A 72,089-nucleotide genomic window follows, 5' to 3' on the forward strand; every position below is an offset into this window, starting at 1 on the left:
TAGGTGAAAGCTATGGCACATTCATTAAACCTCTGAACATTTAGAGTGGCTGGGTTCGCCCTTTCTGGGTTCCTCTGCTTCCCCTGCCGAGTGGGTGGGAAGGGGAAGGGGAAGGAGAAGGAGAAAGAAGGAGAAGGAGAAGGAGAAGAAGGAGAAGGAAGGTTTCACCCCTGCACCACTGGGTTTGAACTGGGATCAGCCTCCATACACAGGCTTCTCTGTTCTCACCTCTGTCCTAAGCCTTTGGAGCACTCGTGTGCTTTCATGTGAGTAAGGCTGTGTTTAGTGACCATTTTGGAAACATTTCTAGTGGATTATTCTTGTATTTGAGTACAAGGAACAAATACAGTGAATGTGTTCAGGTCCAGACAGATGATGCCTGCTTCAACAAATTCAAAGTCACTTCTAGGGTGAAAACTGGGAATAGAAGCTATGAGAATACTTTGGTGTTTTTAAAACCATTTGAAACATGAGCACACAGGCAAAAAAATATACTGGGACTAGCCCACAATTTTGCTATCTAAATTTAATATCTTGTTAAATTTCTGGGATGTTTTGTGCAGAAAGAGTTGAGAATGTTGCCAGGATGGACTGATGATGCTAATAATCCTTATTAGCAGTATCTGAGTTACTGTCATGAAATCTTTAATGCAATGCCTAGTAGATGCAGAACACAAACGTGAAACACAAAGTGATAATGAATAATATTATTAAATTTGTAACCAGATGGGGAAGGGGAAGATGGCAAAAGTCTTCAAAGGGTTTTTCAACCCGTTTTTCAAAGGAAGGAAGAATCTGACCTGAATATGAACTGATGATAATAAGTACTGTGCTTAGTGAGCTGAAGCACAGGAAAATTTATTTTTTGTACAAATACATTTTTTCTGTTTTGGTTTCAGACCTCATTTAATCTCCAAATGGTAACACTATTGACATTAAATACTCAGATTATAATAAACTGACTGTGACTGTTTTCTGAAAGTATGATCCAGAATGTAATAATAGAGGTAATAAATAATTTATCTTAGAAAGCTCACAAATATAATTTATGACAACTCAGATTTTATTTCTTTTCTTTTTCAACAGGTTTCCTGTGATCTAACTAAAAAAAAAAGAAGTAGTAGGACTATGTGTCCTTAGACCCTGGTATAGATGGCACACAAAAGGAAGCTTGTCCTTTTGGGACCTGGCTCTGAATCAATTACAGACGACAGAGAAATACTCTTTTGTGGCTGCTAAAGTTCAGGAATGAAATCTGGCAGGCTTAGCCAATTCCCTAATGCAGCATCCACATTACCAACATCAAATTGGCAGCTTTTGCCTGTCCCAATGGGGACAGGGTAATGAATAGATTTAGTTAAGGTGTCCTGACTCATCTACAGAGTGCCTGGTATGTGCACCAAGGCTCTCCTGTATAACTTCCAAAAAAGTGTCATTCAAAGAAAAATGAAGTTAAGAAGGTTTGCTGGCTAGCACTGCTGTAGCACAGGACTGAGCTTCAGTCTGCTCCCACTGCCCTAGAAAAAGCTACTGTTCATTTTCCTTAGGCACCCTAAGGAAAGTACATTTCTCATAATCTATGATTTTTCACTACATTGTCATTGTCAAGGAAGATAATTTCTTTATGATCTTCACACTTTCTTTTTTTTTTTTTTCTGTCTCTTCAAAATAATTTACACCATGTCAAAAGACTGCAAGGCCTAATGGTAATTTTAGGTGATTTTCCTTGGAATGAGGCACTGTCATTCTTAAATCCCCAGGCAGTGTGCTTATGAATTTCGAGAGTGTGATACAAATATAATTTTCCTGTGAGGCTCTTCCCCCTGACTGTGCAGTGAAGATTGACAAGGGATCCAAAAGCAACTACATCAGAAAGCCCCGTGAAATCCAGCTTCTACAGGTGGGATTCTTTTCACAAGTATCTCTAAATATCTACTCTTAATTTTTTTGTTTGTTTTAATAGAGACCATTCGTAAAATTTCTTTACATTTATTTCTAATGCAAACACAAAAAAATGGCAAATTTTTAAACTCAAATTGTATTTCATTTTTTCTATTCTCATGTCCCTGGAATCCATGCTGGGGGAGGAAACAACCTAATAAAACAAGGGTAAAAAATTTGTCTCCTTATACACAGTCTTGTGTTTAACCTTCCCTTTTCCTTCATTCAGAAAAATGAAAGAGAATAAAATAACGTAGGTTAAGTTTAAGTTTCCTTGTTTATTTTGGTTGCTTCTTCAAAGATTAGTGACATTCACAGACTCGTAAGACACAGGTGATCCAGTGCAATAGAAAGATAATAAAAACCCAGAGTCATTGGAGTGAACTTTTGGACTGTTTCTCTCAATATGAAATGGAACTCTGAGTTCTTGAAGGGCTTGTATCAGCAATTCTCATCTTCAAACTGTTGTAAATGAGGTTCTATTTCACTGCACAGAATTGTATTGGACTGGTGTGTGATGTGTTAGGAACTGAGCCCATGTGCATAATTATAAATATGTATATATGGATGTACAGTCTCTATAGGATTTGTTTGTTGCTTTCAATACTTTCAGATTAATAACTGATTTGCTGCCATGCAGAAGTCCTCCAAGGAATTACATTAGAGAATAATTTTAAATACTTGCAAAACCTCCCAAGCAGAAGACATTATGAATGTTAAATGCAGAGAGAGATATCATCCATTTTTCACCCTGGCTGTGATAAGCAATATGGAAAAAAAAGAGAGAGAAAAAAGTCTCAATAACAAAATCCACATTGAAAAGTTAGGCACTTTGAACTTTCCCATCACCTTACCAGTGTTTCCCCACAGGCTGTCTAAAAGACAACTCAGCAATGTCTGAATGGGGCTGCACACAATGGCTCCTTCACAAGTAGGTCTTTAATTGATTACGGCTGTGTTTATAGAAGCAGAAGAGAATTTACTCAAAATGACAGATTGCCTTTAGTGTTAAAATAGTTTAGTAATGTTAATGGTAAAGGAGGTCCCCGCCACCTCCTCTTCAGCTGCATGAAGCCCTAAAGATGAGCTCTTTGTTCCCGCAGCCCCCAGTCGCTTTTTGCTCTCCCCCCTCCCCTCCCCGCTTCTTCCGTGCCTCCAGAGCGGGATGCTCCTGGCTCCAGGGCCGCATTCACACCGAGGGCAGCAGCTGGCCGGCTCCTGCGGAGGTAAGATCCTGCAAAACTGCAGATTTCATCGGAAATATGATAAACTGGAAGAGTACCCAGCACAAACCTCCGGGAGCGCATCCCAGTACCCTGCCTTGTGTCCCCGCACCCTGCCTGTGTCCCTGCGCTCGGACACCGGGCCAGCGCTGCAGTAAGCAGCTTTTCCCTCTTTATATTCGAACACCCGCAGTGACGAGGTCCCGGTGCGGCGGCTGGCTGTGCTGGAAGGGCTGGATGTGCTGGGAGCGCTGGATGTGCTGGAAAGACTGGATATGCTGGAAGGGCTGGAAGGGCTGGGAGCGCCCCGGCCCCCGCCCCCTCCCGCGGGGCGCCCGGCGCGAGGGCGGCATCTGCCGGCCAGCAGCGCCCCCTGGCGGCCAGCGACGCCGCAGCACGGCCGCGCTCCCTCGGGAATGCCGAGCCGTGGTGACGCGGCGCGGCGCGGGGCGGCTCTCGGAACTGCGAAGTACTTACAGCCTAATCGCACCTGCCAAGGCCGGAGGTAAATGGCATCTTTGATTTTCTAATATTAAAAAACTTTTTAAAATATCCCCCGCCCCGATATTTTAAAATCCCCATAAATAAGGAGTTAACTGCTGGAGTTTCAGAGTAATTTGGTTGACAGTGATGAGCCATGGAGTTCACACACCTGGTTTCTTCCTTCTCCATAAAGGAAAGATAATGATTTAAGAGTCTTCTCTTTGGTTCAGCTGAATTAGTTGAAGCTTAAAGTAAACAGAAAAAAAAAATACCCTGGGTATTAGAAATGGTGCTGTGTGGTTAACTCTGTATGTGGAAGGTAGTGTTAATGCCATCAGACACTATATTTGATTTGATATCGAAGATATTTAAAATGGATTCTTTCTTTCACCTATGTGACTTCTAGTATCAGGAGAGAGCTATCACAAGTAAATGATGGTATTCCAAACAGACGTTAATAAATCAGGTGAATATGATCAATAGCAAAATGCCCTGAAGAAGACTCAGGGTTTAATATCCCTGCCAAGTACTTTCTAGGCTGTGATCGCACTGAATGCCTCATGATTGGAGAACACATTTCTGTGATGCTTTTTAGTGAATTTGTCTTTCCCAGATGGGAAGCTTGTCTTGCCCCTGAATGACTCATCATGCTGCCTGCTTCTATCATCATGCTGAAACGTGCTGCTAAACCAACAACCTTTTAGGGAATAGCAGTATTTCCATTGTAAGAACAGGAAGAAAGAAGCTATTCCCATGGGTAGTTTGGGCAGATGTTAACAATGACTTTTGCTAGGACAACCTGCCCTAATGAGATCAAGCCTCCCATGAGCTGCCAGCCTCAGTGCATGAGGATGCAAACAGTGAAGTAGATGTTGTTAGTGACATGATAAATAATTTATAAACAATGCCCTGAGTTTTCATAGCCTAGACTCTGTAAGCTCCTTTTATATCCAGAGAAGATCCCCCAGAGAGGTCAAAGGAGGCAGCAGTGCTTACTAAGCTTACAGTAAGGCTGTAAAACTGGCACATGGATATAAATTTCAGTTCACTTCTCAATGACGCCATTATTGCACTGCAAGAGCAACACGTGGCTGTAGCACCTTCCACCTCTGTAACTGCAGTGCCAGAAAAGCCAAGAGGAACAGTCTTTGTACACCCCTGAATTCACATGACCCGCCCAAGTCTGCTGAAAAGTGGAACCTTATTCTTGTCTTTCATGCTCCATTAGGACTATCCTTGCATATTTTTTCTGAAGACTCAAAACAGAATGGAACTGCTTAGATGAACCCAAAATACTGAAAAGATGTCCTTTTAAAAAAAGAAAGAAAGAAAACCAACACTGAAACATTCCTAGTTTGCAGTTTTGGAAGATACAGATCACCTGAGGCTGGTAAAAACACACAGATATTCAATAGATATGGGAAGGCCAAAAGCAAACATTAATAGTCCTACTACAATCTCATACAAAGTACATATTTATGCAAGAAATTTGTGACAGAAACAATATATCTCGTGCAAACTCACAGAGTTTTAAATATTTTCTCTTTCTTTAAGCCACAGAAAATGTCAGAGTTGTCAGTTCCCAGTGCAAACACATTCAGAAATTCAAAAATAACTGTATGTAATATTTGCTCTTGGCAGATGTACACCCCATTCAGGAGTCAACTCAAGAAAAGTCGGATTAATCCTCCAGTCATCTATACAGTCCTTCCTGGTAGACTGGAAAGATCAGTAAATGAAATCTGAAGGTGAGTTCATTAATGTGATCCTGAGTGTATGAGTTAGTGGGGCTTCCTTAACATGAGTTTGGCTAATGATGAATTACTCCAGCTGTTTCTGTCTCTGAAGAAATGAAGTTGCCTTTGCTCTATATCTGCTTACAATCCTTGTAGTTAACAGCCTAGAAGGAGAATCTGCCCTTTGATTTTTAGATATGGGAAAGGCTAATAAACACTTGTGTCTAACATATAATTAACTTATGAGACTGCTTGGCATGGGCTTCTATTCTGACAGATGCAAAAGCAGATTAAAAATCACACTCCACAGGAATAACATTTGCAGTAGCTAGGACAAAACTTATAATAAGATCTGTCAATCCTGAGGCTTTGAGGAATATGTTTCTTCCCTTGCACAGAGACAGGAGTGTTTATTAGAGCATTATGTCTTATATTGCTTGCAACTTTTCCTTTGAAACCTGTCATTAGCAGGGTGCAAAGTGGTGAACAAGATGGAACAATTGGTCTCCTCTTGTTAGACATTTCTTGTACTCTTTGGCCATTGGAAAAGTATGTAAATGGAGTCAAGGAAGCACTGAGGAATTGCCTGAGGCCTGTTTTAAAATGCAATGGAATCTTATGAGTGCTTCAAATTATTACTTATTTTTGATTAATAACTAATAAATGTATTAGTGGAAATGAGGCGTAAATAGCTCTTGGTAATCATGGAAAATGCAAACAATTTCATTACTCTGCTGCTCAAACAAGAGACAAAACTGTTCCTTTGATTTCATGGCATGATTACTGAAGTTGTAGTCCCAAAGGCAGTGACATCTGAGCACAGAGAAGGCTGTGGGTTTGCCCTTTGGACATGTGGGGGTGGCTGTGCCCCTCTTCAGCCACCTAACAGAAAAATAACAGACCTCTCCTCAAGCAGAGGAAATGCCCCGAAGATGGGGAGAAAACAAAGAGAAGTAAGTGTTTTCTAAAAGCTCAAAGATCATTCTGAAGCAAAAATACAGAGATTGTAATGCACTGGTTGTATAGAGTGGACTATTAAGTGTTAAATAAGCAGTGAAATCTTACAGAACACATCTACTACAAAATCATACATTTGCTTCTACGAATATGTCTTAGTTGTCTGATGAAGACGTCAGCTCAGAGAATATCTAAAATAAAGAGACTATATTCTATTCACAGTTTCTAAGTGATACATGTTGTAGAGTGTGAGCTGCTTCATAATAAAATGATAGTTTTGTGAAAAGAACTTTAAAAAAAGTCATTGTTTTAATGAGGTGCTGGTGTCCTCCCTGCCCAGATTAACTCCTGTCAGGAATGGAGCAGTGCTGTGGCCCTTGCTGTTGTTCAACCCAAATTGAGCATGAAGAGAACTACAGAAACAAGAATTTCCTTGCTCCCACTTCTGCTGCAGCAGTAGCACGGGTATGCATTAAATGAGTGTAATGTGTGGCAATCCTTCAGAGCTGCTGTGCCCACACTGACTGGAGCTCTGCCCATGGCTGGAGTGTGGTGCCAGCTGGGCAGAGCAGGAAAGCTGGGGCATAGCTGTGCTCTGGCACTGCTGAAATTCCACACAAGTGGTTTGGGGTCAGAAAATACGATTATGTTAACAGCTACAAATATGATCCAGGCTAAAGAATATCTCTTACTAATCTCTGCATGAATTTCCTTAGCTGGGCACTGCGTCTGATCCAGCTCTTAGTGACAGCTGCAGGACTTTTTTAGATGACATAAATGGAATTTCTTTGATGTGGGGCACTTAGGAGGATGGGTGGGGCAGTCACTGTGTTGTTGGGAGGGACATTTTCTCATGTGGTGATTTGCATGGATTTTAGTGGCTTTTGCAAGGTACCACCCAGGGATAAGAGTTTCAGTGAAACAGCACCGCTTGCTGACAGCCTCTGGACATCTCAGTGTCTCAATCCTCATGTACTGTGCCTGGCCAGTGGTCTGAGATAATCCACAGTCAGAAAACAGTCAGAAAGAGGGGATAGTATGTGACAAATGTAATGTTTTTCTCTACTGCAATAGTTCATAGTTAGGGATTGCTGCTATATCTTCTATTACAACTTTCTATTGACTCAGTGTTCATATTCAGTAAAATATTAACACATATGGGGCTTATTTTCATTCTTTTTGTTACACAAACAACTTAAAGATTATCCCTGTGTCCAGGAGGCTCTGCTTGCGTGCTCTTTATAAGCTCAGCTTTGTCAGGAGACTCTTGGTTCTCTACGGTACATGCTGGAATTGATAAATCAGGTTTTACTCTGAAAAAGTGGGGGAGCCTAACTCAAAATATGTTATGTACCTTCCTGAGCCTTTCTCTCAACAGCTGCTTTTGTAAGAATTGCATAATCCTTATACACACTTGACTAACACACTTTGTGCATTGCAATATGTGTACACATCCTAAATTAATCTATTTCAAAATTCTGGGGAATTCTCATTCCTCTCTGTATTTATATGCAGCATATTTCTGGCTCTGGCCAGTGTGCCCAACATCAGTCATAGTCAGCTTGTTTTAATCACCTTACTCAGATGCCAATTCAGATGTTAGTTTCCCTATGACATTACAGTGTGATCTGTCCTATAAAAGTGACTTCTTATTTTTGTTTCCTACCCAGAGTCTTCAGCTCCCAGTGTAAGTACCTGAGATGGATACCTAAGTGTAGGTGAAAATTATCTGAAAGTCTGCCTCTAACAATGCAAGCTATTCCTTAGTGAGAGTATTTTTTCACATAATTCCCTGGTGTTTTCACAGTCTGAGATACTTATTTTAAACAGCAGAGCAGTCTCACTGTGTCAGTGGACACAGATGTTTTCCATTGCTCACATCCTCTGCAGGCTTTATTAAACAGTCTGTAGGCAAGAGTAGCAATGCCCTCCTGGCTGTGTCACCCTTTCTGGTGGCTTGTTCTCCTGGCAGGTCCTGGTGCTGCAGCCCTGTCAGACACACTGCAGGCAACCCTGGCACACAGGGCATCATGGTGTGCTCCTCCATGTTTGCTTTCCACTTCATATAAACCATGGAGGAAATTCCAGAGCTTAGAATTCAAATCCTAGTATGCACAATGGCCATTTTCCCCCCATATAATAATTACAAAGCCCTTATGATCATCATAATCCTGTTTTGTACAGAGCCCTAATTAAAGCAAAAGCTTGGTGTTGGTCCATAACTGGCTTGTGATCCCCTCACATACTCATCAACTTACCTTCTGCATTTTGCTTTTATTTGCCCCTTCTTGCACATTTTGCTTTGCCAATAGATGCCACAGTTAGCTTGCCAAATTGCTAGTAGGAAATTGCATTTACAGTTTCCAAATTATATGTTAGGTTTTCATAATACCTTAAATAGACAAACATCTGAAGAAAGTCTCAAGAATACAGGCTTACATTTTCCTGCCTCTTGAGGTAATTTTGCCAAGTAAACTATGAAAAGACACAGGTTTGGGATGCATATCAGGTCTTTGTTATTTACACAACCAAAGTCCTCGCTTCTCTTTTCCATGTAATGCTTGTAGTTATGCTGACATAAAAAAAAGACAATGTATTTCAGTGGAAATATGCCTTATCCTAAGCATATTTCCTATGTGGAAGAAAGGGGTAGATTATTTACCAATAATAAGAATATTTTATCAATGTAAATCTATCTACACACTTAACTGTCATCAGATATTCAAACCATGCCAACTATAGGAAAATTAGGACTGTAATAAATTTCCTAGAACATGTTAAAATGCAAAAGAAAAAAGTTTGGTTCATCATAATGAATGCAGTCATTTATGTCCTGATTTGATATAACCAAAATTCACAGATAAGGAGGTAATTCAAGATCAGAAAATGCAGGTATTATTTTCTTTTTCTGTGGACTAGAAAAACTAATTCTGACAGTTTGTCAGTCCACATGGTCTAGATAAGAAATATAATTTCTCTTTTGTCATTTTGACAGCAATATTATTTTCTGCCATTCTCAAAGACCAACTCTACTTCAGTTGCATATTATAAAATGTGAGGATTATGACACTTTTCCCTAACAGGACTGATTGTTCTCCTGCACACATATGATATGTATACATACATGTGATATGACCCTTAAATTGAGGGAGTTGGAATATATAAATTACAACATACATTTCTGTATGATTGTCTGTAATGGAGTGAAAGCCTTCCTGATGGGAAATAACAATGATTTCTTTGATAAAACAAAAGGGACAGAGAGAAGCATTTTTATGTCACCCACTCAGATGACTGCAGAGATGCTGATGTTCTAAATGCATCATGAATGTCAGATGATAATGCTTTCCCTCTCAAAACTTTTATCATTTAGTTTTAACAGCAGATCTTTGAGTTTTGTCAATCTGGATGAACATGAGTCATCTGTGTACATGACTCTTGTATATGTCCTTGGTAAGGATCATATCCCAGATACTGATGGATGATAAACTTCAAGGACTAAATGAGGTCAAACAAATATTGCAGGATTGTACAGAGTAGAATGGAGACCTGCTGTTCACTGAGGAAATGGCTGGAAGGTCTCAAAACTGGACCACATTGCTGTGGCATTCTCTTCCCACTTGCTGTGCATTCCTCCCCTTTGGGCTTTCAATCCTTTGTGCCAGGTACCAGCAGTGCCAGCAGCTGCCGTAAGCAGGGCTGAGACCCAAGGGGTACAAGAGGTCTCTTTTTGGGTTAGGACAAGCCTGCGATGCTGCTATGGGACATTGTCCTGCTGGCCTGTTTGGCACAGGCTGGGTGACACTGGCAATATCTTTAATGAGAAATGCTTTGATGTTCCATCAGTTACTCTTTGCCAGTTTTTCCAATGGAAAAAAAGTTTTTGCAATAATAGCACATAGTAAAATTAGAATATATTCTGTTTCTTTTCTGTAAATTCTTTAAAGCCATTTTCAGTGGTAGAGTGGGTTTAAATAAGGGTCAGTAAGATCCACTAAACTATTAAAACACTGCTAAATAGAGCAGGTTTCTTAGCAGGTAAATTAGGTTTATCAGAAAAAAAATTCACTTCATTTACAATCACCTGCTGGTTCAAAAGGTGTAAAGCCATCAGGATAAACATTAAAGCAGAAACTTTACCACTTTACAGATTAAACACTCAATTCTGAACAAAAGACAAGTTAATGCACATATATACATTCCCACTGAGATTACAATATTATCACATAATTAATTTTAAAGAGAAAAGAAACCTCACTGCACCCTGGTAGACATATTAAAGATAAGGTAAAATTTATTAGAAAAAGAAATACAAAAAAATGTTCATAATAAACTTTTTTTGGTAGGACTTCCCCAAAGTTTTATTCAATGTGTTCATACTATCTTGATCTGTGAATTAGACTGGACATTCTAATGAATATTCAGTATGGGGAGCTTCGAGTTGAAGCTCCCTTTACATGATAGTGCTGACTTGTCTCTGAGCAATTCCTGCAGGCTGGAACTGCCTGTGACAGGTTCTAGAGAAACAATGGAAAAGGAAGTATTGCTTCAGCATATTTAAATTACATACAAGTTTTCAAAAATTCACTAAAATTGATGGAAGGAAACTATTATATTTCAATAGACAGTGGATGAGGCTGAGCAGCTTCAGTCTCCCAGCCCATAAATGGGCCTCTGCCCTGTGCAATTCCAGTGGTGGGACCATGGCCTCATTTCAGACCTGGTCTCACAACCTGGCAAGGTGAGCAAGCTGGAGAAGAGAAGGTCTGAAAAGGGAGTAAAGATGCAAGGACTAGGAGCAGACCTTACAGGTCAGAGGCACTTTCCTGTTTCTATGTGAACAAGATAAACAGTGGCAGCACCAGGCTCTGCTGCCTGTCCATGGCCCTGGCTCACACTCAGTGTGCCTGTGACAAACTCACTGCCATAGCACTACTTGTCTTGCACCTCTAAGGCACTGATTTCCTGCTGTCTTGTACCTTGTGCAGATACTTGTCTCAGAGCCAGCTGCTTTAAACTGTGTTGGATTTGATGGATGAGTTTTATTTGCAGGAGCTCTTTCCAGATTGCTGAGACATCTTTGATCTTTGTTGCTATGTACCTGGTCAGCAAAAGAGAATCATCAGCAAGATGCAACTTTCTTAGCAGATTTTCAGCTGATGCTACATTTTAGAAAATGATATCTTTTATGTATGGTTTCACTCAGATAACTGCTTCCTGATGCCTTCCTCAGTTCTCAGATGTGACATTACTCTAGGCAAGCTCACAAACCCAATATCCTGTCAATTCTGGATGCCTGCAGCACAGAGGAAGGGAAAACCAACTTTTTTCCTGCATGGACTAGAATATATTGTATTACTGGATTTTTGATGCAAAAGCAGCCAAGTTCAGTGGCAATTCAATCCTATATTAAAGCAAGATAAAGACCTATTGCAAACTTCAGATGACTTGTTATCTCTAGCGTGATTTTGCCGAATAACAAGAGCAGAGGCCATTTTCTGAGTGTTTTAAAAATAAATTTTACAAGTACAGCCTGTACTAGACACTGCAGAGAAGAGTGGCTTAGCGCAATCTAACGATCATGGAAAGCACAGCTGTCCAAGGTAATTAAGAAAACCCTGGGAGATTGGTCAGTCTAGTGAATGGCCAGGACATTGCAGTGCTGGGGCTGAAGGCTGATCACGTCCCACTCCTGTACTCACACTTTCCAGCTAAATGGTAACCAGGAGGCAGAAGAGATTATCAGTAAGGTGAAAATCAAATACTGTCTGTTCCCCTGTTTTCTAGTGATGCAGCATCAACACAAGCTATAAAGCTTTCTAGACTCCTGCTTTACTCTGATTTACTGTAATACCAGCTGTAAAATAATACAGAACTACACACCATTTTTACTTCACTATTATTAGGCCTCAGTGAATTACTTTTATTTCTCTCATCATTGAATGAATTTTCAGTATGCACATTCCAAGTAATAAAAGAAGTGCTTTTATATATCAAACTATTTAAAATATCTTAATTTTGGTTTTACTTTTATTTAATCATACAGAAATACAATTACTAAAACAATTCCTGTGACTCATTTCCATATCTTGATAGCTAAGGAAACATGGCTATATTATGTGTCATATTGTACTTAAAAAAATTACGTGTTTGATGGTAACATCCATAGCTGGCAAAGCCATTCCTGATGTTCCTTAGAACCACAGTGTTAAGTGCCAATGACAGTTTTATTTTGCAGTACAGTTCAGGAGACAATTACTGCAGTTCAGTGATAATCACTGGAAATTTTTCTTCTTCAATGGTAAGGGATTTAAATGCAGAAAAACTGTGTTTTGGTCCATGTTAATAAACAATATAAACAATATACTCAAGGAAAAAAGAACATTTTCTTAACTTGAAACCTAGAGTTGGGATTTGAAAATTATAACTTATTCTGAGCTTTACACTGTCTGCAGTGTAGGACACCTTGTCTGGTTTTCCAACTAGAGAACTTCCATAATACTAGAATAAAACAAGTCAAATAAATGGATTTAGAGTGAAAAGGCATGAATTTGTCTACCGAGAGTTGGGGTATAAAGTAGAAATATAATTATCAGAGACTCATTTTCCATTGACTACTTTGCTAAAACTCAGCATTTATGGAGACTATATTTTAACTGAGGCAGTTTTGTTGGTTTTTTTTCTTGTATTATGTATTGTGTATGCATTGCTCAGACAGATAGATAGATAGATAGATAGATAGATAGATAGATAGATAGATAGATAGATAGAAACTAAGACTACTATAAATTCTAAAAATACAGCTGGAGAACCAGTAAACATGTTAGAATAAATATGTTAAAATTGTATGGTTGCTTTCTGAAATACTAATATCTTGAAGCGTGTTGGGATAGCTAAAAGCAGTGACTACAAAAAAGTGAGACAGATATGCAACAAATGTTGAGCTATTGTTTATTGTATTCAAATACAAGGTCACCAAAATAATAGGTGTGTCTTCTGCGCTGTTATGGACAGAATCCAAGCAACTTGCTCAATGTTTTATTATTTACTGCTTACTGTTTATTAAAGAACACTTGCATAGCAGTGGAAGGTTACCTCAGCTTCTTGCATTTGAACTGTGGGATATGTTCCCTGTCTGGGAGATGTTACAGCTTCACAGATGTCTCCCAGATGGTTCTCTGATGCAGTCGTACACAGAAGTCAGGTCAGCAACTTCGGAAATAAAATTCAACTCACAGGAAATACTTATAGTTGATTCAGCATGCAGCAATATGACATTTATTAGTATTGAAGGAAAAAGAAGAGAAAAAATTTCTATACTTAGAATAGAAAGCTTTTGGTGAAACTTTTGGTTTCACATTCTTAGGGCTTACTCAAAGTGAAAAAAAGAAGAAAGGTTTCATAAAATAATGAACTTTTTGGTAAAATTTTAATGAAACTTTTAGTTTGCTATTCCTGAGGCCTTCTCAATGTCAAAGAAATTTGACACAAAATATCTATTTTTCACATATCCTAAGTGCCTTTTTAACATGTAGACACCCAACTTAGGCACTCTGCAAACCCTGAATTCAAAATGACAATAAGTATTAATGTTCATAGGTATCTATTTGAGGTGTTATTCACAAAGACTAACTCCATGATCCCTAAAGCCAATGCAGGAAGAAAAGCTACTAAAAAGTGCTCTGTGTTATAAATCTCTAGGGCAGGGAAAAGCAGCAGCATCTCAGGTACACGTTAAAGAAAGGGAAAGAATCCTGCTCTTGTGGGGTCAGCTCACAGTCAGACCAGCAAGCAGAAACCCCATGTGGTGGGACAGTAGGAGCCCTGGGCTGGCACAGGGAACACAGCAGAGCAGGCATACTTGTAATGTTCACAGAGAGGCCACAAAAGAAAACAGGTGACTGAAACATGCACTTGTATGTAGTTCCAGTTACTAGTGTCGTCTCTATAGCAGTGTCATTTGATATGTGCTCCATTTTTTTAGCTGCTTTGAAGCATTCTTGCTGCACACCAACTAAATTTAAATTGCCTGGTGGGGTACTTACTTGTGCCAAATGTAACAATTAGTTATCAAGCGAATTTTCATATCCTGAAGGTAGATGTTACATTTTAAAGGCTTTACAGAATGCTGAGGTCACTGTGCTTGTGTCCTCTTGGTGTAAGCACCAACAGGCTTTAAAGGGCCTTGACCAGCCTCAGCTGGAGCCTCCACTCACCCCCCTGTCCATGGGCCCAGGAGCTGTTTTTAAGCTGAGCTTTGGCTTTCAGTGGCATGGGCAGCACTGCTGGAGGGGTGCTGGGCTAGATCAGTGCTGGTCTCACCTGCCCTTGGCCACTGAGCTCCTTGATTTGGGACTCAACCTTCAGACTTCACCTGGGACTGTTGCAGTGCTGTGGACCTGCCTGGCAATCCTGGAACTGATCCTGGTGTGTGGGCCTTCTTCTCATTATGCAGTGGTAATTAATATTTATTAGATTTTATTTGTATATTTCTGTTTTTGATTTTCTATTCCATTTTCTCTTCAGGTTTCCAGTTGATTTTGCCCTTCCTTTCCTACCGTTCTTCTCAGGCTCTCACTGAACCTCCTAATTGTAGATCTCACTCCTCTCTCAAATTCCCCTGTCTCCTTCCTCTAGGAAATCATGACAGTTGTCTTCAGTAGAACTACTTCATGCCTATCCTTGATGAATGAAGATTTATGACTTCATCTGTCCCTAAATCAAGCACTTCTTCAGGCCACTTCTTCACAAAATACATCAGAAGAATTTTACTGAAAGTGCGGGGAGAGAGAAAAATCTCAGGAGTTATAAGAGAGGAGTAATAATTTATTATATACTCTTTGTGAAATCCAAGAAAGGTCACTGCACTTAGAGGATTGAGGAGGAGTGGGGGGTTGGGTGTGGAATAAAATGCCAAGCTCTCCCTTAATTGAATCTTAGAGGTACAAATCCCAAGCTCTTCCACTTTAAAATATTAACGTAAAGTTTCTCTTGCCAAAATTATTGCTGAATAAGCAGAAAGGAAAATGCCATCTTGGTTTGCTTTGCTTTGCTTTGCTTTGGTTTATTTCTGGGCTAAAGTTCTGGAATAAGTAATAAGTTAGAAGAATGCTCTGCAGTAAATGCAGTGTTTGACAGATGTGCTTCTTTCAGAACAGACAAGTTTTCTCCACTAACTAATGCATATGCAAAATGTAAATAAGGATCTGCTATTTGGTTCTGTCCATCTGGGGGTATCAGAAACATTACTAGGAGATTTCATGAACCCCATGCAGGCTTTGTGGTGTATTTTCTACACTGATGAATTGATTTACAAAGGGGCTACGTGTGGAAAAAGAAAAATAAAAACCACAAACCAAGCAAACAATAAAAATTTTAAAAACCTACAAACCAAAACCCAACAATAAAAAATGAGGCAAAAGAAAAAAAAACCATCAAAAAACCACAACACCACCAGAAATAACACCTCTGCAAACCAAAGCCCCCCAACAACACCTGACTACAGCCACACGGGGACAGTGGGGCTCTGCCTCAGCACAGCTCTTGGAAGTAGCACCAAAGCAGCTTCATCACTGTTGTTACAGTAGCAGGAGGCAGCTCTCTCATGAAGAAAATCATTCATTTCCCACTCCCCCAGCTTTCATTTTTGCAACTTTCTGGTCCAAACATTGTGCTGAATATGAGGTTGGGGTTTGTTTGGGGTACTTTTTCCCACTATGTGAAGCAATTGAGATATCAGGTTCATTACAAATTCTTTTTCTATGACAGGAATCAAACCATAGCAGTCAAAGTTTCCGTATTTCCAAACTTTCATTTGTCATTCAGATTGTCAAAAGCTTTTTATGGCCTCCTGACTGCCATGTTCTCAAGGCTGTGTTCAACAGTGCCTTGCTTCCATTTGTTCCACCATTTCATCTCGCTGCTATATCCCTATAGCAGATATAAAGGCTACTTTAGTAACTAAAAAGGCAGTTTTTCTTTCTCCTAAATCAAGGAGCTAAGAGTAGGAAATTCCAGTGATCCCCTAGACAGAGTATGCCATCTGCACATTCTCCTTTGATGAACAGTAAATTTAAATTGCAGCTTTCCCGGTGGCTTTCTGATCTGAGCTATATTGAATGCTCAGACTTCAATCCAGGCAGTAATTAATGGGACTAGTGGGATTCCAGCCTGCTCCCAAAGGGCTCTGCTTGAGGCAGAGTGCCCAGCCCCAGCCCGTGGGAGCTTTGGGCGCAGGGAGCACTCTGTGGGTAACACTGGGACACCATGAAACTCCACAGAGTGGCCTTGCCTAAGGTAGCCTGGTCTGACAAATATTTATAGGAAAAAAGGATTACTAAGAGATGATCTTTCACTTACAGACCTCTTCCAGATCATTCTGGAAGCAGACAGATGAAGGCAATGCTTCACTGCATAGATTTTATTAAAACTTCACTACAAAAATAACTGTCTTAAATGTATAAACAAGTTGGTTAGGCCCGGAGTTTTTTATCTAGAAAAAGAATGTTTGTCTTGGGGGGATAATTAATACTGAAATATCATAATATAAACATGAAAATAATTTGTTTCATAAAATTTAGGGGAAGAAAGTGGACTTAGGAGAGTGTGCACTTGAAAGCCTTTCAAAGCAGTCATGCTCATATTCAGTAGAACCAAAATAATAACGTGCTAGATAAAAACTCTAATTAGGTTACAACGAGCAGGTCCTAGGGGGAAATAAAACCATTTATAGTTGTGTCTTAAATGAAGCAGAGCTGTAAAGTAAATTTTATAGACATTCTGCAGTGGAAAGAATTTAGCCACTAGTAAATATCCTTATGTTTTGCTGTTTGGCTTAAAATAGTCTCCTCTCATTCTCTTATACTTCTCCTTTTAAATAAGACCTGATTCCAATCTCTAGGCTGACTTTGGCACAATATATAAAGTGTAGATGTACACATCAGATATTAATGATTGTTTGAGCTTTTCTATTTAGCAGTAAAAGTGGGAAGTCCACTTCATTCCTATATGAAATTTGTTATCCTTTTCCATGATTGACAGAAAACCTTAGTGATAAGTGAGCTGCTGTAATTCAGATCAATAAATCTCTAAAAGACTTTTAAAGTTATCAAAGGAAATTCTCTTTGCAGCAGGGAAGCTTCTTCTGCAAGAATAATGAAATTCTCACCAATGAAATTCTTGCAGAGAAGTAGATGTATGTCCATTAAAAATAGAGTTGAGACACAAAGAAGTTTAAAAAAAATCACTCAGAATAGGAGTCTGTTAAAAGATAAGTGTCCTCAGTTTGGTAAATATATATGTTTTTAAAATGGAAATTACGGTGATGAAGCCTCTTGTATGAATTTTAGTCCTTACAGTTGTATACCAATAGTTTTAAGACCAGAATAAATCCATGTATATATACTTACTGCTGATCTTACCGACACTGAAGAAATACTTCACACAGTACCTGGATATCAGTGGGACTATTGGTGAAACAAGGGTCCAAACTGCCTGGTCATGGGGTAGAAGAAGAAAAAAAACAAGTGGTTTTTAACCACTGCTGTGAGTCTCTTGGAAGCAAAGGCTGGTCTCTGGTTAAGCCTGAAGAAAGCCGGAGGATTTTCTGTGGTGCTGCCCCATGAGAATGTGTTACTGCAGGGACACTGCAGCTGTGTGAGCATGGGCTGGGCACAGTGGCACAGCGTTTTCAGCAAGTTTTAATGGCAAGTTCTTCTCCTAAGGAGTTTTAAACTTCAGGTACTTGTTGCCTATATAAGTATATAATATCTTTTATTGGAAGGCAGTATCAGGTGTTTTTGAAGGTGACACTAAGCTTACACCTGGAAGTAAAATAAGTATTATCCTATGTATTCAGCAGAAATAGTGCAACCTGGTGATTTTGTACAAGCCTACGTGCAAGTAAATGAGTGAAAACATGTTCAAAATGAGAGCACAGTTATGTGACAGGAGCTCAGTTTGGTATAATTGCTAATGAGTTTGCAAAAATGAAGCTTACTTTTAAAATGAAGGTGAATTATCCCTCACCTCAGAGCCTGCTGTGGATGGAACAATATCCCAGTGAAGTTGGAATCGCAGTGTCATGTAGGCATTTCCCAATCAGACCCCAGTGTGAGTGGCAGATGCCATTTCAGTGAGGGAAAAACAAGCTTTATGTACTCCTTACCTCTCAGAGAGTGTAATTTCCTTGCTTACATCTTGAAAATAGGATCCAGATCTCTGACTGGCAGAAGTGTGCTACATGCATGTCTAAAAGTGGGAAAGGCAGATATTAAGCTAGTTCCAAAGCTCTTTTCTGCTGGAATTGACTGGCACTGACCTCGCTTGCAAGCTGTTATGAATTGTATAACCTGTTTTCATTCCTCCTCTGGTTTTGACAAATAGGGATCACCTGAATGGAGCTGTGCCTTTAGCACTTCTGTACAGAAGGGAGATGGTTGAGTATTGCCTTGTCTCCTGCAATCAGTACAGCCTTCTTGTATTAACATTTCTGATAAGAAGATGGAAGAACTGCTGCAAAAAATAAAATGTGTTTGTAGGAGTTCATAGAAATGGCAAATGGTGAAAAATAATTAGCTCACATGAAAGAATGCTGTTCTCTTGAAATCACTTTGAGAAGATCATCAGTACAATGGTGTCATGTGTGGAAGTCTAATGGAGCTCTTGGCTAGGACTCCCAACAATGTGGATCAAACCACTGCACTTCTAAATATAAAAGTAGGAAATGACTTATGGAATCAGAAAACAGAAATAATGCATATGCAAGTAAATAAGATCACCTATTTTTAGCAGTAATTCCTAAACTGAAATATCCTTCTTAATTCCAGATGCTGCTCTCAAAGCACAGGAAAATAAATTCCACAACTGAAACTAAACCCACCATTCTAACTATGTAGCACAGAAAAACAGAAAGAGCTATAAATATAAACCTGAATTAGATAGCTCAAATCTCTTCTCAGTATACTTTCCCCTTTTTGCAGAAGTCTTTACTCAAAGCAGTTCACATCTGCATCTAGGGAGAAGAACATAAGAACAGCTTCAAAAAAATTTTTTTTTTTTTTTTTTTTAATTTTAGTAATAATTTGTTTTTTATATTTTTTTTTTTTATAAATTTTAATAAAAATTTATTTTTTTTAAATAAAATTAAAGAAAAAAAAAAAAACTATTAAAAAAAAAAAAAATATATAAATTCAAAAAAAAAAAAAAAAAAAAAAAAAAAAACAAAAATTATGGATTTTAAATTATCAAAAACTTTTATATTCACAAATTTAAAAAGAAAAAATTTATTTTTTTTTGTTTTTTTTTTTTTTTTTTATTTTTATAAAAAAAAAAAAAAAAAAAAAAAAAAAAAGGCTAGTTGTGCGGAAAAACACTATCCCACCCCCAACCCTTTTTTTTTTTTTTACTTTTTTTTTTTTAAAAATATTTTTTTCGGAATCGCCATTTTTTTTGCAGTCTCAGGTTGTGTGTATGCCTGTGTAGCTGTGGGGGGCTGGCCTTGTCTGGGTGCCAGGTGCCCAGCACAGCTCCTCTCTGCCTGCCCTCCTCAGCAGGGCAGGGCACAGGAACTGTGGCCAAAGGCTCCTGGACGGGGACAGAGATGGACAGACAGGGAACGCCTCTCTTGGAAAAACAGGCATAAAACCAGCTGGGATCTTATCACCTCTCATTGCCCTGTTCATCCCACAGTTCCACTGAGAAAGCCATGCTGGCCTTTAAAGTGTCATTCTGCCCAGTGTAAAATCAACTTAAGAGAATGAGAAGCAACTGTTTTTCTGGGCTTCTCTAAAATTTTAGACATAAGTTCAAAGACATGTTTTTCTCCTGAAGACATATTACTGCCCCTGTCCCAAAGCTCACCATCAAAACCTGAAGGGATGGATGCTGGCTGGCTCCTTCTTCCTTTCAGCAGCACTTCTGTTCTGTGGGGCATCCCCAGAACGGCCAGATAGGGAATTGTCATTCCTCACATGGGACACCATTTGTGGGGTTTGAGGGACATGGACCATGCTGTGCAAGCAAAGGTCTCTGTTGCATCAGTTTACCAGTATTTATAGGTCTCTAAATTCTGTCCAAAATTTTCCACTCAGACTCCTTTGCCCTGTTCCCTTAGTAACACAATCTTCTTGGTTATCATTCTGTCACCAGCAATGTCCTTGTTACTTTCTTTTGCCAGAGCACTCAGTGTCCAGACACGATGTCTTAACTCTTGTCCTTGCCTCTTATCCTTGGGAGTTTATCTCACTCAGGGCCAAGAGGATGGTGGCACGACCCAGCTCAGCTTCTGCAGCTGTCTGATTTTCCACATTTTGGAATACTTTTGATAAAGTATCTTTGTTTATGTGATTGGAAAGAGTGTACTTCTGGATTTGGGTGCACTGCTCATGGACCACTTGGTTTCTGACGGCATATAATCATGTGAAAAGGTATTTTATCTTCAGCTGTTGGGTTATTCAGGAGAAAAAAACCAACCAAGGGAATGATACTGAGCTATCTACCTAAATAATAACTGATAGCATTGATCCATGTGAATTTTGGCACCTGCTACAGGAACTTTGTCATCTTGCAGGCACATAAATAGCCGGTGAAGAGACCACAGCCTTACACTGAAGGCACCATGAAGATCCTTCTCCTCCTCCTCGCAGCTGCAGGGCTTTGTTGGGGGCAGTACAACCCCAACACTGTCCCAAAGAGAACCTCTATTGTGCATCTCTTTGAATGGCGCTGGCAGGATATTGCTGAGGAGTGTGAACGCTACTTAGCTCCTAATGGATTTGGAGGAGTTCAGGTGAGTTGTTTCCTGTGAGTAGTAGGAAAATGGCATAGTAATATTTGATTAATAAGTTGCTTATTTAATAATGCCTGAGTTTGAGACAGTTTGCAGCTGAGGAGGGAGGGTAGGAAGTAGTAAGGGCTTTTAGAAGCAACCCTAAGTCTGCAGGACCCTGTAGGGATGAATGATGGTGTATGTCTAGCAGATCAGTTACAAAGGGGCATGCTGAAAGGCTTCCCCTGAAAGCTGAGCAGAAGGTAAAGCTCTTTACCTTGTTCTAAAGGAAGTATGGAAGCTGTGAGGTTTGGCATTCCTAAGGCTGTCACTGTTACAGGTAAAAATAATTCCATTGGCTTCAGCCCTTCCATGCCCATGTCCTGGAAAGCAGGCCCATGCTGGACCCGGGCAACTCACAAGAACAAACCAAAATGTCTTTCTTGCCAATGTGCAAGACAGACATCTCATAGATCTGAACTTCTGCTGTGGGAGAGAGACTGGGTTGGGTACTAACTTTCCTCTGAGGGCAGAGGTCCTGAGCACAGATTTTGCCCTTAAAATGTTGAAGTAAAACCATTTGATTTCTTATCAAAGTACATAATTTCATCTGCAGGTTTCACCTCCAAATGAAAATATTGTCATTACTAACCCAAACAGACCCTGGTGGGAAAGATACCAGCCCATTAGCTACAAGATCTGCACCCGATCAGGAAATGAAGAGCAATTCAAAGACATGGTGAAGAGATGCAACAATGTTGGAGTAAGTGCCTTGAAATTCTGTCTGATGTAGCAAGTGCTGTGTCAGCTGAGGGAAGCTGCTGCTGTCCTCAAAAGATGTGTAAACTGAGAAGAAACTGAAAAGGAAAATAACTTAGCAGTGATTAGTGACTATTAATTCACGTTTGCTGCAAACACACTGAAATGCACATATTGCTTTTCCAGGTTCGTATCTATGTGGATGCTGTCGTCAACCATATGTGTGGGGCTGCAGGTGGCTCAGGCACACATTCTACCTGTGGAAGCTATTTTAATACTGGAACCGAAGATTTTCCAGCTGTCCCATACTCTGGCTGGGATTTCAATGACGGCAAATGTCACACTGGAAGTGGAGAAATTGAAAATTATGGTGATATTTATCAGGTAACTTCCCCTGGAAAAAATTTCAAATTTTTTTTTGACATGTTCTGGTAACTCTACAGTAAAATCAAATGGTGTAGGGTCTCACAGAACCTGTGCTTAGTCACTTGACAAGTGAATGAAGTAGTGACCATAGGTATGTGTGGCCGAAAATATTCTAAGAACTGAGGAATCAAGAACCTGCGTGCAGATGTTTGCTCCAGAAGTGAGCCCAGTGTACTCAGCTCAGTGTGAGTTCATTTTTGTAGCTTATAAACTCAGCTGATCATGATAAGGGGCCCTCTTGGAAAACTGACAGTAGTGCAAGGTGGTGCTGTAGTTACACAACTGACTGGTTTTTGTAGTTAGGATATGTAGCAGTTCTTTCTCAAGCTCTGCCTTCAGCCACTTTGCAGCAACACATTGTAATGTTTCTGCACTTGCACTGCTTCATGTAGCACTTGTCCTTCATGGGTTCTGGTGGCTTCTTCTGTGGTAATCCCTATAGCACATATCTCAAATCCTGGATTACAAGAAGTTAAAGGTATTTCCATGACAACGTCCACTCCCAGTTCCTTTGGACCAGACCATCATGTTTAACGTTGCAATGAACTCCTCCCCTTCCCCCTGCTCTGGCTTAGACTTACCCAGACCCTGCAGTCCCTCAGGTGCCAGCCCAGGCCATGGCCAGTGCCGGGGTCAGAATGTCCCAGGGTGAGGGGATCAGCAGCACAGGCTGCAGCTGCAGGCAAGGCACAAAGCAGCCGCTGATAAGCCCTAGACTCTAATGCACAGTGAGCCCATGGCAAGCACAGGAGCCTGACAATTATCAGCCAAACTACGGTAACAGCTGTAAATTCCATCTAGCACATTAATCATAGCCGTTGTTAATTCGAACCCTTTGAGTCCCATGTTGGGCACCAAAGAGGACTTGTGGTTTAACTCAGCTGGCAGCTAAACACCACTCAGCCTCCTACTTTCAGTGGGATGGGGCAGAGAACTGGAAGAGTAAAACTGAGGAAACTCATGGATTGAGATAAAGACAGTTTAATAGGTAAAGAGAAAGCCACATACATAAGCAAAGTAAAACAAGCATTTATTCACCACTTCCCACTGGAAGGCAGGTGTCCAGCTGTCTCCAGGACAGTAGAGCTTTATCATGTGCAACAGTGACTTGTGAAGACAAAACCTTTACTCCAGAGATCACTCCCTCCCTTCTCCCAATCCAGTACAACCTCATTAACCACCACCCCACCTCCACCCCTCCTTTGTTTTAATAGACAGAAATCTTTTATTCTTTTCTGTTGCACAGGTCCGGGACTGCCGCGTGAGCGGCCTTCTGGATCTGGCCCTGGAGAAGGACTATGTGCGCTCAACGATTGCAGAGTACATGAACCGTCTCATTGACATTGGTGTAGCAGGATTCCGTATTGATGCTGCCAAGCACATGTGGCCTGGGGACATAAAAGCATTTCTGGACAAGCTGCATAATCTAAACACTCAATGGTTTTCTGAAGGAACTAAACCTTTCATTTATCAGGAGGTAATGTGCACATTTTGTCCTTTATGTTTGCCTTTGTCTTTTGTATCTCTTTTGCCTCCTCCTTCAGAGGAGCAACAATACATCTTCACCCAACTTACCCTAGGAAGGAGCTCACAATTTACTTAGTGCAGCCTTGCAGACAAAGGCAGTTTGGATTCTTAAAAATGCCTCCACAACAGATTGTCAATCAACTTTAGCTTTCCTTTCATCAGTCATGTTTTTACATGTGTCCCTCATGTCTTATTTAAATTTGTGTTGCTCTACACAACAAAAATAAATAATTACTTTCTTCCCAGTGTAAAGCAAAAACTCCTGTTAAGTTCTGTAAATTGCATTGTTGGTCTTTGTGAGACAAGAAGGGCTGTAGGTTTTCTTTCTTGTACCAGGTAATTGACTTGGGTGGAGAGCCCATCAAAGGCAGCGAGTACTTTGGAAATGGCCGAGTGACAGAATTCAAGTACGGTGCCAAACTGGGGACAGTGCTCCGCAAGTGGGATGGAGAAAAGATGGCCTACTTAAAGTAAGGATGGGGGTGCTGCAACTTATCCAGGATTCACTGGTTACACCAATTGACAGGGTAGCTTCAAGTCTGTGTCTTTGTTTAGGAACTGGGGAGAAGGCTGGGGCTTTATGCCTTCTGACAGAGCCCTGGTCTTTGTGGATAACCACGACAACCAGAGAGGACACGGGGCTGGTGGAGCTTCTATTCTGACCTTCTGGGACGCCAGGTAAGGAATTGCTCTTGTGTGGGTGATGCTTCTTGCTTTTGCTTGTTTGTCAGTGTGTTCTCGGTCAGGTTCCTCCTTCCATGTCTCATTCCTTGTTTGTCCACCAAACAGGCTCTATAAAATGGCAGTTGGTTTCATGCTTGCCCATCCGTATGGCTTCACGCGTGTGATGTCAAGTTTTCGCTGGCCAAGATATTTTCAAAATGGAAAGGTGAGCTTTAATTAATTAAATTAATTAATTAAATTAATTTAATTAAATTAATGCTGAAGATCCATCCATGGGGATTAAGAGTGAGAGCAGGGCCAGAGAAGTAGTCCAGTGCATTTCAGGTTGTTGAGAGATTTCCGTGTCCTGGCTGGATGCACCTGGTGAAACTTTGATGCTCCCTTTAGCTTTGTTCTCCAGAGGGACTCTCTGCATTTTCAGTCAGAAGATATGAACCTTTCTTTTTTTAAAGAAAAAAACCCTTCTTTATAATGACAGGACGTCAATGACTGGTATGGGCCCCCAAGTAACGCAGATGGCTCCACAAAGGCCGTTACAATCAATGCGGACACGACCTGTGGCAACGACTGGGTTTGTGAACATCGCTGGCGTCAGATCAGGTAGGGCACTGGGGAGAAACAAGAAGTAAAAGCAGTTGCTTTTGCTTCCTGCTCCATGTGGCTTTAGAAGTGTTGCAGGTGCAGTGGCAGACATGGCTTGTGTTTTCAGGAACATGGTTATCTTCCGTAACGTGGTGGATGGTGAGCCTTTCTCCAACTGGTGGGACAATGGCAGCAATCAAGTGGCTTTTGGCCGTGGTAATAAAGGCTTCATCATCTTCAATAATGACAAAGTTGGTGGCACAAAGGCACAAACAGTGTCCCCAGAGAGAGCAATAGCATCCCTCATCAGCAATCCAACATGAGTTATTTGAGTGCATGCTGGGTCCAGAGAGCTAAAATGGGTGGAGGAGGGGTGGAATCAGAAAGCTCATGCTTTACAATGCCCTTCAATTAGGGGAGTAAGATCATGTTCAGAAATCTTACACACCTTTTGAGATACCTGTTTTAAAAAGAATGCATAAATCGTGTTTATTTTCTCATAGGAATATGAGTGTCGATGTGCAAACTGGACTGCCTGCTGGTACCTACTGTGATGTTATTTCTGGACAAAAGGAGAACAACAAATGTACTGGAAAGCAGGTGGTTGTTTCTGGTGATGGAAAGGCTAATTTCCAGATTAATACTGATGCTGAAGATCCATTTATTGCAATTCATGTTGATGCCAAGTTATAATTCGGGAGAAATAACCTCCTCTGTTTGATCTGTGTATTACTGTTTCCCCCACATGTTATTCCCTGCTTTTTGAGCATGAGTGACTCTGTATTGAACAATAAATGGCTTTCATATTGAAGAGTAATGTTTTTCCCTTAATGAATTAGTGAATTAGATGTAACTTTATCCCCTCATAACTAGTGGCAATGCAGTGATAGGTTTTAAGGCAATGCAGCACTCCAGTTCCTGTGTAACAAAAACACTGGAGAGGAAAAAAAAAAAAAAAAGGAATCCAAGCCAGCTAAAATGGCTAAGCTAAAGTGCAGGATTTCCAGGGCTGATCCATGCACACCCACTTGTATCCCAGAGCAGCCACCTTGTGTGCTGGCAGCTATGAGCAGTGCCTACGTACAGTTTATCCCTTCCTTATGACAAACCAAGCCTGGGGTCTGGGTCACTGGGGGAAGCTGGGCTGTGCCAATCAGTTATTTCAGCCTGTGGCATCAGTGAAACCAGCAGGTCTCCTGCTTCACAGTCAGCTTGTGCCTGGACAAAGCAAAACCTGAGCTCTTGCATGGTTTGCCCCAGTGGTTTGAGGCAAGCGAACACTCCCTGTGTGGGTATTGAAGGTGCCTGAGAACACACAATGTATCCAGGCATTGCTTCCACCTTGTGCCACTGGCTGAGGCACGGCAAATTCCTGCCTCTGGTGTGTTAGGCACCCTTATTCTCTAATATCTCAAAGAAATATGCAAACACAGTACAGGTTTGGCAGCTTTCCCAAATCTCTTTTCAGCTGTGAGAAAATGCTGAGGTAAAAGCAAGTGTGCAGACCTTGCTGTAAGGCAGAATCTCTGCTCGGCCAAAAGTGGTGACTGCATCCAGTTCCGGGGGGGAAAATGGAAGGAGGCTGTTCCAGTTTGAGGTCACGGTGCAGTTTTAAGTTTCCTTTCTGTGGTGTTGGTGGTGGATACTGTCTCTCAGTGTGCCCAAGGGCTCCTAGTGTCTGTCAGGGCAGTCAGGGTGTGGGGAGTGTCCCTGGCCCAGCACTGCACCTCCCATCTGTCTCCCTCCTTGGCTGTGGCCAGCATCTCCTGGATCCATGCACTCAGCCCCTGCATCAGTGGAGAGGTGCCAAAGCCCTGGATACCCATGTGCCAGGGTGTTCATGGCCTTGGCAAACTGGTTATTGGGCCACAGGGGCGGTCAGGGAGCCCTCGGGCCCCTCTGAAATTGACAGTCGCTGCCTTCAGCCCTGCACTCAGCTCTACCCCTCAGGAACTGGGATTCTATCCTCTGTTATTCAGACATTGCCCAATCCCAAATGGAATAATTGGTTCACATGTCAAATTGCAACTCCACCTCCAAGCCCCAGAGCTTCTGTGGCAAAGGACTGAAATGCCACACAGGGATTTGAGGTGTCCATAAATCAACAGGCTGAATATGGAGAGGGTTGTCTGTGCCTGTGAACAGATGTGGATCCACTTCCCAAGGATGTTGGGCTGCAGTGAGAGTTTTGCTTAATGTAGGTTCACGTAGCTCTGCATTTCACAGTGACGTGAAAGAGAACGTGGCAAAAAAGAAATCATGAGACACTTTCTTTAGGGGTAAGAAAAACTTTGTGGGCCAAGTGTTCTCTGCTTTGAAAGGACCTAAATTGCATTCAGACCTTGGTTTTTGTTCCTTTTACTTCAGGATTTTCATACATTGCCTTATCATTTGAGCACAAAGATGATGAAGAAAGCAAGTGTCATCCAGAGCAACACCAGATCTTTCAGATTACTCACTAAACCCAGAGTTACAGTCAACCTTACTGCTGATCTCTAAGTTTTCAAGAGAATGTTAGTACTAGGAAATGTTTATCTTAATTTTTACAATTTCTATTGCTACTCTTCTCTGTGAAGTGATGACACTAAGGCCTTAATTTTTTTATTCTGGTGCTCAATGAAAACTTGAAATTCTGTTATGAAATGATCAAATTTAAGGTAAGATATTTGCTGGGACACAACAGGATGGCACAACAGATCTGCTGAATTGTAACATTTTAGAATTTTTTGGCACAATGCAATATTTCATTTTCTTTTAGAAACAGTGCTCACTTTCATTGGCCAAACCATGAATTTAGCTATGTAATTAGTCTCTGATTCCAGAAATGCATTGTAAATTTACACTTATGTCCATTTTTTCATCTTTTTTTTCTATTTATTTTTCTTTCTCTCTTCCTTTTTTTTTTTCATTTTGGGGTTTTTTTTCCCCACCATAGGTCTGTTTCTAAATGGGGCTTTCAGCATTATAGTGATCAGAATTTAATGGAAGTGCAGTACAATAAAGCAAAGTGAACAGCTGCTTGCACGTACAACTGCTCACTGCTCATATTTAAGTTAGATATACATATATATATATATATAGATAGATAGATAGGTAGATAGTTATAGATATAGATAGAGAGACACATTCAGAAAATAAACCTTCACATTCATCCAATCAGAAATGTTGAATGATTTGTTAATTTATCCTATTTTCTCAGCTAAGTGCAACAGCAAATATAGAAACTTTTGTTCAGCTCTGCATGACTTTGTGTCAGCTTATTATTTCCCTGAATCACTGTTACTTTTCTAAAAGAGAAGAAGGAGTTCTGTAAAGGGAAACTAACAATCTATTGTCTCTTTTATGGAGACTGTAAAAATTTTATTCAAGTTATTTTCTTTTAAGGGGAAACAAATGAAAAACTCAACACACAACACTAACTTTTAAATTGCTGATTGTGTGCTTATCTGCATTCTATGTTTTTAATAGTTTTAGTGTATTAGTCTCATTGCACAATTCTGAACAGTATACAGGTATTTCCTTTGCAAGTGTTTTCATGCTGTGGCAATTTTAATTTTGCCCTAATGTTAAATCAGAATAGTTGTAAGAATGAATGGGGGTGACACTGTTTGAGATAATAGTGGTGAATTATCTCCAGTCACTAGAGACAAAGTGAGAGTGAGTGCTCGGATTTTTCACCCAGTTGGCACACTAAAGCACTTTGGGTGGAGATAAATAGCCAGATTATTTAGTGTAGGATTAAGAAAGATGCTGTAGGAGAGCAGTAAGGTGTGAGCTGTGCTGTGGCTCTTAGTTGAAAATGGAAATACCAAATGTTTGTCAGAGAAAAACAAATGTTTGGTGTTTCTTGGTCCGAAACTAATAATTAGATTGCATTATCCAGCCAACAAGACTGAGAAGCAGCTAGCTTAATTAGCTGCACAGCCCTACAGACATCTAAATCTCTCTTCACTTGTCATTCACTCTCCTGCTCTTCAGCATTTGTAATCACCCTTTTGATTATATTTAAACCTATGTAATTTGAGTGATCTGGCAGAAAATGGCAGGACAATATTTTCCTGTAAAGATGCAGCAAGATCATATTGGGATCGACAACATATCAGAACCTTCCTGCTGAGATCAACCCTGGGATATCTGGCATGGAGTGCATGTGGATTTCCATGGACTGGTCTCACTGCATGTCAGAGAAGTTCCTCTGAACCTTGTGAAGACACACAATGGGGTACAACAGTAAGTAAGGCAATAAAGGCTAATAACATGAGGTTTCTCAGTCTGGGTTCTGTGCACATTTCTGCCTTTGCTCAAATACCCCTTGAATCTACCTTTTTCTAGACAGTGAAGTTAGCAAAGGACAGCTGACATGTGCAGTGGGGACAGGGACAGGACAGGGCAGTCAGAGCAGGGTTGGACAGAGAGCAGGGCAGAATAATCAGATAGGTGGCAAGCTAAAAGGAATGCCAAGATTGACTAAAATGATAGCTAGAACAAGACAGATCACAGAGAAGAGGCAAAGTCCTAGATTATTTGTCTAGAGGAACAAACTGTATTAATGGGTAGAAATTGCGATTGAAAGGGGAAAAACAGGAATAAAACTAGCAGTTCAGCAAGCAGCATGTTTGTGTCTTGTAGGTAGGACATGCATGCTTTAACTGGGAAAAGAAATTATATCTTAGAGCAGCTGTGAATGATAGAACTTTATGGTGCTGTAACCTGTAGCAAACTATTTACTTTGTCATAAACGTAAAGACCTTGTGCTGACAAATAGATTGCCATATTTTTAGTATCAGGCTTGTAAGCTATATAAGAAAAATGGGATGTTAAAATCTCTTGATAAGAGAGCTCAAATGATGCAATGAGAGAAGGAAATGTGTCATAAAAATATGAGCAATGGATTTGGATCTAGTTTTCTACTGTTCTTTAGAATCCATTTCAGTATCTCTCCTACAAATGTTTAAAGTTAGCCATCTTTTACGTATAATAACTACCACATTCATTGCCACATATCATAAATTAAGTTGTGGTCTCCACATTAAATACTCCATTGCTTGCCAAGGGAAGCAAATGTGGTGGCTCTGCAAAAAAACCCCCTACATGTAAAAACCGCCAAAACAGAACCCAATATAGCTGCAGTAAAAACCCATTTTCCTGATTTTTTTACATTGTGGGAAAATGCTTTCTACAGCTCTTCAGGAGGAAGACCTGTTATCTCTGCTGAAACTCCTTGTGGCACTGTGTGGGTATCAAAACCTCATTGTAGAACCAGCCAAGTAATTCTTTCACCTCATATGAGACTGGACAAAGTCTGTCTTAACAAGTCTACATCATATTTAGAAAGCTGAGAAACTGGAGAAGGGATGTAACTTCACTGTGGAAGGCTGTGAGTTTTTTTCTAAAAGAAGGAAACATCCCATAATTCAGCCATGATTCACTATCTTCCTATTTGTTATGCATGAAATACAATCGCCCTTTTACATGTCTGCTAACTTTGGAGAAATACTCATCTTCTAGAGACACAGGTGGCTTTCTGTTCATTTGATCTTCACACTCAAATGCCATGTTCTGTTTATCCCACACTTAGAGATCAGAAGGTTGGATAAGACCATTGGGGTCATTTCAGTTGCACTATAATTACAAGATGATCCTCTCAACACACCTCTTAAATGTTTTATCCGGCCTACTTTGAACATGACTTTGTTGATCCATCTGTGACTTCTTTTGAAGTGCTACTCCACTGCCTAATGGACTTTATGGGCAGATTTCTTTTTATGAGTAAGATAAAATTTACATTTTCATATTATAGTTCATTATAGCTCTTTAATCACCTTAAAAAACAACTTTTCTTTCCCTTGACAATATTTCCTACCAATAGCAAGAAACTAAGTGTATGCTGCGTGTCAGTGTAGTGTTGAATAACAAGAATAAAATCAACTGCCACAAAATGAAATGCACTTTCATTTTTCTCTTCCTCTTTTTCATCTAGGTAAACAAAAAAACCCCAAAAACAAACAAACAAACAAACAAAAAACCCCTAGTAACAAGATTTTTCTAGTCCTACACAATTCAGTAGAATTTTGGCCTCAAATGATCTGATACTTAAATATTTAAAATTTATTAGTTAACCCATATTAATTGCAGGTGTAAATAACCTTGATCCAATGCATCTGTCTACCCTGTAAATATTAGGAAACAAGTGGCCTGACTAGTGTAAAATCAAGCATAAAATTCCTAGCATATAATTGTGTGTATATATATGTATGTATATGTGTATGTATATATAGTGTGTGTCCATACACACATCTCACACATCTGCATCTATTGGTTTTGTTTTTTTCATTCCTTATGCTTTCAGAATATCCCTTGGGCCCTTAGCTGGAAATTAAATGAAATATTTATGGATCACTTTATGCTCAATTTCTGCAAATAACTTTTTAGGAATCTGAATTAGCAAATACGTTTCTATTTCTGGTAAAATTAATGGTGCAATATCACATTTCTTGTGCATCCAGAATTTTCACTGAGATCAAATAGATATCACTATATGAAAAAAATTAGCACTGAGACTGACAAGATACAGTTAACTTGTTTTGTTTATGCATATTTCCCTTAAAGTGTTTGAAATATTGAGTCTTATTTTTTATTGAGTTCTAACTAAGATTAGAACGTCTTTAAAGATGCTTGCATTATTTTGCAGTGAGATGGAATTTTAATTCACCCTTATCCGAACAAATGAGGAAATAGTGGAGAACTTTCTACTGAAGCCTAACATCCTTTACACAATAAAGCATCTTCAGTCTGAACTCTTCCTACTCCTTCTATTTCTCAGACATGGCAGCTCTTTTTCAAACCTGTCTATGTTTGGGGTTTTTTTAAGGGAAACCTGGTGTCTGTCCTTCTCCCTTCACTATTTTGCAGGAATACATTCTGTTTCTACATGGCCACTTGAAATATTTACTGAGGTGGGAGGTGACTTCAGATTTGGAAGAAGGAGAAGAGAACAGATGATTTCCCTCTCTTTTCATGTGGAAGGGTCTCATAAAAAAAGCAGAGGAGTTGACAGGTCTATTTGGTGTCTCATTTCAAGGCAGTCGCATACAGAATGAAATAATTACTTGTTCAGCTGTTCAAAATACATTTGTGCTGCTACTAATTAAAATTACTTTGGACTTTTAGGAGTCTAGTGCTGTAGAGCACCTTGGCAACAACTCTGCAGGCCATGGCTCCATGCATTTTTCTATTATCCTTGAAAAATAAAAGGCATTCTGCTCTCAAAAATCCAAACCATCAAGAAAACACAATTCCTTGTGTCATGTCCTTAGAAAAATATTTCTTCATAGTTATGTAATGCTCTTTAAGATATTCACTACACTCTCTACATCATCTGCCTGTTTTTAGCTTAGAGCCATACTACACAAATCCACAAATGCTTCTATCAGCAAAATTGAGGACTTTACAAAGTGTTAGTAAGTATGAATGTACAAATTTTCTGAAACAAAGATCTAAAGATTTTAGAGAAACTGTCCATGCTGTCATTGAAGTCATAGGCATAATTTTGCTATTTTAAACTATCCTGCAGTTTACTTTAGAAACAATATGCTCTAAGCCAGAGATAGAGTGTATAAAACTCTGTTGCTCTCTAATTTTGAAAATATTTAAATTGTGCAAAGTAAATCTATTATTTCTTTAAGTACTGGTGTTTTTATATTGCATATACAGAGATACACAAAAAGGCAGTGTTGGATCTATACTTATAATATAGATGACATCATCTGTGTGTTTAAGACACCCTGCATTTGTATGGAATATAGCAGAGTTGTAAGCTTTGCTGAGTATCTCACTGAATTGAAATAAATAGCTTAGGCTCTACAGATTCCATTTTTATGCTCAACAAACTGTCACCAAGGAAGTAGCTTTGCACAGTTTATGACATTTTCAAGAGATTTGCAGTTGTGCCCTGAATGCATTCAATTATACTTCGTATCAACCTTCAGAATCACTTTTTACCATTACCCAGACAACTTCAGCACAGAAGAAAGTGCTTTGTTCAGAGATAGTATGCTAATGTCATCTATTTGAACATCTTACATATTGAAACAGGCCACTCTCTATGGAGGAAAAAATTGCATCAAGGTTTATATGAAATATCAGAGGCCCTTTTCCCCCAATTTGCCAAGCCCAGCAGTAAAACTGTAGTGACAGGAGGCTGCCAGAGACAGGCTGAGCCTGGGAAATCTCAGCTGCATGAAGCTGTGTAGTAAAGAGAAGCATTACTTGATTCTTCTTTTTAATTTCAAATCATCGCTACTCCTTGAATACCACTCTGTGATTTTTCAATTAAAAATTATTTCAAAAAGATCATGTGTAATTCAAAGATAAGGCCCAATTGCTACATGTTTCTGGGAACACACAATGATGTGTCAGTAATGAGTCTCTAACAAAAAAAAAAATTAAAAAGACTGTCTACAGAAGTGCACTCTTACATAGACAAACAGATGTGCCTAATTAAAGAAGCTGAATCATGATCATCAGGGTAATGTAAATACTAATAAAGTTAATAGCTTAGCTTAATCTAAATTGGACTGTTCTGGAAAATAACCACTAATTGGTATTGATAGGAAATGATGAAATAATGTAATTTTTGCTGACAGTACTATACCCAGCGCACAGAAAGAACTTCGCTCCAATGCTAGACAAAAGATTTCTGCTGAGCTGCAAATAAGCACAAAGCGTAAATGGTGCCTTTTGCTAAGTGCTTAGCGTCAACAATGCAGCCTCAATTAGAGAAAAGTTCGAGTTTTGGCAACTGTAGCAGAACACTGTGAGTGTTGGCAGGGTTTGGAGCCCAGGTCAGCAGCTGGGGCTGCAGGAACAGACACGTGCTGGTTTCTGGCTGGAGCAGCTCTCCTCAGGCAGCCTGAGCCAGGGGAACCACCCCCAAAGATCCCTGGTTCTGGGAGGCTTCCCTCTGTGGCAAAGTTAACACGTTGTTGAAGTCTTTTCAAGTCTTTGAGTGGTGAAGTACTGGAATGGTCTGCCCAGGGAGGTGGTGGAGTCACCATCCCTGGATGTGTTTAAAAACAAGACTGGATGTGGCACTCGGTGCCATGGTTTTGTTGACATGTTGGGGCATGGGTTGGATTTGATGATCTTTAAGGTCTCTTCCAACCTAATGATTCTGTGAATTCTGTGAATTCTGTGAACCCTGCAAAGCTTTTACATTCTTATTGTTAAATCTAAGACAATAAAACTCTGCAAGGCCAGTGCTGGCTGTCCAAGCAATATAGAAGCCCATTAACTAAATTAAGCAAGTGAAATGATCCGATAATATCCTGTTCTCTAACACTTTTCTCTTATTGAGCACTGGAGTAAAGGTTCTAACATCAGCCTCTTACTTTCCCTCATAAAATGGAATATGCTCTTCTGTAGTTTGAGAAATTATACTAAAATCAGAACTCAGTTTCTCATATTAAAAACTACTTTGTCAATTTGCTGTATGTATTACACTTTATGCCGTAATAGAACCTTTCTGCATTATGGTGTACCTGAAAATATAAAGATAAAAGTTCAATGGTTCATTGCAGACTTTAGTATCACCTTAAGAAATGTATGTATATTTTAATTTTGGTGTCATTGGCTTTTATAGGTATCTGAAAATTCCATATTACAATTATACAGAATGACTCTTTTAAGCAGTATGCCTAATTTGATGCCTTTTAGTTATTGATAGAGCCTAAACATTTAAACTGACATTCTGATTTCTACCCCTCCAGCTGCTAATTTTGACTCAATGAGTATGTGCCTGCTGCAGGTCACCATCAATGCTACAGATGGATACCATTAAAATGTTGTTTCTGTGAAGTGAGGACAAGCTATACAAGACAGGTGATCTTTTGATTTAGCTCTCAGAACAAGATATTTGCTGATGACAGAGCAGATGGTCAGCTTTGCTGAACAGGAGAATTAAAAGAACTAGATATATTTTGGCAGATGTTCAAATGATGAACATTCATGCATAGATAAATTTAATTCTCATCATTTGTCTCAGGTTCTAGGTGTAAAGGATGTTTAGTACATCATGTATAGTTTGTTCTGAAACTTGAAGCATCACAACACTACATTTTCTGATATCACTACCCTGAAAGAATGATTTCTTTTGCTTTTATCCATCAGAAGACATAAAGATTGTTAAAATCTTAATTTATTTTCATATGTTTGCTTTCTGGTTTCTTACGGAGGGAAAGTTTCTTACCAGGCAGAATATAATTTTTGGAATAGGCTATTCATCTTTGGAGTAAAACCAGGAACAATGTAGGACAGATCTTCCAGCAATGCTCACAACTAAAGAAAACACCTGGATGTCAGTGAGTAATATAACTCAGTCCTGAAACTCGTATGTAAATACAGATCCTGTTTTTGTGTTTAGCATATTTCCATTAGCAGGCTACTCACTTTGGGACTTTCCAGGCTGAAGATATTACTTCCACAATCTATCTTGATTAGTGGTCAGGAAAGTTAAAACAGAATACTTCACCAATGTGTACAGCTTTGATAAGCTTGAATACGGAGAAATTTTGTCCGGAATCCTTGGTTTACCAAGAAAAGTTATTTGCCAGTAAATTCCCTCCCTAAAAATGTGGTGTCCTTGGATTTTACCTCCAAACCAGAAAATTCTTCATAAGCTCAGTGTCCTGAAAGAAAAAGATGGAGTTCATGAATTCATGTACACTATACAGTGTTTCCCACTGGTGAGACTTTCAAAAGTACCTGTTTAATAACTGGCAGATTTTTACAGGAGCTTAAATCCAGAATATTGAAAACTACTGATTTCATAGCAGGTAGAACAATTCCAAGATGAATGTGAAAGAGCAAAGACCCAGGGAAACCATGGCTCACTTACAGGGCCTTGCTTCCCATATGGAAAGCCCTGGCTCTGGGTGTGTGTGTGACCTTTCTTGAGGTCACCAGAAGGTTGATGACAAGAATATAAGAAATTCTGATATAAGACTTGCTATTTGAACAGAAAATAAGCAGAGAGAAAAATGTCTTGCCTATCTCTTAATCTGCAGCAGAAGTCACAGCCTCTTTCCTTCAGTGAGAGCACTCAGCACACGTAAAGAGTTCAGACACTTGCTGAAGGACATGTGTCTGGAACAAACTAATTTTGAAAGTGGACAACAATTAAGAAGGCAGCCTTTATAATCAGGTGTCTCACAATGACCCTACTCCCTTCCTTTCAGTGGAAGAAGATAAAATTGCATTGTTAAAGGACTGATGAACATTCAAATATATTATGACATTCAGATATAGGATTTTTTTTCTTTCTGTGAATCTTTTATAACTGGGAAAATACTTATCCTGATGCATGTGCTACAGCATTTCAGGAATTCTTGCCAATAAATAAAGATCAAAAAGTTGCAAAAAGAAACAAAATGATAAAACCTGTGGTACCACAAGATGGCAATACTGTTTAAAATATCGAGCTTACTCAACTGAAACAATAGTGTTATGAACATCCATAGCAGACAGTACACACACCACTTGTTTGCAACTATAGTGTGAGATGGATATTTTCAAGGAAGATATTCGCAAGTTAGTGATATCTGCAGAGTTTGTTTTAAGTTTCCTTTTAAGAAGTACTGTAGAACAGGTTCTTGCTTTGTATTGTGGCTCAGACTCCAGAGGAACAATGTAACTGGATTTCAGCAGAAAACGTGTAGGGATAAGAATGAACATATTGCAACCAATGAACATACTGTGCACTCGTTTTCTCTTTCATGTCCTCAGTTCCTGGATAAGAGAAATTTGAGGCCTTTAAATACTGTCTGGCAGCTATTCTTGTTGATTAGCTATCATGTTAATAATTACAGCCACTTTCAGGCAGCAGAGAGAGCAGATGCAGGAAGCTGCCATGGCATTGCTTCATCAATATAAAATGTACTGCACGCAAAAGGTGTCATTCAGAGCAAGCAGATAAAATGATATGTATACTCAAGGGTAAACATCATAGTCCCTTTTGTGAGGCAATACCTGGTTATGTTATTAAATAGTTATTGCCGTTGTCTCTTATAACTAAACAATCACAGCGCAGTGTTTCTGCAGCAGCAGCTCGAAGACAGGTGGGGAGCTCCCAGCATGGGAATGAGAGCTGGGTGGGGTCACAGCCAGGCACAGGGGGTCCTCACAGGCACAGAAACTCATGGGCACAAACACACACTTGCAAGCTTTCACAGAGCTGAAAGAATGCTGGAGAACTATAAATAAATTCTATTCCAGGGACACACATAATGATATAACCCCAGAAAATCTAGTCTTGCCTCTCCAGTAGTGGCCAGAGGAGGCCTAGACACACGCATGCCTCCAGAATCATGAGGGAAATCACTCTCAGCAGGTCAGCCCTTGCTGCTCTAGTCTGTGTCAGGCAGCACTGCTGCGAGCTGGCAGTTGCAGCTGCAGAGCTGCTGATTTGCCACACTAATGATTTGTCATGGTGTAGTAGGAACTTGTTAGTCTGCCCATTGCCATGACAGGCCAACATTTCTATTTCTGTTTGCAGTGGCAGATGTAAATAACTACATAAATCACTAGTACAGAGCCTAATTCAAGGCATGTTTTTCAGCAATGTGAGCACAGTGCCCAGTAGTGGTCTATGAAGAGGAATGTTATTATATTTAACTGCAGGGTGTATCTTTTTTTCCTTGATGTATACTGTAGCATATAACTTCCATTAACTTTAGAAGGTTATAGACTCCAGGAACATCAAATTAGAACATACCCTGAGGAAAAAAATTTCTGTCCTTGGATACTCACACGCAGCTGCTATTGACATTAATTTAAGGGTGCAGTTCTTAGCCCCAAGTATGCCCCTTTCTACTGAATATGGAACTGAGCTCAACTCTCGTGGAAAAGTTTTACAGAATTTCCAGAAAATAACAACTCTTATGAATATGTTTTAAAGCAAACTATTTAGAACCAAAGCTTCATTAGACAATGAGGTACTGCATTGCACAAAACTCGTTTCAAAATAAGCAGCAGCAAGTATCTCACCCTGCTTTATTTGTAGCTCTTGTCTCATGCCTTGAACTGTATAGGCTCACTCTTGAAAATGGAGTTCTTTCCAAGGAGATGATATCAAGTGGCAGATGAACCCAACTTTTCCATTCATTGCTTGCCTGAACATCCAAGCATTCTGGACACACAGCTGAGGCATGATTTTTAACCTAGATTTTTGCTGCCTAATTATCATCAATAGCCATCAGTATCTACTCTTTATGGAAGCAAAAGCTTCACATTGATCTCAGTGTAACCTCTCTGTCATAATTCAAGTTTTTCTGAGAAAAAGTAACATTTCTCCACCCAAGTACTAAAAATTGAAATTTCTCCTATACCTCCAAGGATTTAGATGTTCATACCTGGTTACCTGTTTGAGTGTCCCGTGGTGGGGGCTCTGCCTTTATAGGTGATAGACAAAGAGCTCTCTTACTCACCTTCCAGCTCAAATTCTCAGCTTGTATGGAGTGAAGTAGGGGTGAAGGATATGTGTGCAGCAGGCTGAGAACATACAGCTTTTGGTACCAAGTGTTTGGGATGCTGGTCCTTAAAAACAACCTGCCATGGTTTACCATAACAAGCCAAACCTGCTGCAGGTCAGGATGCAAAAAGGTTCACTGAAGCAGTGGAGATCTGGAAGGTCAGAACAGGAAAGGATTTAGCAGAACTTTTAGTATTTCCCTGTGCAAACATGGAAACACAGTGTGGGCCAGACTGTGCATCCATAGGTGTATCTTCAAAGCTGTATGATACACACATACACACAAAAAATCATTAATGACAGTGCTAATTATTTTATTCACTCTGCATTGTGACATCACCTACCTCTCCTAAAACTCAGAATCTCTTTGCTGCATATTTTGTAGCATGACTGTGTGGAAGAAAGCATAAATAAATAATAAAGTGACCTGTAGGCTAATACATTCCCTAGTTCAGAAGTATTTTCAGGTATATATTTTAAGATGACATGCCATTAAAATAAAAAATTAATAAACAGAAGCAAAAAAAGAGCAACATATTTCATTTCAAATTAAATACATCTAGGTAACTTGTCACTTTGCCACACCTTATCACAGGATGACACAAGGAACAGGCTCCAGGACCAGAGGACAACAGCTGTGCTGTAAGTCACCTTGAATTTGAGCACTGGATCTGCTGTGCCAGAGCACAAGCCGCACATATCCTGTCCAATACTCTGTCCTTGAAAATGACCAGCATCTATACAAAAAGTGCAAGAAAAGGATGTAAGAAATTATGGGATAGCTTCTTTAGATGTGAGGAACTGCTCAATTAAATACAATAAAGCACAAAGCACCAAGGTTTCTAGCCTTTACACTTCTTTTTCTATCTTTACACTTCTTTTTCTATCTTAAAAATAACCAGATCATTCCTTCACAATGTTTTCAGGTTAAAGAATCCTTACTACAGCAACAAACATTTTGCTACCATTTTTATTTGCCATTAAAGAGCAATAATGCTGCTACAGAGGCAAGGAGAACAGGTTTTATTTTTATGTTTGAGAGGTGGCAGAAAGCATTTGCCAACACAAGACACTGGCAGAAAATCAGAATAATGCTATGGCCATAAGACAGATCTAGAGTTACAGAAGGTGACACAGACTAGGGTATGGAAGGAGACATTTAGCAAGCAGCAGTTGCTCCTTGTGAGCTGGCACTGGAAGGGGAATTGGTTACCTTGGGTGTTTTGCCTGCAGGTGCTGTATGAAGGAAATTCTTAGAGGAAAGCCCCCGTGCTACCACGTCTTGGTGTTCACCCTGCAGTGACTTCCTACCTGGAGCAGCTCTAACAGGTGAAAACCAATACTGTCATGAACTGAAAGTTTGTGGGGACAACCATCAGCAACAAGAGCCTGAACTGCTCACAGTGAGTGGTGTACAGCTGAAATACTGGCTGCTAAAGGATGGTGTCCGGCCATGTTTCTGTGGTCGGATTTACCCCAGTCATTTTAGCAAAACCTGGCTGAATCTCATCTACATCTCTAGATCTCTTTGTACATGTTTTTTACATCTTTTTTTTTTTTATGATACTGCAAGGCTTTATATTCTTTCCCCTTGTAATTGAATCTATTTTTTGTTTTTGGAAAGTAACAGAATTTTTGAAAATTTTCCTAGCAAAAGAAACTTGTACACTGTGTACAAGCCAAATGTACTTTTCTGGCTACATTCAACATGAGCAGGTAGTCACCATTCTGCTCCAAATTCAACAATCTCCTTCCAATGTCCTGTTAAAAACATTATTGGTTTAAATTTGTTGTCATTGAAATATTTGGAATATCTCCCCAGCTTATCTCCTTTTACTCCAGAGTATTTAAAAATTTGTAACAGCAGTGTTTTGGGTTTTTCCCTCCACAGAATCAGACTAATATAGAACTGCTAGAAAGTGGAAGAGTAATTGATAATGAGCAGGAAGACATGGTCAATTTTTCAGCAACCTCTGGATAGCACATAAAGTTAGAAAACCAGCAATAGGAAAGATGAATTTTCAAAACCCAGAGATTTAAAAATAGTAAAACACCGTTCTGCTAAAACTTTAACATCAGCACACTTGATGATGCCAGATATTGTAATATTTCTGTCATACCTATTAAAAAGCCCAAAGACATTTACATGATAATTTCAACATTTTTGCATGAAAAGTTATCCAGTAAGCAAATATTCTAATTTCATAGAAGGAAATATGGCACTGTAGATTTAGCTTCTCAACATGTTATTGCAATACTGACCGGAAGAGTAAAAGCCAAATGAGTGAGCAAATTTCCCAGCTCTTTGAACACCCAGTGCTTACACTGAACAGCCCCGAAAGATATGCCAACTGCAGAAGTTTAATGCACATTTTCAAAATGCATAGTCTAGAGAACAATTCAGACAGGGCTCTCTGGGGGCTACTTTTGTGTTTATAAGTATTCAGCTGAATTTCTAAATCAGAAAAATAGAAGCTTAGATTTAGCAGAAAGGTTCTCAAGAGCATGAACACTTCTAAGCTCCATCTCAGTGATTTAGCTGGAAACTTTATGGAACTAGAGGAACCTGCTAGGATGGTTTTACTACCCAGTTTAATAGAATCAAAATTCCATTACTTCATATTTACTCCAAGACAAATAGCTTTAAATATACTTAGCATGTTTAAAGCATCTAAGAGATTTAATATTAGAGTCCTCTTACTTTTCTTCCTTTAAAAGAAACATGTTCTATCCTTCCAGGAGAAAGTTTTAGCTGTAGAAATTTACATTAATCACAGTACTGGTTTGTTCCTGTCCTGTGAGAGATCAGCTCTCTAAGTTTTTTCTAGCTTTTGCTAGATGACAATCAATCTTAGAAAATGTTCATTAATGATATTTGTTTAACAGAAAACACATGTGGAAAAAGGCAGTCTATAGGACTATAGAGAAGGCTATTTAATGTCTTTTTTTTCCCCTAATGCTTGGGCCTATTGGTTTACAGGTAGTGGAGAAGATGTGGAGTGCCATTGTAGCACTGTTTCCTACAGAAAATTGGATGCTTACAATATTTCATTGATGGAATGGCAGTGCAATATCCCTGCATTTGTTTGTTTTCTCATGCATAGAAAGCATGAGGAAATGCTGCTTACATCATCAAAACAAACTCTCATAGAAATTTTATAAGCCAGCAAAGCACAGATGTTGAAGGCATATGTTAGATCACTATTATAGTTTATATGCTTAGGAAGACTTTCTCTGCTCAGGTCCTCAAAACTTTCTGTTAGAACTCAAAATGAGCAGATGAAGCAAGCTACATAGCACAGCTGCATAAAAGGCCTTTCCCAACAAAAATGCAATTGAATTGCTCGATAATAATGAAACTATCCATTATTTATAACAGTTTCTTCCAGCTTTCTCTTTAGTATACTTTTATTCTAATAGGCAAGGCCAAAGTGCAAGACACTAAAGTCAGTTTATGTTAAAACTCCCCATGTTAGATGAGCATGGAAGGGTCACTTGTTTTAAAGATTCTGCCGCTTTTCATGTAAAAGAGAATAATTTGTGAATGAGTTTTTTACTCTATGTTCTATTTCATAGGTTAAAGAGGCAATTTTACAAAGAAGCTTTTGCTTTCCTATTTAGAAATGTTCTTGCATCTTAGTTCCTATGGATTTAGGCAAACCTAGAATACCCAGTATCAATTTGGGTGCCAAAACTTATCCACAAATCTATGTTTTTACATCTATTATCTAGCAAGTTGCAAACCATTGTTAAAAGTTCATGGTGGCTTGAATTTAGGGACAACAACATTTTATTTTCAGCTGTGTAGGTCTTTAAGGCTCTGATGTCTGACTTACACTTGGACGCATATTTTCATCACACCAGTAGTCCATGAAAAGTCTCTGAGTTACTTTTCCAGCCAGGGGTCTTTCTGGGACACAGCCAAAACACACTGCAGCTCCTCATTGTTACTATGCAACTGCCAACACCAATAGACTTGGGATAAAATCTCATAAAGGATTTTTTTTCAGCCAACATTTCAGGAACCTTAGAGCCTTTATAAAATTTAATCAAGCATTTTATTTCACAAGGTGCCATAAAAAGCAAAGCGGCACAATACTGTAGCCCAGGTGCATTACCACTTCCTCTCAGCTTGAGAGTGTTTTTAAAAAAAAAACCAGTGATGAGGCTTCAAATATCTGAAAAGAAACACCACTTACACATGGAGATGGGAAAGCCCCAGCAGTCCCTCTGTGCACACAGGCCCGCACACACTGCATGAAGCAAGAGACTCTGGAAGACACCCACCCCACTGAATAATGATTGTCTTTCCTGCCTCTCACAGACACAGAATCCAGAATTTGTCTTTCTGCCCAGCAAAGGCAGTTGTGCACACCAACAGCTACAACATGCTGGTGGGGGAACGTTTCACCAGAGCCTTAACAGGTCGAATGAAAAGCTCTTGAGACCTGACTAAGCCTGTGGATTAGATGTGAGTCTAGCAATGTTTAGTCCGGGCTCTAGGAAACAATTCTTTCCTGAGAGGTTGGTCAGGCACTGGAACAGGCTTAATTGCAGTTTTGTAGTTTTAAATAATTCCAGACAAGAAAAATCTAAGGTATACATTTTAATAAATTCTAATCAATGAAAGGCATGATTTGTCTACTTAGCCACTGTATTCAGCACAGTCACAAATATATTCATCATGTGTATCATACTAAAAATCATTCATATATTTTAGTCAATAATACCATATAACTCATACATATGAACATCACAATATTTATTTCAGGTGATTTGTCATCAAAAGAAGTTTGAATCTTATAATTGTTTGCTGAGACTTGATTCTTGACTCTAAAGCAACGCAAGGGCACGTGAACATTTGCCTGAAATTTTGATGGGGTGAAGTACATCAGTACTGTTAGGTTTAAGTGTCTTAAAATCAATTGTGGGTAGAATAACCACACTAATCCATCTCTAATTTACTTCTAATTATGTCTCATACATCTATCCTCATTCAAGTTGCACTTTTAGGCAGTAGAAATACTATGGAATTCACATGTCCCTTGATGTGCATATTTCTGCTAAAAAGCTATACTAAATTCTGCTTGAAAATAGTTGTTGGTAAGAGTTGTACACCAAACCAGTATAATAATTTCACAATGGCCACTCTGAGGTTATGTTCAAAAATGCTCTGTTTATATATTTTCTGTACAGAACATTTGCAGCAGAGAAACTGTGGAAGTACTGGTTCGTTTCGAGACAAGATGAAAATCATTACTTCATTAAGTGTTTGACTCTTCTTTATATATCTCTATCTACATTTTCATAGGAAAACAACCATCTTAAAACAAACAAATAAGAAGGAGCCAGTGGGGGATATTATTAAATTAAATAATCAACACTTAATCTAGTATTTCTAATTTTCCAGCTGCGAAGCACTCCAACCTGAAAAACATGTAGTCTTCAAAAGGAAGGAAGGAAGGACTCAAATTAATAGATAAATACAGCTAAAAGTGAATTTCCTATATTAAGAAGTTGAATGTTTTAAACCAGCTTGAAAAGGCTGATCAAAAATATCTACAATGCAGAAATGCTTTCTCTTTAAATACAGCCCACTTGAAAGAAATAGTGAGGACTGAGAGACAAAGGGTAAGAAGCTGCAGATTTATTAAATTTAATGTTTTGCTCCTGAATTTCTTGATTAGAAGCAGAAATGAAATGCACCAGGGACCATATTTCTTCACGGGATAAAGCCAAAATTTGAAAATGTTTCAGGTACAAGCACATGTCTGTGAATTTTAGTTATAATATGTAAGGAAAGACTGACAATTAATTTTGCTTTGCAGAGTATTGAATTTACATGGATTATATTTCAAAATACATAATTAAAAAATTCTTATGATGGTTAAAACTGTATTTAACCTGCTTTTCTCAATTCTTCTTTCTCAAGGTCATTTACACTCACAGACATACACATATATGCACATTTTTTTGCTTTAAGCTAATTTACTTTTGTTGATTATTCAGCAGTGGAAGTCATACACTTCTCCCAGTAGCATCATTACAATGAATTAATAGCACTGTTCACAGTTATTTTTATTGGAAAAAATGACTTTCAACTATTATGTCTCAGCTGGAGCAATCATACAATATCTTAGGTTATCTTATTCATACCACATCTTAAAAATAACTTGAGTGCCAACCTTAATTGGATGAATATTGTAGGATATATTAAGAGAACATAATGAAACACTTTATTTCTTTAGACATTTCCCAATATGGGTTTAATTAAAATCCCTTTTTCGTTGTTGTTAATTCTGATCAAGTTTTATGAATCAGTCTTGAAGAAAACTAAAGAGGAGACATTTTGTGTCCTGGAGGCCCAATTCTGCATTTATTATTTGTGACACTTCTATGGTATTCTACCAGAAATTTTAGTGTGTAAGGACAGAGGAGTTATGCCTCGGCAAAGAGAAGATAAAGATAAATCAATTTACCTCTCCTGGGGACCAAATAAAAAAGACTGAAAATATATTGATTACTGGAGCACAGAGCACGGCTAAGCATGGGAATGGGCAAGCCAGACACTGCTGTCACCACCACAGGCTTCCAGGAGCTCGCTCTCCCTGGCTGTGCCACCTGCAGGGAGGGACAGAGCCCTGCACAGCCCTGGGATGCAGGAGCTCTCTCTCCCTGGCTGTGTCCTGCCTGCAGGGAGGGACAGAGCCCTGCACAGCCCTGGGATGCAGGAGCTCTCTCTCCCTGGCTGTGTTTTACCTGCAGGGGAGGGACAGAGCCCTGCACAGCCCTGGGATGCAGGAGCTCTCTCTCCCTGGCTGTGTTTTACCTGCAGGGGAGGGACAGAGCCCTGCACAGCCCTGGGATGCAGGAGCTCTGTCTCCCTGGCTGTGTTTTACCTGCAGGGGAGGGACAGAGCCCTGCACAGCCCTGGGATGCAGGAGTTCTCTCTCCCTGGCTATGTTTTGCCTGCAGGGGAGGGACAGAGCCCTGCACAGCCCTGGGATGCAGGAGTTCTCTCTCCCTGGCTGTGTTTTACCTGCAGGGGAGGGACAGAGCCCTGCACAGCCCTGGGATGCAGGAGCTCTCTCTCCCTGGCTATGTTTTACCTGCAGGGGAGGGACAGAGCCCTGCACAGCCCTGGTTGCCATGCCTGCCCACCGTGGGCTGTGCCAGGGGCCAGGGGCAGCCTGCATGCCCACGACATTGCCCTCAAGGGTCAGGCTGGCTTTTCCTTGGCTTCTATCAACCCCTGCCCAAAGAACTGAGGGAAATTATTAGAAGAAAAGTCCTACTATAAAAGAAGTCACAGCAGCCTGTACACGCGTGGCAGCTGAAGGATATGTGGGTTTGATTTCTGTCCTCTGCATGAAACAGAACTTGCCCAGGTGACCCCTGGCCCATTAGAGGTAATGGCTCCTCTTGCTGGCTCCTGCAGCAATGCATTCTCAGTTTGTTGCCTGTCTCAAGAGTAACCATGACAAAAGCCAGACAAAGGCAACCAACAACCAGGAACAAAGCAAAACAAGACAGCTTTCCTTTTCAGCAAAATAAAAACACAGATTGTTTTGCAGCTTACTCTTGGGCTTTTATTTTTTATAAAGTGATCATAAGTTAAAAGACAGAGGAAAATAGCTCACAAATCCAATAAAATTTAGAATACGCAGCTACCAGCAATACCAGGGGATTTCCAACCAATATATTAGCCAACAAATCAATAACAAGAGTAAATCCTTCTGCAGTGAGGGCAATCAAATGCTCACTAACAGGTACTATCACCTATATTAAAATAATCCCCCAAGTGTCAAAGTTAATACCAAAGGAAGCTTATGCTTCACATGTGATAAGCTGAAGGATATTTCTTAATAATGGTTTAAATAAAAGGAAATTGCATGGAGATTTTGCATTAAATGATCCTGAACTGAGTTTGCTCTGCTGAAATTTCTTCTTTCTGGAGATGCCATGTTTGCTTATCCCAGAGAACATCCTGGTCCATCAGGACTGTTATGCTAAGCTTGAAATGAATTCACAATGCTTTTAATCTAGAGGCTTTCAAAAAGTGGCTTGCTTTCAAGAAGTTTAAAAATACATTTTTTCCTGACTTGTGAATGTCAGGAAGCACATTGTAGTGTTTATTTCAAACTTACTGACTACCTATGTAACTTTCTAGCTGACAGTTTAGTACTGGTATGTCAACCAAACACTTGCTTATCGTTATCAGTAAAAATTTCTAATCTGGAGATTACATAAATGTATAGTGGGAATTTAAACCTTTTAATCTGGAAGATCCTACTGGGGATTTTTTGTGGTTTTGTTTTAGGGGAAGAGCTATTTGTTGATTACTTACATCTGTGCACAGTCCAGCTCCAGAGTTTGGCCAGTCTATCTGTTTCTCCTGGTCATGTTATCTTCAGGATGTTCCTTTCTTCTACTCTGTTCTTGTATGAAAATGCACATAACAAATAAATGATATAAAAGCAGATAAAGTAACCCTGAATCGTCCCTGCTGACTCAAATCAGTTGGAGATAGGTAGGTGAATTTGCCTTTACCTTATCTAAGATTTTCTAGCAGTTAAGGTGTCTGGGAGGCCTTACCTTTTCAGAAGGAGCAGTGTTCAAGTTAAGCCATTTATTGGCTTTCTGGAAATTCAGTTGCAGAGTTACTATAGGTCCTGGGAAAACATACTTGATTTCTCCTTGTTTTACTGATCCATACTCAAAAAGACAAAATACATCATCTCCTCTGCTGCTCAGCAAAATGCACAACAATGCATTTTTGGGCTGGGGTAAGATCTACAAGTGAATGGTAGCAAGTGAAATTCAACCTGTGTATTCCACATCACCGGGTCTGCATTCAGAAGCCTACAAAAGAACATTCAGGATTTTGCAGAGGCATGTGCAAAGCTGGCTATGTGCAAACTGATTTAATATAAGCTAAGTGACAGCACTGAAGCATGAAACATTGCAGTTTGCCAGGAGAAGCAGCATTCTGTGCCTAACTAGGTGTTATTGTTACAGTGGTAATGAGCAAGATCAGTATTTTGTAATTAACAGAAGAGAATTTCAGCCGCCAGACTGATGAGTTAGAAGTTCAAAGAGTAGGTGTTTAAAGCATATTTATGATATAAAGCAGTAACAAGCTGCCTTTCACAAAATGGTTCACACCTAAATAATGGCATTCTAAAAATTGGTGCAGGGCAGATGTTTTTTAACTAAGCAATGCAAATTGAAAGGTGTTTCTGAGATACAGTCATGAAAAAAACTGTTCCTTTGCAGTAACACCTCTTTAGACAGAAAGAAATGAATCCTCATTGCGAAATACAAAACAAATAAGATGGGGTTTTACACATATATTAGTGAGGATGAGTAGTTTGAGAGAAAACCTGCTATTTAAGGAAGAAGACCAAAAAAAGATCATGCTGATTCTAAACTGAATGTACTCATATGTGGATCTCTAGCACCAATGAGGAAAAGAGAAAGCAAAAGTGGCTAATTTAGAAGTGATGAGCACTCTGCATTTGATTCCAAATGTTCTGAAAGCACACATCCATCAACATGTTTCAGGTGAATACTTACACTGCTCTTCGTATTGTCACAAGTCTGATGCCCAGAAGATTGATAAAAAGCCAGAAAAGAAACGCATGGAAAACCTTACTACAGGCCTATTAGCACTTCTGTGTGAAGCAAATTGCAGTGTTCATGCTAATTACTTTATATGATTAACCACAGAAATCTTTTTAGACTATTTTATGGCCTGGTTCTGCAAGAGTGATCTATATGCCTCTGTCAAAAAATATGAGCAGTCTTCTTTGCATCGTTAGGATTCGCATACTTAAAATTAGCCATGTGAGTATTTTTTTTCTTTGTAGGTTAGGGCTTTTGCAGAACTAATGAAAGACCAGATGGCTGGATGGCACTGAACTTTAGAAGATGAATAAAGAGTAATCGTGGAAATGATCATCTGCTAAACTACATTACATTCCCTAGGAAAATAACAGAAGTGAGGTTTTGGGGTTTTTTAAAGGAAAGTAAGCAACTGACAGCAGAAACATGAGCAATAAACAGCAATGAGTGAAATTATGATCCCAGACATATATATTGGAGCACAGGCTGACTACAGTGGGGGTCACAAATTTGTAAGCCTGAGCAGTTTTGGATCCTGTACCCAGTATTGGAAGACAGCAGATGCAATACTTCAGAAATCGTACTTGAGAAATTAAACTCTGTTGGGTTAGAAATGAGCACATGGATTTTAAATTGGCTGACAAGCTATAAAAGAAGGGCAATGATAGATGGTGAGACATTGAGCTTAGGGAAAAAAACCCCAAGAAGCAATGCTAATGTTTAAGCACAGAACAATTTGACTGATGGGAACATCTATGGAATCATGTACTGCAGCTGAACATTGACCAAGGGTGCCACAGTAACTATAACTGTGCTGGGAGAGGAGCTTCAGAGTGGGCTGAGAGAATAATGCAACACAGAAATTGGAAATAATGAGGCATTACAAAAGCAGAAGAGAATAAAGGCAACCATCCTGACTAGAAACCATTTTAATTAGGAGTAGTCTCCTGTAAAAAAAGTTGCCTGATCTATGACTGGGTTTAAAGCTTTTTGGACGCCAAGAAACTTTGTGGACCAATTCTACTTATAGAGGGGGAAGCTGAGGCAGAGAAGCCTCATTTCCTGCTGTGAAATGACAGCACATTTACATTTACTGGCTGCTTTTTGTATGTATAGTATTAAATTTATCTCTATTCTAGAATTATTAGTCCTTCATCTATTTACTTCCATTATGTTACTGCCATGTGAGCGAGTGAAGAAATTTAGCTTTGTTCAGTCCATCACCTCTGTACTCCCATGTGGCCATCCACTGTTTTCTGTCTTCCTGTGGAAAAACCAGGGCTGGCTGCAGTGCAAAGGAGCCATCTGCATCCACAAAGAAGCAGGATTAAATCCTGTAATGCAGATCAAGCAGAGAGTGAGTATGCATTGATTAGTCATGTGCATATGTCCCCACACCCTGTCTCCTGTTTGTCATATTTATTATGGTTTTGGCTTAAAACCACGAGTGCTCAAAGAAGCAGCTCTTATTAAACCTTACATAAAACACCAATGAACTTTTTTGTGTTGCAAAGAACTGCAGTGAGATACCTTTGGTTTCTGATGTTCCCATTCAGTCATCTGGCAGGGCCTTCATAAACTGAGGACTTTTCCAAACGTGCAGGGTAGCTTTGATTCAAGCCTACAAGTGCTGTCAAGGTGACAGGTACCGCGTGAAACCAGGAGTCACAGCAACTTTTACAATTTAAAAATCTGGGGTAAAAACTAATCAATAACCTGACTGAAGTTATTTCTAAGACAGAAGAAAGAAAGGAAGAAAGGATAAGTACATAGCTGAAGATTTCATACTCTAGATTAGTAAAAACTACATAGCAGGCTCTAGCCATTTTCTATCCCCAGATGCACTTCCCCAATTCTGCTAGCTCATACTGAAGCACTATTTATTGACTCCCACATTTTTCTATTCCACTATAATAAGAAATGCTCATTCAGATTTTAAAAAGGACAATAAGGTTACAGAGACACCTCCCACTCTAATGCTAAATAGATGTTTTCTCTTACCGTATTTCAAAAAGTGATTTCTGTATCTAAGTAATCAAAAAAGTTACAGGAAGAACACAGTGGATTTGAAAAATTATTTTAACTGGCCAAAAGTCAAATTCTTTTAATGTAGCATAAAAATTAAATATTTAAGCTTTTTTTCTCATTGCATGGCCATGCCCTGAGCATGTATCTGTTCTTAGTACAAACTGGTATTTTAGATTTAGGAGGGGAGTAATACTGCCAGGAAACTAATTTTTCAAGGTTCTGAATCTAAATGCAAACAGTCCTAAATAACCTGCATACCTGAAAACCGCAAAATTTTGCCTGCCTTTGGAAGGCTGAATATTTTGCTGGACAGAAGTAACACTGTATTTCCCATGTTCCATGTATCCCTCAAACTTTCACAGCTGCACTGTTTATAAAGCAGAACATTTGAGTGATTTTCTCTCAAAATCATTATAAACATCAAAACTACAAAAAAACCTTTCTTTACCAACAGTTTGCAGGAGCGATGCAAGCTTCTGAAGGCCTAATTAGATAAAGGTCTTGGATCACCAAACTCAGCCCAATCTATCTTCAAGCACTCAGGGTTTTTACTCTATTATTGCTTTGCTACTCGACTAGGCAGAATGTGGACCAAGGTCAGATAATTTCTCGCCAGGGGAAGGTTGCTTGGGAGGGGATGCCCTCCTTCTCCAGGGCCATCAGTGCAGTGACACCTCCTGCAAGACCAGAGGAGCCAGCCTGGGTGCCAAAACAGACACATAAAACTCTCACACCAAGCTCAGATTTTTCCATCTCAGATACACCATGCAACACAGAAGGGCAGTTCTTCTGCTGGCTGAGAGGTGCCTGCACTGCACCCACTAACAAAGTATTTTTTCCTTGCAGTTTCATTCATTCTAATACATCTCTAATAGGCATTTTTCTTTCAGCTCTCCTATTGTTCTATACTTGTTGTTGTAGTCCCTCCTGCTTTTTAATGGATTTATTTTGGTCACTCAGAGGCTGCTGCTGTACATGAAGTCAGAAAGGAGTTCTTCAAGAAGCCAGCCCCACACAGCTGTGTTATGCACCTCAGTTTTTCAAGGAGCCAGTCTATGAACCTTCTGAATTGAGGATGACTTCTCCTGACAGCTCTGTCCTGTAGTGGAAATCAATCACTCATCTTGTGAGTCTGCTTGGACATCTGGGATGCCAAAGAGAGAGTCCTTGACCTGTGTTTACAGGGACTGCCCTGAGACCAAGGCAGGTAGAGCAGCCAGCAGCATGCTGTGTGCTGGATCCCAGCATGATGTGCAGTAATGACCTGTCAGGGAAGCAGCCCATGTACCACCACACTGTGAAATATCCTGGGGGACTCTCTTGATGAATTCAGCATGCCCTCAGGCAAGAATGAAATCACACATCATTTAAATATTGTTTCATACTTTTCTTCTTGGGTGTCTTATCCCTTTCTTTGGTCTGTTCAAATCTATATCTCTAAAAATTTTCAAAATAAAAAGAAAGCCCTGCAAAGACCATTCCAGCCTTCCCACAGAAGTGCTGTGTCTTGGAAGTTACTGATTTTTTCACACACAAACCCCTTTTATCTCAATAGGGGTTTGAAAAGGCAGACAGAATTTTTTTTTTTTTTTGCTAACTATTATCTGATTATTTTAAACAGAAATGGATTGCTTTATCACCTTCACAATTTGGCAGCCATTTTCAAGGAGTACATGTTGATGAGGAAGCAACTTGCAAACAGTCTAGGAGAAGAAAGGAAGTTTAATCGCATGCCCTTAGTGTAATAAGATGGTGCACGACACAAAACCAGTGAAATCTCCACTGGAGGTAACAATAAACCCCAAATCCTTTTTTTGCCAATGCCTTTGTCTGCTGGTTTCATCTTTTCTTTCAGCAAAGACAGTAGCTCTGCCATTTTAGTGCTTTTGCATCTTTTGTTTTTGCATCTTTTGTTCCTCTGCAGCGCTGATGTTTGTTGCCAGGTACAGGGTGCCCAGGTTTTGTCTCCCAGGCTTGCTGATGCCCTCTGCCAGCTCCGCACCCAGGGCAGCGCAGCCTGCAAAGGGCTGAGGGCTCTGCCCTGCCCCTGCTTCATCCTGGACTCTTCTCCAGCTCTGGGGCCACAGAAATGTTGAGGGCTGTCAAGATCATATGATTTATCCAGGGGCAGATTTCCTTACTTATGATGAAATGTAGTAAATAAGAGCCTGCTCTTGGAAATTGTTTGTGGTTACAATAGGAAGGGATTTCCATCTTCTGAACATCATCACAATTTCTATAATTGTAAATTATTGTTCAGAACAAACTTCTTTTCCTTGTGTGCTGAGCCCCTGTCAAAGGAGGGCTTAAATATACTCAAAGAAGCATCAGAAATAGCCTAAAAAACACCTCTGCATATGAAAGCCCCATAAATGACTCACAGGCACATGAGTCAGATGGAAAAAATACATTTCAGGTATCTGCAAAGGCCTGCATGCAGGGCTCAAAATGGTGTTAATTTCCAAGGACTATGAAATAGAAGTGTAGGCATGCACTTTGTTTTCTCAGCAAGCTCTCACTGATAACAGCAATTCAGAAGCTTCATCTCTTGGAGCTATACATTGTCCCACTCACTTGAAAGCTAAAACCCAGCAGCACAGACAAGAGATACCTCGACCAGAAAACTTGCATTCTTTTTTCCCCTTCATCATTAGAGAGAGAGCATCATTAAAAAGCAGAATTTCTAGTCCTTCTACTGAGAGCTGCAACAGAATGGTTACACAGGGAAACAATACTTAAGGGGAGAAAGTCAAACTACTTAATCAAAAAATTCTGTGCCTCTGTTTCTTGAAATGGGCTTATGGGTCAGGAATATATGGCTAGTCAAAATCAGTATTTCTTTTTTTTGGAATAGCACAGCATAAAATCTACATGTCCTGTTGAAATATTTGGTGAGTCACTCCTGCCCTACAAGTGCATTATTACATTGTCTCATGCTAAGTACAAAGACAAACAGCTGCAGAGAGATTTTAGCCATACTTCACATATATCAAGCACAGCAGATGTAGTAGATTCCTTTTGGTAGCAGACATTCTCTCCTGTATGGGAATTGTCTCTTAGGTATATAAATGAAGATGGGATTATGTCTTTGCTGGAGCAGCAGGTGAATGAATCACAAAAAAGTCTCAGTCAGTCTGTAGATAAAACATGATCATTTTCCAGCCTTTGTGTCTATATAAAGGGCTGCAGGGAAATGGCCTCATTTTAGAAAGTGGAGGAAAGAAAGGAACTGGTGGAGGAATGCTTTTATTTTTTTTTTTTAATAGAGTCTTAATCTATTGATTGACTGCCTAATTTAACTTTTGATAAATGCTCATCACTATTCTTGACTGTTCACATAAGCAAGCAAAAGTGTGATTGTGAGGGGGGTAAAGAGGACAGTTCTGTTCCATAATGTATTCAGCCAAGGTGCCCTTGTTCATGTATTATACACATGGGCATTTTTAATATGCAGGTTGCAGCTATTTAAAACCTTGCCTAATGCTTCATGGAAAAAACTGAATCAGTCTACTGAGATTTCACCTATACAGCATGTCTTTTTTCCCTCCTCACTATTTTATAACCAGAAGCTTTTGCACTAATGCTGAATCTTTGTCACTAAAGAGTTTGTCTGATTTTGTTCTGAGATGCTTGGCTGAAGTTACAGCCGTCACTGATATCTCTTGGTGTTTGCTGTGATGACACTCACTGGTTCCTGTTTCCAGAGAGAGCTTCTAGTCTTTTTGAAAGTGGCAATAAAATCCTGCTCTCTGTCAGGTTGAGCAATGTGGTTGTTAAGAGTTGTGGGTTTGTCTCACCCTAAACAGGATTTAAATCCTTCAGGTTTGTATTACTGTTGTATTCACACAGAGTGTTTCTAAAATGAACATAGAAATCAGAGACTGACCTGCAGTTCACAGTATTATTTTAGTAGAAAGGAATTTTTTTCTTGCTGTTTTAAGCCACATTGCATCCAATTTCTGAAAACAAGAGTATTCTGATCTGGACTGTTTGATAAACACATACTAATTCTCTATTCAATTTATGCGAGCCATTTTCAAGACAACAGATATTTCCTTATTGATTCTGCTTGGCAAGGTAATTAAAGCATGCTCATATCAAAAATTTCTCAACTCTTCAAGATTATTTATATTGTATTCCTTTTCAGGGAACTACTCACATGGAGAAACAGAGATAATCACACAGCTGAAGAATAACAGTCACATGTACTGCAATGGTTGTCATCCAGTTGCACAGACAAAATGTACCTCAGCTCTTAACTGGAAGAGCTCTGGCTCATCATCATATGAATTGTGCTGATATCAGAATTCTTTTGCCCCTCTGACTACATGTTGGTACTATAATACCCACAAGAAACAAGATACCATGAACTATCTTAAATTATAGGTCAGATAGTCACTGTTTGTTTGAAGAGGGGTGATCTTCTGTTATTCCAAGTGTTACGCATCTCTGCTTGCCCTCTGCTTGAGTGTCCTAAAAATAAATGCATTCAACGTTTCATGACCTTTTCCAGGCTTTTCCTTTTAGGACAGTAACTTGAATCCAGCCCAGGTCAGCAGAAACAAGCTGGAATTATCCTCCCAAATAGACAGTTTGTAACAGCTGGAAAAAGGTGGTCACAGCGCTTGCTGGGCATCTCAGTAGTAAGTGAATTAAAGGTGACTGAGTATTGTCATTCCCCTACCCTAGACGAGAGCTGTTTGTACTCCTGTTGCCAAGTAAAAACATAGTGAATAGAGATAGTTCTTAAAGAAACCTGCTGTTTACATGAAAGTTCTGAATAACTTTACCATCTTACCACAGAGAAATTATTATATGTGCCAATATTCCATTAGCATTGCTATTACTGAAATATTACATATGGAAAAGCTAAGGCATCTCACTGGCCTGCAAGACTTTTTGAAGGGCTACAATAAAATACTTCTCATAAATGTTCATATGCATGAATATCAAACACCTCTCTGTACTCCATCCTTATTGCAGTTGCACTGTAGCATTGCAGGGGCTTGATTCTACAGCACTGAAGCCTATAAGCTTATGCAATTTTTTTTTCTCTCAGCAGCAGTTAGGAGTCATCCTCAGTTGACCTTTCCCTCCAGAATAATAAAATCTGAGGCAGTTATCTATTTTTTTGTAACATTATTTGAATCAACTATGGACAGAGCTGATATGCTGACTCAGGTAATACCACACCATGACATGCTTCAGCACCTCAACTCAGCCAGGTGTCCTTAGGCCCAGGAAAACTTGTTAATACCAGGTTTAGATCTTTCTAATAATGCAGTTGAACATAAAAACTGAATTCTGTTTTTATTCAAGGTAAACATGGTAAGTAACGAACTGTATTTTCAGTTCTAATGATTCTCAATGCTGGCTGAAGTTCTATTTTTCTTCCTGAGAAATGGTATAGGACTATAAGCAAAGCATATGGTCAGCCTTTTTGTTTCTGTCACAGAAATTACTTTTGTTAATTATCAGTTTTCTTGGCAGGCTCAGCAAAATGTCCAGGAAGATATTTTCAAGAGCCATCAGATTTTCACACTACATGCTTTTTAAACTATAAACAGCACACACGGCCTGCCCAAAAAATAGGGCCTCCCATCCCACTCCTGCAAGTGCACATATTGTCACTGAATTAAATGGCAGGGAGTGCAGCTGAATTAAATTGTAAATACCAGAAACACCCATGACATACAAATATGTGATAGCTACAACATAGAATAGAAACCAAGATGGGAGATCCCATTCCTAATTTCACCACTTAACTCTCCCATGGATTTGAGGAAACAGCTGATCTATATGTTATCTGAGTCCTACCAGCTATAATCCAGGGATAATAGTAATATTAACATAAAATACTTCAAAATCTTCCTGATAAAAATCCTAAGCAATGTAAATGCCTTTAAAAAATTCTGATTTTTTTTTCTTTTCACATATTTCCTGGGGCTTGGTGCATTCCTAAAATAGCAGAAAGTCAGTAGATGTAGCACAGCTTTCCAGGACAAGGGACCAACACATGCCACACATTTCAGGCAACAGAATGAACACTGGAGGTTTTTTGTGCAGAACCTGCTTTTAGGTCACTAAAACCAGGCACTGTCACAACTGGTCTGAGGAAAGGCTACTGGTGCCAGCTGAAGTTGTGCCATGTGCATTGAGGTGGCACAAGATGGCCTGGTCCTGTCCAAAGTAGCAGGAAAGGTGGCCTCTGTCTTGAAAAACAACCTGGAGAGAAGCAGCCAAGGCACAGCTTGCTCTACAGCCATGACTGTCTCTGTAGCTGTGACATGTCATGCACAGAAGCGTTACTTTGGGGAAGAAATAGTAGACTCTGTCTTCTAAAATACAGACTGTCCTCATCATGATAGCAGCAGTGAGCATGTTATTAGCAGGTCATTACTACCAGGTTGGAAAGAGATGTTCCAGGTCAGCAAAACAACGTGCACTAAACCTTCTCACATCACAGAAGACTTCAGTCTTCTGAGTGACTTTGCTAAGAAATGAATTCCTACCACCCATTCATCTGACAAGCCAACATCTTACACCAACCACAAGACACTCAGAGAAGCAGCTTCATGCTCTTTGCTGTACTCCATCCTATGAAAGAGCTTCTGAAGGAACAGCTACTGGAGGTTCCTCTTCAATCTCTTTTATTATAATGCACCAAAAGTAAGAGACTATCACAGTGCTGCTGCTTAGCATGCACAGTCATGTAGCCTCGAAGCACTCTTCTTATCTGTCTTGATATACATGTGTTATTTTTTGTCTTCTACCCAGATTGTAAGTTTCCTTACAATTGTAAGTGGCATTAACTAAATGGAAAAGGAAGACAATGGCCATGCCTCTGGGGTGTTATAATGTTAGAATAATAATTATGCTAATAGTATCTTTCCAAGAAAAAAATTGGGGCTGGCAAGCAGAGACCAATGGAATCAGAAGAACAAATACTATAATGATACTTTAAAATGACACTGGTGTTCTGCCAAGGCAGAGTTACCAAAATCAAAGGGAAACTTAATGCTACTCTAGTGAGTAAGGCAGAAAGAAGGAAAGCAGAGCATAAACCCTTGACCTGGAAATTGGGAAGCATTTTCTCAGCTTGGCCATTACAAGCAGAGTTTTGGAAAGTTACAAAGAAAGGCACCATGGCTAATGCACAGGAGTTCATGTAGTACATCCCAAACTTAATTTGGTAGAATTGCAAAGAGGAATCCAAACACCAAAGGGAAAAAATCCCATAATGTTAAAAATGCCGTGTATTTTAAAAATACTTTTGAGATATATAGCTCCTGGATATGGAGTTTTAAATATTCGTGATATTAGTGATCATTTTGTGGCATGGGATGCATTATTCATTAGTATATCCTGAAATTTCAGCTATTTCCACTCTTGGTACCCCACAAGGAGAGAAGAGCGGATCTGCAATGTTCACTGAAGGACTGTGACTTAAGTCTGCATTTACCATCCTTTTCATCTGGGTTTTTGAGATGCTACCACTGTGAAATTCAGATATCAATAACAGATTTATAATATATTTTTGAAGGATGCAGGAAAGATATATAAAATGAAAACCCTTCAACCCAGTGAGTGATTTAATTTTTGAACTTTTTCTTCCTGGGACAAATCTAAATGAGAAAACTGGTATGACAATAAACACTGACACAGGGAAAGGTGAGACCCAGTTCACTGGCATAGCATCACAGCCTAAACCCAGCCTTTTAAACCCAGTAACTGGGGAGATTGCTGGGATATGTAATGGGTGTTTATTTCTATTGCAGCATATTTTGCTACTTTACCTCAACTAACTTTGAGAGGAGAATTGATTTGGTCGTTTGGCTAATTGAAATGCTTAAGCAAAAGTTCTTGTTTACACTGGAAGCAAGTCTTTCATGAAAAGCTTTGTCCATCTTAAAAGAGAGCTCACAGAGCAAGGGAGACATGATGGTGGCCACTGGAGATTGGGAAGATGAATGTAAAGTGAAGTGCTGCTTGCGAAGTGCAGCTTTGCCTGTCTCAGGAGAGCAGCTGCCAAGCACACTCGAGAAAGAAATCTGAAATCAGACATCTGTATGTGCATTGCGTCCACCATGTTTGCTCTGAGGAGGGAGAACCATATGAAGCAAGACAGCAAAGGTGAAATCCAGCAAGACGTCCTACTTTATTGCCATGGCAACCCCACCCTGATGAAAAGTAGGAAAACAATAAAACATCTTCAGGAAAAAAAAAAAATCAGTGCTATCTACCAAGGGAATTGAGGAAGATGCACTTTAAGGAAGAGCTTGACATTTCCACCATTTGGTGACTCTTTGAAATAAAGGTATGGCTGCAGTTTTTGCAAGCTGCAGAGTTAGAACATATTGTACTTGATAAATTATTTAGCTTGTTTAGCAGCTAAAGTCTGAATTATAAGTGAAAGCTGTAGTTACAGATTAGAATCTTTAATGCTGTGTAGCCAAACAGAATACTATTATTGTGATTTTCCTTGATGTCTCCTAACATCTGTCATCCTAGCCTAGATTAATGCTAGAATCACCTTTCCTGCATTATACTCTCCAGGATGGGTGTGTATGAGTGTGGATAAGTGTGTGCACCTGATGTAAGCATATATCTGAGTCTCAATGCCTGGCCTTGTAAACAGTTTTATGCATTATGCCGGCTCTCTCTGAATTGGTTGTTGATTTCCATGTGAATTGAAGTTGGTTACATATAGAGCCCATATAGGGGCCGTGGTCAAGGAGCCCAGCCATGAAACATCTGCTCGTAAAGAAAGCAACAGCACCTGCCACGTGCCCCTGCCGAGGCAGAGCCAGCATGGGATAACGGGGCGTGCAACAGCCGCTGCCAAGGGGCAGAGCTAGGGCAGGGGAGAGGCTCACACCGGGCACTTTGTCTGCAGCTCTTGTGAGAGCTGGAAACTGTTCTCACAGTCCTGCTGCCTCTCTCCAGAAGGCTCCTGGAATGGCCCAACAGCTTCAGTGGGACAGCCTGCCCTTCCCTGCCCTGAGGTATTCCTGTGCAGCACGGAAGGTGCGATCTGTTCCTCCCCAGCCTTGGGGAATGTGATCCAGCAGTTGTGTTTGCCAAATATAATCCTTTAATTTTCATCTGCTATTTGCAAATATTGTTTCTTGTAACTAATTTGCATGGGCAATGATTATTCTAATTCTGCACAGTAATGAGAAAAGCAATAAGACTATCTTACCAAAGGGCACTTTTAAAACTAAATATATTGCTCTCTGTTTTAAATAGCTTATATCTGATGGGGCTGTTTTTGTTTGTATCAACTGGAGCTAAGTGCTTACAGTGGCATCCAGAGATCCTGTTTCAGGTTATAATTCCTGTGTACAAGGTGGTGGGTATACCAAAGAATAGAACAGAACAAGTAGAATTTTTCCTAGCAATATGAGAATTGCAAGACATGAAGGTGAGAACTGATAGAAAATCACTTGATTCCCAGTTCAGGACTTGGTGTGATCACCTTCCCATATCTCCATATACAAAATGGATAGGGAGGTCAGCATTCTTCCTTAGCTCTGTCTGGTCACCACTGCTCACACCACGTGGACAGCTTTGCTCTTCAGCACCCACCCAAGCAGTGCTGGCCCTTGGAAGAGAGAGGGGAAAACCCTCCCCAGAAGCAAAGCCCTTGGCTGCCCTGCCACGTGGATCCCTGAGCTCGCACTGACAGCAGCCAACAGTCCTGGCACTTGTTCTAAAGGAGACTCAAACTACAGTCCTGCAGAAAAGCCAGTGGAAACCGCTTGGCAGGTGTGAGTACCCATTTTTGAAAGGGTTACTGAAGTTTAATGCCTTTGTAACTGGAAGGATAAAAAGCTCCATCCTGTAGTAAATTCATACAGTTTTTTACTCTGAGGGGAGGCTGTGGCCTTTAGTCTCTACTACATTCATCAGGAACCATGTCAGAGTTTAACACAATACTGCATTAGTGCATGATGTAAAATGGAGTTATGATGACAAGAACTTATAATAAATTTGGTGTGCCTATGGCAATAACTCAGCAGCTGGAGTGTGCCACCCTATGCTGTGAAAAGCATATACAGACTTTTCTTTGAATTAGCAGCAATTCAGAAACACGTTTGCTCAAAAACCACAGAGATGACATGCTGTCTGGTTCCAAAGAAAAGACTGTTTGGACTTCTGCAGAACTACTTCATTCATATGGGAGCAAAGCTTATACCTGGTGGCCAAGGTCATGGAGGCTTGGATAATTCACTGAAAGCACAAACTGAAATTGTTTTGGAACAGAATTAACAACAGCTCAAACTTCCTCATTGAGGATGTGTCAGGAATAGCTTTTTCCTTGCAGGGAGTGCAACTTTCCTCCTAATATTAATGGGAGATATGGCTTCCTGCATTTAACATCAATATTAATGAGAAATGCACATGCCACTAATGCTAATGAGAAACATACACGTGCGTAATTCCCATTAATGATCATTAGATAGCCACAGGAGAACCCTCATTAATGCTAATGAGTGTTGCAGGTATATGTAATTCCCACCAGTGTTAGGCCAAGATCCATGTGCAGGTATTGCCCATTAGTGTTAATGGAAGGTCCACATGTGTGAGGCTGAAACTGCCATCAATGGGAATGGATGTATGCAGGAACTGACAAAATAATCTACTTTACCTGCATAACAGGAACCTGCCCTTGGTGTTTGGGTTCTAGCTCACCTTCAGGAAATGCACTGCCTTCTGTTAACAATCCAGTTTGTGTTTCATGCTGTGTTCTAAGCACTATGCCAAATTAGGGCAAAATGCAGAGATTCATTTTCCAGGCAATGTGAAATCTCTATGTCACAGATCAGAACAGCAATCTCAGTGGTTATGCTGGGGTCAGTATGTGGAGTTGGTGAATATATGCCTTGATTCAGTGGGGTTTGATCAAAATTGTCTTTCTTAATGACAGTACATCTCACCCAAAGCTGTACTCTGATCAGTACTCGTGCAGCTGTGATCTGCCTTGATCTTGGGTCCTGCCAGCTGTGCTTTCATCGGACCCATGAAGTTTGTGACAATTTGTTTACAAATTTTGTTTTGTAGTTAGTTGTTTCTAATCAATTAGAGGCTGTGTGTGGAGAGGGGGCCTGAATTGTACCCTTCAGTGAAAAAAGTTAGTGGAATTTACAAACTGAAACTGTCACATATGGGCTGCATTCTGCAGTTCCTGGGGGATCATTTGTGCAGATACTGAAATTTGCTACATATCTTTCACATCAGCAAAAGCCCATAGATAGACAGTGAGCAGACAATACCCCAAAGTATTAAAGATCACTGTCAAAATATAATTCCCTGCAATGTTCTTTTCAAAAAAAACATTAACAGGGCACACCACACCATAACCTCAGAAAATCCCAGAGCTCCTTGCCTAAAACAGGTTCAATTATGTGCTGACAGGCAGCATGCAGAGCCACCTTTGCCTTGCAAAGCCCAGGTAGCAGCATGAAAGGGCAGAGAGTATCACCCCCACATGGCACCATACACATGGCTTTTTAAAGACGCACCCAGAGAAGTGTGGGTTTGTCAGAACCACGCCAGTGTAAAGTATCTTGCGTCCTTTTCATCCCCATATCTGTTTCAGCATTGCTATTATTTGTTAAGACTGGGAGATAAGTGACTGACCAAAAAGGCAACTTGTCAGCTCAGTTAGACACAGCCATTTAAAGAAAGGGAATCTCCTGCATTGCTACACTGTTTTATGCTTAGAAAACCTAAAATGCGACACTACAGTCTTTGTCAGAGAGGGTCTGTCTACAAGACATGCTCGTGGCATTGGTACAGCCAGTCTAAGACTTTCATGCTCCTCAGCATATCTCTCCCCAGCCCCTTTTCCCCCTGCTTCACCCCAAGTCATGCCAGCACTCTTTCTGGAACTGTGCAAAGAATTAGAGAATTGAAATCAGCTGCTTTAGAGACAGCACACAGTGCTGGGGTGCTCTGCTGGTCCTTTTGTTTTTCTTATGGCCAGGTGAGTTGTATGACCCCATTTACCAACAGCAATCATTTCAGGATAACTGAAGGGGCTAAGGACCACTGAGCAAAGAAGAGGCAATTTTGGGAAAAATGGTTACCACAGGAGACAAAGTCTCACCAAATTATTCCCGGGTCCAGCAGTCAGTCCTCATGACTCCCGGAGTCAGCAGAAGCCCAGCATCCTCACAATTTTGAAGGACTAAGACCACACCTGGATGACAATTAAGAAACAAATTAAAGCCTGTGGCTTATTTTTCCTGTTAATCACTTTTTCTAGATGCTGCATCACATTCTTCAAGCTACACCTGCTCTTAATTGCTTTATTGCTACCAGCCAGGAAACAAGGGCATTCCAAGTCAGAAGAGCAAATACAAAATAAGAAGAAAACAATCCCAAACCCAAAGAAAATAACCACAAAGTGTGCTTCTGGAAGAGCATGCACTTCTATCTGGGAATAAGGAATTAAATTTGGCACTGGGCTTCACGTTAACTAAAAACTAACAGAAGTCTATCACAAAACTGTGACTTAGGGCTCAATTTTCCTTTCTGAGCATGTAACCTTTGTTTACATATTTGCAGCTCTGGGGCTCAGCAGTGTAATCAAGTGCTCCTGCTTTTAATTAAGGGAGTAAAATTTGCATATGCAAACTCCCCTCTTACTGGTGTTAATGCCTCAGCAATGCCAGCAGCTTTGATGGAACTAAAACAATAAAAAGTAGAAATAAAAAATCTCCAACCATTAATCAATTTTGTCTCACAAAAGTAAGGGAATACAGAGAAGATACTAAATATTTCCAGTCCTAAACCAAACATGCAGTACCTGAGATTCTGGACCATGTTTTAACTACTGGAGGTGTTTTCACAGGTAACACAGAGTCCTTGTCCTGTCAAAGGGTCTGAAGGAGATAACTCAGGACTGGGGTTTTCAGGCTCTGGGAAAGCCAGGCACAGGTGAAAACTCTTGTAGTCTTGAGAGACTGCTGTTTACAGAAGTGATCCCTCCTCGTGCAGCCTGGAGAGATTCTTCTGGTTTGAGAAGTAAAGCCTTGCACTTCAGGCTTTCCCAGGTCACTCCAGCTTGATGCTTCCCCTTCCTTTTTGGATCACCACAAACATACAGATCTCCTCTGCAGGGAAACACTGACAAGAATCAATGCAAGATAAAGACAAGTATGTGTTATTTAAAAGCACTAAATCTGTGGGCTTGAGACTATGTCAAGGAGATATTCACAGATGCACCAGAAAAAAAAAAGATATTTTCAAGCAATTTTGTTTTTTTCATATTAGTTTAATCATACAATCCTCCAGTGAAATATCAAGGAGAGAGACAGAATAACATAATGCTGAGAGAGAGACAGAGAGACAGGCATAGCATAATGCTGCTTGGAACAATCTCCCTGTCCATGCAGGTACCTCAGTGGTTAGGAAGGAGTCAGTCCTTAGATCCTCCTGAAAGGGCACACCATGAGTATGCCTCCATTTAATGCTGGAATTGCAACTTACTACAAAATGCTGTACAACATAACAGGCTCCAGAGGAGCCACTAAGGGACACTGAGTAAAATGTGCCCTTTCATAATTGCTTAAATGCATTTTGACATGATAGACCAAAAATACAGAGCTGGTCTATTGAATAAACACTGCAGTAAGTTTCAGAGGTGTTACAGCCTGTTGAGTAAATAATAATAAGTTTTAAAATGGTCTGAGCATGTATCTTCTCAATATGACTGAATTGCTTCAGAGAAAACCACTGCGCTCATTCCCAGGCATGTCCATGAGTGATTTCCTTTCTTTTCCTTTTAGTTTCACCATTTAGCCTGACTGTTATGCATGACACTTGCATAATGATGTCCCTGGGCACAAATTATAAGAAACCTGTTATAAATTCACCCCATGCTAAAGTGGTTTAGCTGCTGTGGGTTTAAAGACCAGCCTCAGTAAATATTTTAACGTAATTTGGGAGTAGGGGGAATGAAAGGTGATGCTGAGAGAGGGAAAGGTATTTTCTAGCAAACTGGGAAGAGATGAAGCTGTCTTTCTCTGCCTCCTGCCAACTTTACCTTCTCCTTCCTTTTTTGCCCTGTTTGACTTGATTCTTCTTTCCTAAACTAATAATGGAAGGAAACCTTTTCATAGCATTCCATTTCATGACAGAGAGAAAAGGCCTCTTGATCCATGTCCATCACTAATCTTGATCATAATTTCATTTCATCCAATGTCTTGAAAAGGATTATAGAGAACAAAACTAATAACAAGACTGATTAATCTTCCCTGTGAAACACAATAAATTAAGAGCACATAAAGCATTAACTCCTACAACAGTCAAAAAAAAGTTTGTTTTCTAATTGTCCTGGGCCAACTATCCAGAGCTGACATTCTCACAGCCCAGGAACAGCTAAGTTAATAGGGCTGCATTTTGTTCTTACATCTCTGAATCAGAAGATACTCCTCTAGATTATACAGCTGTAATTGTAAGTAGAATATTTGAGTCTGGAATACCTTAGGGGCTGTCCTATGATCTTTTCTGAGCATTTCCTTGAGGAGATACCCCTGAGTCTTTCTGGGTCCCACCAAGAGCCTCTGCACTGCAGGAGCTGAATAACCCTGTTCACCCAGGAGGCAGATGAGAGCCCCAGTGAAAGGGAGGATGTGAAAAGTCTGCTTCCAGGGCTCCCTACACCTCACAGGTATAGAGAGCGCTGGAAGCAGACTTTTCACATCCTCCCTTTCACTTAAATGTGAAATAGATGGAAAAATAAAGAAGACATATTTCATAGCGTGCTAATCCTAAATCAAACTGCAAAGATAGACAACAAACAAGGTACTGCTCTGCTCAAAGATTGTCAATAGAACGTATGCAAAGAGTTACATAAGTTTTAGGACAAGCAACACAGAGTTTCAGAGGGGGACAAGGTAATGGTCAGGCTGTTTCTGTTAGTGAAATAGAGGGATAAGTTTCTCTAGAAAGACTCACACCTCGCTGGGTCCTGGAGCTCCACCAAACAGGCTGCTCACAGGCTGCTCCTGGAAGGAGAAGAGATTATAGTTCTCAGACAGTATAAGTTAGATGAGACTCATTGTGGACATGGTTTCAGCAGCTGAGGTTTCAACAAATACGTCCAATATAGAATTCAGGGCATCACAGCTTATTGACCACAGATTTGTAGTCCATGCTAGGAGAATATAGCATCATAGGGTTCTCAGTTTTTACTGTGTCTTTCAGTTAAGAATAAGAAGCAAATCCAAAGTTTTGCAGAGTCCAGAAATTGCTGACAGCATGAAAAGAGAACTAAAGTAACACTGAATTTTTATGGAAACTCTGAAGCAGAATGCACTTTGAATTATATTAAGTTTACAATGTATCTTTCAAGCAGCTCTGATAAGACATGGCTTCCAGCAGTTGCCAGATTCACTGCACAGAATATTCAATAGCATTTTCAATATGGAAAACAATATTTAATGTATCAAATAATAAATTTTAAAACAATGATTAATAATATATAAAATAATTACCAAGACTATCTACCAGTTTAATAGTGACTTTACTAATTTTTTATTGGAAAAGGCTTATCAGTATCTTCAGGGTTTTTCCATACAGGAGAAATAGTTAATTCTATTTGGTTCCATGGTAAAATAAAACAGCCTGAGGTGTTTATCAGCAAGGCTCTAAATCATGGCAGAGCATCTGTGGACTTTTTATTTTAATGCCCCATTATGAAGACCATAATGATTTGCAGTGTTTACTAGCATGATTCTAACATAGAAATCAAAGAATTTTTGTTTGGGGAATTTTTTTAACCTACAAAGAGGCTATATGATTTTTCAGGTAAGAGAAAATCAGCATTGTTATGGAAAAAATTGTGGACTCCTATTTTGTTATAGTACAGTTAAGGGAATGGCTTAAGGCTGAGAAAACAAAGCTGTGGCACTCCCACATATGCCAAGTCGATCAAACCCAGTGCCTCTCAACACTAAAAACAGAATTAGTTTTTCCACAGACTGTTTAATTTAGCAGAACTCCTGGTTACAGTCCCAGGACACTTTCCCAAATTCACATTAAACTGTCCACTCTGGCCCAGGCACAAAAAGAAGAAGTTAAATGCCAGAGATCTTGTGGAACACGTCTCCTCATGCTCTCCAAAAGCTGTGCTGGAGGAAGGTGCTGCACACAGGGACCGGTCTGGGGTGGGCAGGCCCTTTGCTGGGCAGTGCCAGGGTCTGGGCTGTGGCTGTTCATGGGCACATCACTCACTTGCTATGAACTGCAGAAGTGCCAGGCAAGAACTGATGCTGCCAGCGGTCTGCCCGATGCCTCCCCAGCAGGGGTTTGGTGAGATGCTGGCACACTGCTCCTACCCCCAGCCAGCACCACTGCACTCCTGTCTGAGCTACCCCAGGGACCAGGAAAATATGCTACCTTATCTTGATTTGGGAACTTGTGCACCTAACAACCAGTTCAGGATTTCACACCTATTTGTCACCTGGCTAAAGGGCACTTTATTTTGCAGAAACTAAGTCAGACCTCTTAAGCAGAGCACTATCTTGATTAACTAGCAGTCAATATTCCAGACTGTCACCAGTTTCCATGGAGATAGACCCAATAAAGCAGCTAACCCTATTCAGTATGGCCCAACTGAGTATATAGTAATAATATTCTACATTTATATAAGCCATTCATTCTCAAGCTCTTCAGAGATTATTGTGTTCTGATACCACTGTGGTGCCTGTATCATAACTACCCCCATCCACTGAACCACAGCAGTTTTTCTACCATGGGTGCCGGAAGAATGCTGCAGTGTTTCTGAGAGAAACCCATGACACCCTAAAAAAAATAAATTAAAAAATTTGGGTTTCTGAATCTTCTTTTGGAAGACTTTTAGCTTTAGAACTAATCAGAATAAATCCATGTAATAAAATGCAAAGATCTCGATCAATTTAATTTGAGAAAACGGCCAGTGGAATTATACATAATTCCACAGATCCTGCAGATTAAATATTTCAAAATCTCTTATTTGGACTGCTAAGCTCCCTTTACCAGTGACTGAATGCTGAATTACTGTTGGATGAGTTTTCCTCCCTTTAGTACCTAATTTCAGTTTTATTTCCTCTTTCTACTGTAGAAAGTATTTCTGACTAACCATCCTCTTCTACAGCCCTTCATTTTTTGTTATAATCCTCCATTTTATAAAAGCAGAGAATATCTCATCTTCAGCCACATTTTCTAAACAACAGAGGGAATGAAAATGAGGTATTGAATGCTGAGCTATTACTTTCCCTGCAAGAGCTGTGCAATACTTTATGTACATGGCATATGCAGCATCTTGTTTAGATGTTGTGGATGGAGCGATGCATTCACTCGTAAGAGAGAAGCAACAATATATTTGATTGGGAAAAGACACTGAGTTATCAACACTGACTTAACAAGATTTGATGGCAAGGTACACAAGAATTTACTGCATAATGAATAGGATCAGACAAAACTGTCTGGAAGATCATGAGGTTCATAAAGCACCCTCTTGCATTCTAAACATCTCAGAGGAGAGTTGAGGCACAGCTGAATTCAGACTTAATCCCAGACTTGGTCAATGGTTTATGTCCAAAGGATTATATACTCACCATCCGTCCTTCATGCCACTTAGCTAAGATTTCAGGATTTCAGTGTGTCTATTCCTAATTCATTTACCAAGTATCTGATGTGATAAAGAGTTTCTCAAACTTGAATAGTAGAAACCTTGAGAGGCAACCCTACCCAGGGGAGGTCCTGGTGTGCAGCCCACTGCCAGGCAGGAGAGCTCAACAGGCTGCGGGCTGTCCAATATTCATGGAGTAAAATCATGGAGTCAGAACTGCAGACCAAGTACAGAGGCTTATTTCTTCCAAATCTGGCTTGAATTGGACACTGGCCAGCACTGTGGTTAAGTGGGTGTACTGCTCAAGTTAGCCCTTGGCTGTTGAGCTGTTTGCTGTCTCCCCCGAACCTACTCTGATGCTGCAGCCATCACGAGCAGCACATACAGTGGGACTGCCACCGGTGGTTTCCACTCCAGCAGGGCTGTGGCAGTAAAGGTCAGGCTGGGTGGGGCAGCACATCGACACAGGTCAGCTATGCCTGCATGCCTGCCTTTCCTTGATAAAGGGTCTCCCTCCAGGGTCGCTCAGGACTGACACTGAAGCTGTTGCAGTGCCTGTGGTTAAACTTGCCCAGCTTCCTTTTGAGAGCCACCCTTTCCATCTGCCCTCTTAAGCAAATATTACCTTCAGAAAACAGGCAACTTAAACTACTTGTTTAGGAGGTTGTGCTTGTCTGCTGGATGTATTTCCCCAGGAGAAAGCTAAAGGTTTTTTCTGCCAAGCCTTGCAGACCTACCATTTTCCTTTAGAGGTGTCAGCTTTCAGTTCTTCAGACCTTCTGCCACATTTTGTAAATGCTATGAAAATACTATTTATAAAGTACAATATTTTAAAATGCTTTTATGAACAGAAGTTCAGTAAGATTGTTTTATTGCTGCTCTCTTATTCAGAAATGGATGAAGAAGTTTTGCTCAAACTTGCCAAAATAAAAATGTTACTTTTGAGAAGGAATAAGTTCAGAAAGCTGTTTCAGCCCAGCTTTAGCTCTGGCATATGGTTACTATTTGCTGCAAGGGGACTTAATCCATTCTCAATGCGCTGTTTTTGAATAGAGACATTTGCTGGAATTGACGCTGAAGCCCCGGAAAGTTTAGCATTGGAGATAAATGTTTTGGAAGGTTAATAGCCTGTGGAAATAGAGGAGCCCCATGTTATGTTTAGTACTCAGTACAGTTGAAAGATGAAATAGAGACTCTCTCCACCCAGGTGCTGAAATGCAGCCACCTGTGGGGAGTAATGTGCCAGCTCTTTAGTGCAACAGTGCAAAACCATTTAAGTGGGAAGTGGAGCGTTATGCTCAGTCCAAAGGGAGTGTTTGCCATTGCTATTACTGAACAGCATGACATTTTTCTCTGGGTGGAAGGCACTGTTTGTGTAATGCCATGTTTCAAAAGAATTTGACTTTAGGTAGGCAGGAAATGGGATCCTGCCATCAGTCAATCGATAACTCACTGCCATGGACCAATCTCCCTACTTAGCACTGGAAGAAACCAGCAGAGGCAAGACCAGGAACAATGTGAATGTTATTTAATGTAAGTGCCCTCTCCAGTAGGGGTACTTGTATTTATAATTGGTTTTTTTGCTGAACTTAAAGAAAGATTGAAATGTTTGGTAAGGCAAATAGCTTTGAGAATTTTGCTATAGATTGATATCGCTGTTTAATTAATCATAAATTTCCTTTCTTTTCCAGCAGAATTAGTTGTCTCTCTTTAATTTAGGGAATTTCTCTTAAAAATTTAAGCTTAACTTTGACCTGAATTTCAACCAAGCCAATTCTATTAACTTTAAAAATCATCTTTGTTCTTCCATATTAGAAAGGGAGAACTTGGAAGAAGTTTTGCAAGAGGTGAGACCATATAAAAGTAAACTGCAGGATTCTAGCTCTCTGAGATGATTTGTTCAAGGAAACCACACATTATTTGGGTTTAATGTATTAACTGTGGTGCTTTCTTCCACTCTGCTTTGCATTCCTCAAACCCAAGGAATTGAATTTCCCCAAATTCAGCACACCACCCTGTCTGCCCTTCTGTACTCAACTGTCAGAAGAAAAAGCATAAACATGGTTTAAAAATAGTTAAGATGAAAAATTGTAAGAGTAGGTGTGAAAAATTCTCCTTAAATGTTTAGATATGCTTTCACCTGAAGGTGGCAATATTTAATAATGTTCTGAAGAAAGAAGCTTCCCATATATATACCTTTAATTAAAGATTTTATGGTTTTAAGTGGATATCCTTCTCCCCCATTATTTTTCACAATGTATTGAGAGGGAAGTATGATGAGATAGCGTATACTTTTTTCAGACAATCTTGAACGCACATTACGCAAAATTATTTGCAATTAAAATTAAAGCAAACATATAATATATAAGCCATAATTTTAATAATAAAAAATATAAACCTTATATAATAAGCCAACCCTTTCCTGCCCTCAATTTAGAAACAATTTTAAAAGAGATAGAGATATTTCTTTTCACAGTATTACTACCAATATGCTCTTAACTCCAAACCCAAATTGGGGCTGATTCTTTCACACCAGACCTTGTCTTTATGCTAAGTTATTTCACCTGCACTCAGTGCATGCTGTGATTTAGAATGTGATGCATCAGCCAGGCAAGAAGAGGCAGTGCTCTGGGAATTGTGCTGTGTGATGGCAGGACTGGGGTGCCCTGCAGACCACCAAGGGCAAAGTGCTGTGTGCACCCAGCACAGGCTAATAATCAGTAAAGAAGCTTGGCCCAAAGCATTCTCTGCAAAACAGAAGAAATAAGGATTTAAAATATAATTCCTTTAAAAAGAAATATTTTCTAGATTTCTTAAAAAAAAACCAAAAACAAAACCAAAAACCAAAACCAAAAACAAAAAAAAAACCCCAAACCCAAAAACCCGAAATCTATGGATACCTGTCTTTGGACTATTAAGAAGATATAATTCTATAAATTTCTTAATCTTTCTGTCCTAATTAATCTTTCTCTTTTTTTCCACAGGGCTCAGTGATTTTTCCTTTAATTTCTATAAAATACAGTGTTTTCTGCAATCCTATTGATTACTGTCCTTGTGGCTACATGCAGTAAGATATTGTACACGAATTGAAATGTTTTACACAGTCCTGGCTGGTAAGGCTGCATCTGCAATGCTCTGAGCATTCCCTACTAGGAAATCACATTAGATTTAAAGAGAAAAGAACACTTAACTAGGGCAGGCAGCGAACAAAAAAATCCTCAAAGTTCAGAAGACAGCAGCTATTGTATTAAGAGTAGTGAGGCAAGAAAGCCAACTGTTGAATTTGGCCTGTCTAGAGAGAAGATGAAATGACAGCAGGCTGTGAGTGCTTAAGAAGAATTAATAACAAGAAGGTGCAGGGTGGTGTGGGAGGACAGTTGGCAGCATGGGGAAAGCAGGTAGAAGCATAGTAATAGCTCAGAATTACTGAAGGGGAAAATGTAGATTAAATAGGACTAAATGAGAGAGGAGGGAGGTAATCTGGCAGGGCGGATCACTGATTTCAAGGCAAATGTTCATCCCTGAGGATCACATCAAGCTCCACTGTTTGCAGGGGCTGGAGCTGGTGACCACAGAGGTTTTTCCAGCTCTAATATTTATGCATCAAATGACTCCTCTCTTGGCACTAACTGGAGGAGGAGTGATTTGTAGGAGGGCCCTGCTTCCTGAGGGATTGCCCTGTGCAAAGGAAGCTGGGAGCCTGGCTAAGCACACCCTGCCTGCTCCTACTCCTTGGTAACAGCCTGCAGCTTCACCCAGCCTTTCCAGCCTGAAAGAGGAGACGAACTCTTGCTAACGATGACTCCTGTTGGCTCTGGAGACAGGCTGATATAAATAAAGCCTAAACAAGAACTGGGGAGCAGTTAGCTGGAGTACCATTAGTTGGAGTACCATTATTTTGACTAGAAAAGGTGCCATTGATGAATTGATTGCTCTAAAACCAACTAGTTCACATAATTTCTGACAGAAGGTTGATTTCGCCTTCATGTCCATCCCCGAGCGAAAGAAAACTGTAAATTATTATCCTTCCAAACCAGAAACAAAGGCAATCTAGGAGGCAAGGTGAAGAAAATAAGGCTGTAGTAATTTCCTGCCTGTTCTCGCTGCCCAGCCACTTGCCTAGCAGAAGGAGTAAACTGGCAAACTCCCTGATCTGTCCTACCTCTGGGAAAGACTAGCTCCCTCAGGGTATGAAATGGGTTCC

The 72,089-nt window shown here is 39.9% G+C and overlaps 1 protein-coding gene across 1 annotated transcript; it reads left to right on the top strand.

The window, feature by feature from the left end:
• The first annotated feature begins 1,869 nt into the window (after nt 1-1,869).
• Nucleotides 1,870-25,883, top strand: LOC115906212 (pancreatic alpha-amylase). Its single transcript, XM_030953268.1, has 15 exons — nt 1,870-1,900; nt 3,045-3,167; nt 3,358-3,669; nt 5,289-5,395; nt 6,681-6,805; nt 20,910-21,128; nt 21,724-21,870; nt 22,053-22,250; nt 23,539-23,769; nt 24,156-24,289; nt 24,375-24,497; nt 24,609-24,708; nt 24,982-25,103; nt 25,213-25,334; nt 25,585-25,883. The coding sequence occupies exons 6-15, from the start codon at nt 20,958-20,960 to the stop codon at nt 25,776-25,778; spliced, it is 1,542 nt and encodes a 513-aa protein (XP_030809128.1). The 5' UTR covers nt 1,870-1,900; nt 3,045-3,167; nt 3,358-3,669; nt 5,289-5,395; nt 6,681-6,805; nt 20,910-20,957; the 3' UTR covers nt 25,779-25,883.
• Nucleotides 25,884-72,089: the final 46,206 nt, after the last annotated feature.

This window comes from Camarhynchus parvulus, chromosome 8 (genome assembly GCF_901933205.1).
Source record: "Camarhynchus parvulus chromosome 8, STF_HiC, whole genome shotgun sequence".
Classification (NCBI taxonomy): domain Eukaryota; kingdom Metazoa; phylum Chordata; class Aves; order Passeriformes; family Thraupidae; genus Camarhynchus; species Camarhynchus parvulus.

Excerpts from the sequence above, each read along its gene's own strand:
- LOC115906212 (XM_030953268.1), top strand. The coding sequence starts at position 20,958 with ATGAAGATCCTTCTCCTCCTCCTCGCAGCTGCAGGGCTTTGTTGGGGG. Across the intron at positions 23,770-24,155 it reads AACCTTTCATTTATCAGGAG|GTAATTGACTTGGGTGGAGA; the intron begins GTAATGTGCACA and ends TTCTTGTACCAG. Across the intron at positions 25,104-25,212 it reads CATCGCTGGCGTCAGATCAG|GAACATGGTTATCTTCCGTA; the intron begins GTAGGGCACTGG and ends TTGTGTTTTCAG.